Here is a 72,089-nt window from a genome sequence, read left to right as displayed (position 1 = left end):
CAACTAATTAGGGAAATTAAAGGTACGTTAGCCTTTTTTACAAAGGGTTTCGAGGGCAAACGTAAAAAGTCATTTATTTTGCAAATATATATCTTATTCATGAAATATCTTAAAGAACATTACAAATATTTCAACATGGCTTCACAGAAAGTGCAATATTATTCAAGTTCTATACATGGATCATGTTGCACCCTGAGGTGCTTCAATGCAATCAAAGGAACATTACAGATATTTTGAAATCGCCAATCCTGGAAGAGCAATGATGCAAACATTAAAATGTCATACTGCATTTACATATCTCGGTGAGACTATACACCCGGAGCAATTTGTACATTCTCTGTCTCCTTCCCCAAGGAAGGATGCACTTGTCTTAGAGCGACAGTAACAAAAGGTTCACTGCACTGATTCCTGGGATGAGCGGATTGTATTTGGTGGATTGTATTAGGCCTATATTCTGTAGAATCTTGAAGAGTGGGAGGTGACCTCATTGAAACCTATGGAACCCTTAATGGGCTTGATAGGGTAGATGCTGAGAGTTTGTTTCTCTGAGTGGGGAGTTTAGAACATTTAGGAGTGAGATGAGGTGAAATTTCTTCACTTAGAGGCTAGTAAATCTTTAGGAATTGTCCACTATAGAGGCTTTGGATGCTCAATGATTGAGTACATTCAGATTGTTTTGTAGAATTCCGCACTCAAGAGGGAATTAAGGGATGTGGGGATTAGGCAGGAGTTTGAGTTTGAAAATCAGCCTTAATCTTACTGAATGATAGAGCAGGCTCACAGGGCCAAACGGCCTACTTTTGCTCCTACCTCTTTTGTTCAATTTTGATTTTAAGATTTAGAAATTAACTATCCAGTGATTAAGTGAGTTTGATAGATCATGAAAGTGACATGCAAAAACCATGCAAATTTGGTTCAAATTTAGTTTAACCGTATTTTTTTTAAAGTCTTTAACTTTTTTTGAGTTTCATAATGTTGAATATAAAGTCTGATTATTACTGTTTTCTATAATTTTTCTACATTTTAATACAAATAAAGCCATTGATTTCATGCAAAAATTCAAGGGGAAGAATCGCAAGGAGAAGACTCCAGCTTACAAAATCAACAGTAAAAGCTTTCTTTAAAAAAATTGTCCTTAAATAGAGCTAATCCACAGATTTCTTGCTTTCGATAATATGCAGTTGTTGGGAATGATCTCCCTTCCATCAATCTGTGCTGACTCATTCTTACCATTCCATAGCCAGCTACATATTTCATTATGCCTTATATTACTGTGTCACGAGACATCTATGCCGGCAGCTTCCTGGAATATATCTCTGCCTGTTTTAAAAATTGATGCTCTATTTGCATCTTCTCAGCTTTGATCAATACTCCCCTTTGTAATTCCACCTTAAAAGAAAGAAGGAGTTGTATTTATATAGTGCAATTAAGTCATGATGTTTCAACATGCTTTCCAGCCAATGATGCACTTTGGAAATGTAGTCATATTGTAATGAAATAAATGTTTGACTGCAACTTTTCACATCGCAAGCTTTCACAAATAGCAATATGATAATGACCAGCAATTGTATTTCTGCAACGATACCAATTCAATGATAAACATTGACCGGGACACATAAACATGGAAATATAGAAAATAGGAGCAGGCCATTCGGCCCTTCGAGCTGCTCCACAATTCATTTTGACCATGACTGATCATCCAACAGTAACCTGTTCCCCCTTTCCGCCCCATATTCCTTGATCGCTTTAGTCCCAAGAGCTATATCTGATTCCTTCTTGATAACATACAATGTTTTGGTCTCAACGACTTTCTGTGGTAGAGAATTCCACAGGCTCACCACTCTCTGTATGAAGCGATTTCTCCTCATTTCAGCCCTAAATGGTCTATCCCGTATCCTCAGACTGTGACCCCTATTTCTGGACTCTCCCACCATCGGGAACATCCTTTCTGCATCTAACCTGTCTAGACCTGTTAAAATTTTATACGTTTCTATGAGACCCCCTTCCTCCTCAATCTTCCAAACTCCAGCAAATGCACTCCTAACCAACTTAATCTCTCCCCATAAGTCAGTCCCACCATCTCAGGAACCTTTGCTGCACTCCCTCTATAGCACGAGCATCGTTCCTCGGATAATGAGACCAAAACACCACACAATATTCCAGGTGTAATCTCACAAAGGCCCCGTATAACTGCAGCAAGGCACCCATGCTCCTGTACTCAAATTCTCTCGCTATGAAGGTCAACATACTATTGCCTTCTTTACTGCCTGCTGCTGCTGCATACTTACCTTTGGCGACTGTGCACATTCCCCTCTCCTAATTTATGGACATTCAGATAATAATCTGCCTTCCTGTTTTTGAAACAAAAAAGGATAACCTTACATTTATCCACATTATACTGCATCTGCCGTGCATTTACCCACTCACTCAGCCTGTCCAAATCAGAGTGAAGCATCTCTGCATCCTCATCACAGCTCACTCTCCCACCCAGCTTTGTGTCATCTGCAAATTTGGAGATATCACATTTAGTTCCCTCATCTAAATCATTAATATATATTGTTAATAGCTGGGGTCCTAGCACTGATACTTGCAGTACTGTACTAGTCACTGCCTACCACTTGGAAAAAGATCAATTTATTCCTACTCTGTACCCTGTCTGCCAATCAGTTTTCTATCCATCTCAATGCACTATCCCCAAAGACACCAGGGAATAGCTCACTTGTACTTCTTCAAAATAGAGGCATGGGATCTTACACATTCATCTGATAGAGCAAATGGTGTCATAGTTTACTGGGTCATCTGAAAGACCAGCCCTTTTGACAGTGCAACACATTCTCAGTACTGCACTGGAGTGCCTGCCCGGATTTGTGTACCCAAGTCCTGGGACAGGATTTGAACACACAACCTTCTGACTCAGGAGTGGAAGCACCACAAACTGAACCATGGCTCATTAATTCCTTAAGAAATGGAACAGGATTTTAGAATGTTAATATGTTGAAATGTAAATGTCTCAATAAAATGTTTTCTAAAAACGAAAAGAAATGGAACATGATGAGAGTCATATGAAAAATGAAAAAAAAATGAAAATCGCTTATTGTCACAAGTAGGTTTCAAATGAAGTTACTGTGAAACGCCCCTAGTCGCACATTCCAGCGCCTGTTCGGAGAGGCTGGTACAGGACTCAAAACGTTTTAAAATTCATTTTTTACAAGATGTGGGCTTCGCTGGCTTGGCCAACATTTGTTGCCCAGCCCCAATTGCCCCTGAGAAGGTGGTGGTGAGCTGCCTTCTTGAACCGCTGCAGTTCATGTGGTGTAGGTACACCCACTATGCTATTCGGAAGGGAGTTCCAAGATGTTGCCCCAGTGCCAGTGAAGGAACGTTGATATATTTCCAAATCAAGATGGTGAGTGACTTGAAGGGGAACCTCCAGGTGGTGGTGTTCCCATGAATCTGCTGCCCTTGTCCTTCCAGATGATAGTGTTGGTAGAAGGGGCTGTCTCAGGAGTCTTGAGTTCCTGCAGTGCACCTTGTAGATGGTACACATGGCTGCTACTGTGCATCGGTAGTGGAGGGAGTGAATGCTTGTGGAAGGAGTGCCAATCAAGTGGGCTGCTTTGTCCTGGTGGCATCAAGCTCCTTGAGTGTTATTACAGCTGCACTCATCCAGGCAAATGGAGAGTAGTCCATCAAACAACTGACTTGTGCCTTGTAGATAGTGGACATCTTTGGGGAGACAGGAGATGAGTTACTCGCTGCAGGATTCCTAGCCTCAGACTTGCTCTTGTTGCCACAGTATTTATATGGCTAGTACAGTTCAGTTTCTGATCAATGGTAACTCCCAGGATGTTGATAGTGGGGGAATGATGGTAATGCCATTGAATGGAAAGGGGCAATGGTTTGATTCTCTTTTATTGGAGAGAATGGAACTCGCCACTTGTCAGCCCAAACTTGGATATTGCCCAGGTCTTGCTGCATTTGGACATGGACTGCTTCAGTGCCTGAGGAATCGTGAATAGTGCTGAACATTGTGCTTTTCTCTTCACAGAACCTGAGTCTTTCCAGTATTTTCTGATTTTAGTTAAGGTGAGGGCAGCCTGACCCAGCTGGAGCACACAGGATAGATGGTGGAGGACTCCTGACCAGGGATAACTGCCCTGCTCTCCTTCAAAACAGTGCTCTTTTGCAAGCATCCAAGGAAGCAGGCTTATCCAAAAGAGAGCACCTCTGACAGTGCAGTGCAGCACCCCCTCAGTACCGCACTGGAATATCACCATTGATTTTTATGCTCAGGTCCTGAAGTGGGATTTGAACCTGCAACTGTGTGACTCAAAGGCAACTGATTGACTTGTTGGAGATGAGAGTGTCGAGGGGAGGGGAGAGAGGGTTAGAAAGATGGAAAAGAGAAGCCGGAGTTATCTTTGCCTTCCAGGCTGATCCTGGAATAGTGAGTAGGTTTTCCTGATGAGGGTTGGACCAGATAATGCGTTGTGTGGCTCAGCAGATAGGATGGTGAATCACTCCTGTAACTTGGCCTGGTCACCGCATTAGGAGATTAGGAGTTACAATTTACAACTATAATATGGAACATTGACATAAATATAAAACCCTGTACTTTTGTAGTATTATTAAACTTCTGGAATGGATAATTTTAGAACATTGGTGATAAACCATGAAAAATTGTTAGTTTTATTCATGTAATATTAATTGCTTCTAAACCCCATAAGCTATATTTGTGAATTCTCAAGAAGTATTTGTTTAAATGTACAAATCTGAATTTCAGTATTCTTAAAAGCCTAATCAACGAATCCTTCCTTTTCTCTAGTTCCCCCCTGACCCACTCGCTTTTGCTACAGCCATTGCTGTCGTTGGAAAGCCTAATTAGAAGCAACTTGTTTGTCCAGTCAGCGATTGTAAGTGATGATTCTACTTGAACTCCTGATAAAGGAGATAGGAATTGTGAAAACAGCTATTGACGAGGCAGCGCCGCCGATTCCCACATTGCTGCCGGCTGGTTGCTGTGATATCACCAGTTTGTTTATCTATGATCGAGGAGTCGCCCTCTTATCAGGCAGACAAAGGGTTAATATGCCCGGCCTGGTAGACAGCACGGAGCCAAACAAAATACCGATTTGACATTAAATAGCCAGCGTGCAGCGATAGATAAATTGATGGGAAAGCAAGAATTAGCCGCTGGTTGCAGGTGTCTGCAGCATAAATATGTTAATAGGCATCCCCACAATCGTTCCCTTAAAGCGACACACGCCGTTTGGTTATTTAACTGTCCAATGTTTAATGAGGTAGAAAGAGTACCGCTGATTTGCAGCTCAAAGGTCATGCTTAGTGTCAGTGAAGCTGCAGAGATTAACAATAAAAAAGAACATACTAATCTATGACCTTATTAGTAAGTTAGTGTAGCCCTGCAGTTAATCACACGTGGCTGCTGTACTTTCCCTCTGATTAATTCAAGGTTTTATTTGATGCAGAAGGGTTGGTTCATAAAAGAGCAAAGAATATCCAGTGTAGTCGAAGCAGCTGCTCTACCAGAGCCCCATGCATTCTTGGAGCACAGATATGGTAGCTACATGCCATCAGCTGCAGAAAAGATTGACATGGTTGTACAGATCAGGGAGCGTCCTATCATGCTATCTCACATACCATCACCATTTGCTTCATAACTGCACAATACATGTGTCGGCTTGGCTCATGATTCAACTTTCAGAAGTTCATGAGTTCAACCACCAACCCCCGCACTCCAACGTGAACACACAATTTAGGCTGATCTTTCAGTGTGATCCCAAGAGAGTGCTGCCCTGTTCAAGCCGCCATTTTGGATGAGCTGTTAAAACAAGACCCAATTACTGCCTCTTTGGTCTCCATAATCCTTGGGTATCCTTCACAAACACACAAATCAGGAGTAGGCCACCCGGCCCCTCACCCTTGCTCTGCCATTCAACAAGATCATGGCTGATCTGAGTGTAACCTCAACCCCACATTCCTACCTACCTCCCAATAACCTTGCATCCCCTGGTTAATCAAAAATCTATCTAGCTCCGCCTTAAAAAGATTCAAAGATTCTGCTTCCGCTGCCTTTTGAGGAAGAGTTCCAAAGACTCACGGACATCTGAGAGAAAACAAAATTCTTCTCATCTCCGTCTTAAATGAGTGACCCTTTATTTTTAAACAGTGACCCTAGTTCTAAATTCTCCAACAAGAGGAAATATAGAAACCCAACAGTGCAGAACGAGGCTGCTCGGCCCATCGAGTCTGCACCGACCCTCCGAAAGAGCATTCTATCCACCCACTCCACCGCCACATCCCTGCAACCCCACCCAACCGATGGGCACTAAGGGCAATTTAGCATGGCCAATCCACCTAACATGCACATCTTTGTACTGTGTGAGGAAACCGGAGCACCCGGAGGAAACCCACGCAGACACGGGGAGACATGCAAACTCCACACAGTCACCCAAGGTCATAATTGAACCTCGGTCCCTGGCGCTATGAGGCATTAGTGCATTTTATAAAAAATTTAGAGTACCCAATTATTTTTTCCAATTAAGGGGCAATTTAGCGTGGCCAATCCACCTACCCTGTACATTTTTGGGTTGTGGGGGTAGAACCTACGCAGACACGGGGAGAATGTGCAAACTTCACATGGACAGCGACCTAGGGCTGGGATTCTAACCCAGATCCTCAGCGCCTAGGCTGCAGTGCTAACCACTGTGCTCCGTGCTGCCCAGCCTCTCCACATCCACCATACCAATACCCCTCAGGACCCCAGTTGCCTTCTAAACCTTAGTGGATACAAACCTAACCCCTCCAAACCTTCCGTATGGGACAACCTACCCATTCCCGGTGTTAGTCGAGTAGACCTTTTCTGAACTGCTTTAAACACATTTACATCTTTCCTTAAATAAAGAGACCAATACTGTGCACAATACTCCAGTTGTGCTTCATGTATGTGTCCAAGAAATACAGTTGGGCCAGCATAGATGTCAGTTGAGGGTGTTATGGTATCAGGATGTTCAGCAGAGTACTGGATACCATGTTTGGTTATGGATTACAAACGACTTTACCTTAGCCTGCTAGCCACCTTCGCTCCCAAAGCATAATGTTAATTACTGGTTCACTTGGGCGGTAGTGAGTGGCAGTGAGGACAGAGTAAATTTGCAGATGACACTAAAGTCGGTGGAGTTGTGGACAGTGCAGAAGGATGTTACAGAGGGACATAGATAAGCTGCAGAGCTGGGCTGAGAGGTGGCAAATGGAGTTTAATGCAGAAAGGTGTGAGGTGATTAATTTTGGAAGGAATACCAGGAAGACAGAGTACTGGGCTAATGGTAAGATTCTTGGCAGTGTGGATGAGCAGAGAGATCTTGGTGTCCATGTACATAGATCTCTGAAAGTTGCCACCCAGGTTGAGAGGGTTGTTAAGAAGGCGGACGGTGCGTTCGCTTTTATTGGTAGAGGGATTGAGTTTTGGAGCCATGAGGTCATGTTGCAGCTGTACAAAACTCTGGTGCGGCCGCATTTGGAGTATTGCGTGCAATTCTGGTCACCGCATTATAGGAAGGATGTGGAAGCATTGGAAAGGGTGCAGAGGAGATTTACCAGAATGTTGCCTGGTATGGAGGGAAGATCTTATGAGGGAAGGCTGAGGGACTTGAGGCTGTTTTCATTAGAGAGAAGAAGGTTAAGAGGTGACTTAATTGAGGCATACAAGATGATCAGAGGATTAGGTAGGTTTTTTTAGTACTAGTTAGGTACAGTGAGAGCTTTTTTCTTCGGATGGTGATGTCTAGCACGAGGGGACATAGCTTTAAATTGAGGGGAGATAGATATAGGACAGATGTCAGAGGGAGGTTCTTTACGCAGAGAGTAGTAAGGGCGTGGAATGCCCTGCCTGCAACAGTAGTGGACTCGCCAACACTAAGGACATTCAAATGGTCATTGGATAGACATATGGACAATAAGGGAATAGTGTAGATGGGCTTTAGAGTGGTTCACAGGTCGGCGCAACATTGAGGGCTGAAGGGCCTGTACTGCGCTGTAATGTTCTATGTTCTAAGTTCTATCTGCCCCCATTCATTATGGGTGACTGAGAGAGAGAGGGAGAGAGCGTCAGGCTGAATGATTCATGCTGAAAAATATTCTGAGAATTGGGAGTCAGGCTGGATTTTACTCTAAAATAAAGGTTGAGGGGGGCCCAGCCAGACTCTGAAGATTGGATCCATCAAAAAACTGCACCTAACACTTTCACATTCTGGTTTTGCTTCTTCTTGGATTCCAAAAGGTTGCTTCAGACATACAGGCAGTATGTTTGAGAGTCCTGTGGGTGATCTCCCTCAACCCTTCCCGCCCTGGGGACTATGGTCCAGCAGAAAGCAAAAATAGGTTGTTCACAAGGATCTCAAAATAAATGGCAGCAGTTTTTTGGGGGGGCGGGAGGTGTGGGGAGAGTGTTCCGGTGAAAAGAGCAGTATGAATAATAGTTTGAAAACAAACAAAAGGGAAGAGAAAGAATAATACTTGTAGAGTACTCCAGGTAACTAGAAGATTAAAATGATGAAGCAAAGAAATAGAAATAAGAGCATGGGTAAAACATAAGACCAAAAAGACAAGTTAGGGTGTGTGACTCAAATAAACATTCTTTATACAAATTTACAGAGCCCAAGGAACAAATTGAGTGAATTGCAGGAGCAAATTTAACCTGGAGAATATTAAAAGGTTGGCATTACTGAGACATGGCGGCAAAGCAGCCAGGACAGGGAATAGACCATAAGACGTAGGAGCAGAAGTAGGCCATTCAGCCCATCGAGTTTGCTCCGCCATTCAATGAGATTATGACTGATCTGATATAATCCTCAACTCCATTTTTTCGCCTTATCCCCATAATCTTTCATTCCCTTACTGATTAAAATTCTGTCTATCTCAGCCTTGAACACATTTAATGACCCAGCCTCTACAGCTCTCTGCGATAAAGAATTCCACAGATTACTCTCTGAGAGAAGAAATTCTTCCTCATCTCGGTCTTAAATGGGCGACCCCTTACTCTGAGATTATGCCCTCTGGTCCTAGATTCTCCCACAAGGGACAGCAACCTCTTAGCAACAACACCAACCCCCCTGAGAATCCTATATGGCTCAATAAGGTCATCTATCATTCTTCTAAACTCCAATGAGTACAGGCCCAACCTACTCAACCCCTCCTCATGAAAAAAACCTCTCCATACCTGGGATCAACCTAGTGGACCTTCTCTGGACTGCCTCCAATGCCGGAATATCTTTCCTTAGATCAGGGACCAGAACTGTTCACAGTACTGCAGGTGTGGTCTAACTAGTGCCTTGTGCAGTTTTCGCAACACTTCCTATTTTTATACTCCATTCCCTTTGAAATAAAGGCCGATATTGCATTTGCCTTCCCTATTACCTGCTGAACTTCCATTTTTAAATTTCGTTCATGGGATGTGGGAATCGCAGGCTGTGCCAGCATTTATTGCCCTTGAGGGAGCAGTTAAGAGTCAACCACATTGCTGTGGATCCGGAGTCACATGTAGGCCAGACCACGTAAGGATGGCAGATTTCCTTCCCTAAAGGACATTAGTGAACCACGTGGGTTTTCACAACAATCGACAATGATTTCATGCTAGCTTTTTGTGATTTATGCAGGAGGACCCCCAAATCCCTCTGTGCTGCAGCTTTCTGCATTCTTTCCATTTAAATAATATTCAGCTCCTTTATTCATCCTACCAAAGTGTATAACTTCTAACTTTCCTACATTATATTCCATCTGCTAGGTTTTTGTCCAATCACTTAACCTGTCTATATCCCTCTGTAGACTTTGTGTGCCATCCTCACCACTCACCTTCCTACCTATTTTTGTGTTATTTGCAAACTTGGCAACAGTGTATTAACTGCTCTCGTCCAAGTCATTAATATTTATTGTAAATAATTGTGGCCCAGCACTGATCCCTGTGACACTCCATTAGTTACAGATTGCCATCCTGAAAATGCCCCTCTTATCCCAACTCCCTGTCTTCTATCGGTTAGCCAATCCTTTATCCATGTTAATATATGACCCCAAAACCATGGACTCTTATCTTAACAAGTAGCCTTTTGTGTGGTACCTTATCAAACAGTTTTTGAAAATTACCTCTACTGGTTCTCCTTTATCTATAAATGTATCACCTCAAAAAATTCAATTAATTTGTCAGATACGATTTTCCATTCATGAAGCCATGCTGACTCTTCTTGATTATATTATGTATTTCTAAATGTTCTGCTATTACATCCTTTATAATGGACTCTAACATTTTCCCAATGACAGATGTCAAGCTAACTGGCCTATCGTTACCCTGTTTTTTGTGTCTCTCCCTTTATGAATAAACATGACATTGGCAGTTTTCCAATCCTTTGGGACTTTTCTGGAGCTTAAAGCTTCTTGGAGGATTACTGCAAGTGCATCCATTATCTCTCTGGATTCTTCCTTTAAATCCTAGGATACAACCCCGCAGGTCCAGGGAACGTATCGGCCTTTAGCCCCATTAGTGCACAGTAGCCAGGGACCCGAGTTTAATTCCCGGCTTGGGTCACTGTCTGTGCGGAGTCTGCACGTCTTGCCGTGTCTGCGTGGGTTCCCTCCGGGTGCTCAGGTTTCCTCCCACAAGTCCTGAAAAACGTGCTTGTTAGGTGAATTGGACATTCTGAATTCTCCCTCAGTGCACCCGGACAGGTGTCGTAGTGTGGAGACAAGGAGACTTTCACAGTAACTTAATTGCAGTAAGCCTACTTGTGACACGAATAATGATTATTATTATTATAGTTTCCTTCATACTTTTTCTCAGTGGCCATTATTGTACTTATTTCATCCCCAATTTTGCCCCTTGATTATTTCGTATTTTGGGATAATTAGAACTTTTAATTGAAGATTATGATAAGCAGACTAACACCTGTCAGAAAGATAGTGGGCTGGATTCTCCAATTTTGAGACTAAGTGCAGACGCGGCGTGGAAACAGTAGCGTTTTACACCTGAAAAAACGGCGCAAAACCTCCACGATCCTATGTCTGGTGGGGGGGCTAGCAGGCACGCAGCGTAAAGCCTGGGTTCTAGCTCTGGATACGGCCGGAGAATTGCCGGGTCCGTGACCGCGCATGCGCATGGCGGTGGCCTGCAGCGGCCACGCCATGCAACATGGCCCCGGCCGTGTGTGGACCCGGCCTGCCAAATAGTGCCCCCCTTTTGGTCAGGCTCACCACCCCCAGATCACCCCCCACCAGTTCCCCTAGCCCCTGCCAAAGGCCTCCCTGCTTGTGGATCGGCTGCCCCCCTGACTGTGGCGGCGCTGGACTTAGTCCACGTAGCTGCCACGCCGAGTTCCAGAAAACAAATAGCACGAGTGACCTACGCCGTCGGGAACTTGGCCCATTGGGAATGGAGCATGGGGGGAGAGCTCAGGCGACGTCCTGAGGCCGTCTATCCAGCGTGCGAGTACGTCATTTTGGAGGGGGCAGAGCATCGCAAAAGCGGCACCGCCCCCGATTTCAGCACCAACGAGGATTCTCCGGCCGATTGCCGAACGCGATTTTGGAGTCGGAGACCGGAGAATCCCGCCCAGTGAATTTCTGGATTCCATCTGGAATAGTTTTCTACAGCAACATGTCCTAGAACCAACAAGGGAGCAGGGCAATTTAGATTTAGTGAAGAACAATGAGGCCGATTTTGTTAACAGCTTCGCAATGTGTGAACGTTTACCTAATTGCGATTGTAAAATAATTCAGTTGAACGTAATGCTTGCAAAAGCAAAACAGCTACCAAGATTCTAGATTGAGGTAAGACTGACTTCAATAGGGGCAGCACGGTAGCATTGTGGATAGCACAATTGCTTCACAGCTCCAGGGTCCCAGGTTCGATTCCGGCTTGGGTCACTGTCTGTGAGGAGTCCGCACATTCTCCCCGTGTGTGCGTGGGTTTCCTCCGGGTGCTCCGGTTTCCTCCCACAGTCCAAAGATGTGCAGATGGATTGGCCATGATAAATTGCCCTTAGTGTTGGGTGGGGTTACTGGGTTATGGGGATAGGGTGGAGGTGTTGACCTTGGGTAGGATGCTCTTTCCAAGAGCCGGTGCAGACTCGATGGGCTGAATGGCCTCCTTCTGCACTGTAAATTCTATGATAGGATGTGCCAAAAATAGTGCTGAGAAAATTGAACAAATTATTAATTGAAACAACAGAAGATCAGTGAAAGATGTTCAAAAAAAATTAAATGCGATACAGAACCAGGTTATGTCCCCAGGGGAAAGAATTATACTTGTCAACAAATCCAGCCACGGATGGCTGAAGATGTAAGAGATGACAGAAAACTAAAATAAACTGCACAATCGGGCAGCACGGTAGCATAGTGGTTAGCACAATTGCTTCACAGCTCCAGGGTCCCAGGTTCGATTCCGGCTTGGGTCACTGTCTGTGCAGAGTCTGCACATTCTCCCCGTGTCTGCGTGGGTTTCCTCCGGGTGCTCCGGTTTCCTCCCACAGTCCAAAGATGTGCAGGTTAGGTGGATTGGCCATGATAAATTGCCCTTAGTGTCCAAAATTGCCCTTAGTGTTGGGTGGGGTTAGTGGGTTATGGGGATAGGGTGGAGGTGTTGACCTTGGGTAGGGTGCTCTTTCCAAGAGCCGGTGCAGACTCAATGGGCTGAATGGCCTCCTTCTGCACTGTAAATTCTATGATAATCTATGATAGGACATGCAAACAAAAGCACAGATCCTGGTGATTGGAAAAGAAACAAAAACCTGCAAAGTGCGACACAACAGATGGGAAGAGCTACAAAAAGGGAGGAAGAGATGATACTTGCAGGAATAGCTAAATAAACAATTGCTTTTACATTTACACTCGCATCAAAAAGGGTGGTCTGGTGGTCAGGCTGTTAGTAATGATATTATCAATGAAAATAAGGAATTGGCAGAAGTATTGAAAAATTGTTTTGTGTCAGTATTTACAGAAGAGGAAGAGGCTAGATATTCCAATGTTGAATCAGAGAGAGGGGGACTGACCAAAATTGACATGAGCAAAATAACAGGAATGAATGAATGAAGAACAGAAAACAATGAGTCATGTTAAATGTTGTTTTTCCTATTGGAAGACAGTGGACAATGATAGCCCCCAGGATTTAGTGTGAGGATCATTGCTTATATATATATATATATATATATGTATATTATATTATATATTAATTGCAGATATATATGAATGTATTCGATATTGGAATACAGAGTAAAATTTAAAATTTTGCCAATGCTACCAAATGTGGAGGTGTGACAGACAGTGAAGGTGATACCAAATTACTGCAACAGGATGTAGATAGGTTAGCAGATTGGGCAGACGAGTGGGAGGTGGAATTTAACACAGAGAAATGTGAGACAGTGAGTAGTGGCAAAAAGGAATAAGGAGAGACAATACAGACTAAATGACACAATGTTAAAGAGCAGATGCAGAGAGATGGACCTGAGTATTCATGTGCACAGATCTTTGAAGGCGGAAGGACAGATTGAGAGAGTAATTAGCAAAGCTTAATGGACCTTGGGCTTCGTAAATAGAAATGTTGAGTACAAAATCATGGAAGTTATGCAGAACCTTTATAAAGCCCTGCTTAGGTCACAACTAGTTTTGATCACCACTGTTTAGGAAGGAGGGGAGGCATAATTCACTATGACTGAGGCAGTGCCGCAATATGGCACATAAATTCTGAACCCCTTTGATACACCACTCCACCCCCTGGTCACCCAGGCACAGTCCCACAATCATCATTCCTTCCCTGGTACAGACACCTGATGCTCATCTATAAGTCTTGCCTTACAGTACCTCACAAGGCCATCTGCCAGGTATTGGGAAAAATGGACATTTTATGTTGCAGAAGCACTGCACAAAAATGTAAATGTAACACATGTCCTATGTGCAATTACAATTCCTTTGTCTCTCTTTACTACCCACTCCGAAGAGGTACTGGCCCCAGAGGAAGGGGCAGGTTGCTCATATCCTTCCTCTGACTGCTCAGATGCTCCTGGTTGATGTCCTCTGGCTTTTGGAGTCTGTAAATAAAATAAATAATCTTTATTGTCATAAGTAGGCTTACATTAACACTGCAATGAAGTTACTGTGAAAAGCCCCTAGTCGCCACATTCCGGCACCTGTTCGGGTACATGGAGGGAGAATTTAGAATTCTCAGCTGGCACGAGAATTGAATAGTCACTGCTGGTCTTGTTCTGCATCACAAACCAGCTGTCTAGCCTACTGAGCAAAACCAGCGGGCCCCTCCAATAGCTGCTCCATTTGGACCTACGTAGGGGCAGACTCAACAATTGGAATGGAGGTAATGTGGGACTCAGAACAAGTTGGGGAGCTAGAAATCAGACGTGGAACTTTGATTCCGTGTCTCTATTTCCATCTCTCCACTCATGGTCCACCTAAACCTCCCTGTTAGATAAGAACATGAGTATTCAGGACATTGGGGAGGACCAACATTCAGACGGTTTTACTTCATCTGATGCTCGATGTAGATGGTCATTCTTTCTCTGCACCTAGACAAAATGGCACTCAGAGACAGACTTCTCTCTAGCACGCTATAAAGGCTCATATATTTTGGCTGCTGTCGCAGAATTGTCCTCCTCCTCCATGGCCTCTGAGACGAGCATTCGGTTGTCGGGAACTCTCCCCTGCAATCCCTGTTTCCATCACTTGTTGCTGCTCACTTGTGATGTGTGAGCCACTGCGTGATAATCCAACTACCGGCCTTGGCGGTCCCACTGAGCAGTGTGTGTCACAGCTGGTGGCTGGTGTTTATAAATTTTATGATGGGTGCATCCTCAGACAGGGGTGGATCTACTATGAAACTAATGAAGCTTAAACTTCAGGGCCCCTAATCCCGGAGGGGTCCCAGAAGCTACTTTAGTCCACATTGCTTAAAAATTTTGGGTCTACTGTATGAGAAGGGTTTAAAAAAAAATATATTAATAATATAGTGTAATTCAATACAAAATAATCGTTAAAATAAAAATTAAAAGGTGATTAAAGTATCATGTAGACTAGCTGTAAACAAAAAAACTTTCAAATTGAGGATGTTTCGTTCTAAATATATTTAATATAAAATAATTATAAATAATTTAAAACATTATTAACATTTATGACAGAAATACAAACAGTAGATGACATGTCGTAACAAAAAAGGGGAGCAGTTAAAAAGGCAATCACAATGCTAACGTGAATTTTCAACGTGATAGCACTCGTGATAGCGATCTAGACAAGAATTTTTTTCAATAAAGTGTTCATAAGGATACAATATTTTAATTACCCCTACTCAAAAATAAATGTTATATTTAGAAAAGTAAGGTAAGTAATAAAGGTGAAATAGTGTTAGATTAGCCTCAGCTATTGTTTTTATGAAGAGGTGAACAGAAGGTACTGGGGCTGTTTAGCACAGGGCTAAATTGCTGGCTTTGAAAGCAGGCCAGCAGCACGGTTCGATTCCTGTAACAGCCTCCCCGAACAGGTGCCGGAATGTGGCGACTAGGGGCTTTTCACAGTAACTTCATTTGAAGCCTACTTGTGACAATAAGCGATTTTCATTTCATTTCATTTTCATTTCAAGGTAGGCTACGACCGCATAGCCTAGGCTAATACTATTTATGAAAAAGTAATAAAAAGGTGAATTTGTGTTAAATTACAGGTGTTTATTATGAAAAGTGTTCAAATAATGGTAAAATTGTGTTACATTACCTTAGCCTATGAGTTTTGGTGGCCTAGTCTTGCCTAACTTAGTCTAGCCTATCGTAGGCTAGCTTGAACATAGCCTAGTTTAGTCTATTTAGCTTATTTAATATAAATCTTAAAAAATGGTGCTTTACTTTCTGAGAAGGGGTTTTTAAAAAAACCCTTTCACAGAAAGTAGACCTAAAAATCAAATAAAAATACTGTGGATCAGCAACTTGAAGAATAGATGAGAAAAAACATACAGTACTATTTTGAAGTACTGAAAAGAATTGTAGCTGTTATAAAGTTTTTAAGTGAAAGAGGTTTGGCATTTAGAGGTCATGAGGAGAAGTGGGACTCACCAAATAATGGAAACTTCATGGGGGCCATTGAACCTATTGCAGAGTTCGACCCATTTTTACATGAACATCTCGAGAAATGTAAAAATGAAAAAGTAAATGCTACTCACCTATTCAAACCCGTGTATGAAGAATTGATAGAAATCATGGGAAAACATGTGCAAGATGAAATTGTGAATCAAATCAACAACCTAGACACCAAATACTACTCTATTACTGTTGACTCTATGCTTGACTTGACACATGTTGACCAGCTGGTAATTGTGGTTCGATACTGCTATAATGGAAAACCCTGTGAGAGATTTTTCACATTTTTACCGATAGAAAACCATTCATCCATGACCTTGTTCAACAAAATACAACAAATCCTGGGTGAACATAAGCTTTCACTTGAAAATATCCGTGGTCAGTCCTACGATAATGCATCTAACATGAAGGGCTCGGAGAAAGGGCTGCAAGCACTCTTTATAAACATTAACAGATACGCAGACTATGTACCATGTGCAGCCCATTCACTTAATCTTGTTGGAGAAAAGACAGTGTCCACTGTACCTGAAGTTGTTGACTATTTTGGCATTTTGCAGGAGCTGTATGTTTTCTTTTCTGGATCTCCGTGAAGATGGGGGATTTTAAACACACAGGGCAATCTACATTTTTCTCTAAAGAGCTTAAATGTAACTAGATGGTCTGCACACTATGAAGCAGTCCGGGCAATTAAAAATGGATATATGGGTATTTTACAAACTCTCAAACATATTTTTGAAAACTCAGAAGAGAAGCCTGAATGTAAACGAGATGCAAATAATTTATACCACAAGTTGGTAAAGCTGGAATATGCTATTTTAACATTCGTTTGGGAAGAAGTGCTGGAGCATTTCAACAAAACAAGTAAGAAACTCCAAACCCCTGGTTTTGATGTATTTGAAGGTTATCTTCTGCTATCATCTTTACTCAGAGAAGTCAGAGAAAATTCAGCCGATAGGATTGCACACTATGAATCAGAAGGAAAAGGTTTGTGTGAAGATATCACCTCAAGTTATTCTGATGCTTCCAAATGCATTGTTACAAGGAAATTTTCAGATGGAACAAGTGGTATTGCTTCTTTGAGAGGAGCTGACAAATTTAGGATAGAAGTTCTATATCAACTCTATGACTGCTTGATAATCCAGTTACGCAAGAGGATTGACCCATATGAGCAGATTGCGAAAAGGTTCAAGTTCCTCTCAGAATTGGTGAACAATTCTGAAATTGATGAGGACAGTATTAAACTTATAATATCGTATTACAAAGATGATATTGACCACAAATTAGTAAATGTGTGTTATCAGTTCAAAAGAATATTTGCACCGTAGGAAATCCCAGCACACAGAAGAAAACACGGCATCTAAAATGCAATGCGCAGAGGTTCTTCAGCTTCTTTGTGAGCAACACCTAATTGAAGTGTTCCCCAATATTACTATTGTGCTTAAGCTGTACTTGACAATGCCTATCACAAACTGTGAAGCAGAAAGGAATTTTTCAAAGCTATCCTTTATAAAGAACAAATTTCGGTCTACCATGACTGAAGAGCGCTTAAATTCTTTATGCATATTGTCTCTAGAAAATGACATTGCAAGGAAGCTCTCATAAGACAAAACTGTACGTGAATATATTGCTCGAAAAAACAGAAAAAAGAGTATTTTGTAAAATCTGCTTCATGTAGTATGTATTCTCATAGGTGTCTAAAATAAAAGATTATATTGACTGTGGTCTTTTCTATGTTTTATTTCATCATTCTATGATGCATCATGCATGTGTACAACATTCCCCTCATTTTCATCCCCCCATAACTCAAAAACTATAAGGCACAGGAAATTTTTATTCACGCCAGTGACTTTGACATGTGAGATAATCCAGTACAGCAATTTTAATCAAAATCTGAGATGTAGTGGTTAAATTTTTAAAAGATTTGTGGTGATCTGTCGTGGAACAACCCCATTGAAGAAGATAACAGTGGTTACCCAGACCTCGATGCTGGTTGCCCCCATTACAGTTCAAGCTTCAGGGCCCCAAAAATGTAGGTCCGCCACTGTCCTCAGATGAGTGACTTCCTCGACACCTATGTGGGAGATGAAAGACATGGATTAAAACTGTGCAAGTGACAGATGGTTACCTCCTCATTGTGCACATCATCATATTTCGGTGTCAGCTGACATCACATCAACATGACTGAGTCTTGTGTTCCATGTGGCTGTGCTATATTTAATTTCTGGTGCGGTGCGCCCCCGGGATTCTCTGTCTCACCAGCCGGCCAATGGGGTTTCCCATTGTGGGCAGCCGCACGCCGTCGGGAAATCCCCGAGCTGCCGGCGAAATGGAGAATCCCAACAGTGGAGATTCCAGCCCCTTGTCTCTGCATTATTAGTACACTAAAAACCAGTATGCTACCAAGCCCTACAGTTAGCAGTACTTGGATCAGGAGGGATTAGAGTACCTGCAAAATGTGTTGGTTTCGCGAGTGATGTGCTGGAGAAGACTTAAAAAACATCATATGCACATCAGGATAGTTCTATTACATGTCTATAAACTTTTATCTCACTACATTTTAAATACATAGCCCCAAGCTGTCATATTACTGATATTAAGTTTATTGGCCTGATGCTTCGCAAATTAAACCTCTTCTGATGCTGTGTCCAGCACACTCTGCTGCTCACCTCCTCTGCATATTCAGCCATGCCTTCTTGGTTACTGAGACAAGTTTCTGTAGAATCTCTCTGTGAACCCTTACAGCCTGCAGCATTGTTTCCAGAGGGATATCATCAGAGCAGAATGCTGCCTTGCTACATTGTTACAAGTTCTGGTTCTGTCTAAAGGCCTCTGCATTGCTTCAACTCTGACTCTCACAGGGTCCCTTTAAATACTTCGCTCAAAATAGATTAGTGCAGGTCATCGCCACTCTAATTGGGCGGGACAACTACAAGTCAGATGCAAAGGAAAGGGCTTGATTGTTTAAATAGCGACAGGTAGATGCATTATTGCCATGGCGGATTTATACTTTGGGGGCCCCACACTCTCCCTCTTTGCGGGGCCCCCCCATGTCACGCCCCACCCTCTGGTGACATGGTAGCCATCACCAAATGGCATCAAGCCCCACCCCAAATAACATCAAACCATGCCCCCTAACAAGGTCAATGCCCTCCTGACGCCACCCACCCTCAACTCACACAATGCTATCTGGCCCCTGCTCTCTCCCTCGCCAGTCCAGTTGCCCAGCTCCCTCACTTTAAGCCTTGGCCTCTGGTTGAGTCACCCTGCTGTTCCCTGAAAACCACGCTGGTGCCTGCCTGATCCTCACACCTCCCGACTACTCAACTTTCACTCTGATGGACGGGCCTTGAGTCTCAATGACCATAGTGTTCTTGGCTGACTCCCTGGCTGCTGCTGGCCTTGTCTGCCCTGCCCTGGCCTCTGCTATTGCTCTCGGTTGGCGGCCTCTCCCTCACTGGTCCAGTCCGTTTGCCCATCCATCTTCACTCTCAGCTTTGGCCTCTGGTCAAGTCACCCCCTGCTCCCCGAAAACCATGCCAGTACCTGCCAGGTCCTCGCACTTCCTGACTGCTCACCTTTTACTTGGTGGCTGGACTTTGATAACCACATGTACTCCTGCCTCCTTCGGGCTTTATCGGCCTATTATAGCCCAGCCTCTGTCCTTTCTTTGGTTGGTTGCCCGCCTTCTCTCCTCAGCCCTGGCCTGGAGGTCAAGAGTCACCCCGCTGCTCCCCTGGATGGCTGTTGGCCAGCATATCCTCCTCAGTCCTCGCTGAAGGCTGCCCAGGCTTTCACCCCGATGTAAGGTCAGTGACCTCAATTTTGCCTCAGGCTGCTGGACCCAAATGTCAGAAACCTGGCTGCTGCTTCACCAAAGGAAATATCAGAAACTTCACAAATGAAAACTAGGAGATCCGTCCGAACTACTCTCAAGTTCCCATCACCTCCCAATATCTGGAACAGTGTTTTCCCACTCGAAGGGGACTGCCCCAATTAGAGGCCAATGTTGTTCTGCATTGCCTGCTGACAGGCTCATGTGAATTTCTTGATCTTATCAGCGAATTCTGAAGTACCAGACTCTGACTGGTGCTCCCACAGCCACCTCTCGGTATGCCCCCCCCCCCCCCCCCCCCCCAATAGTTTGACAGGGCTCTGATCACTGTCTTCAATTTCGGCCAATAAAGGGGCAGGTGCCTTGGTGGCTGGGCGGGTCCTTAGCGGTCATTGACCTTGGCGTTGGGCTTTCTGAGTAAGGGGAGTGGCGCCGATCAGTCTGTGGCTGTACCGGTTGCTTGATTGGAGTTCTATTGTCCTGGGAAAATGGGCCATTAAAATGCAAACGAGCGGGGGTTTCGATCAGGTCTGATTACCTGTGTTTTAGATACACATGCGCTCTGTATCTGTCTGAGTCCTGGGTTGGCCATAATTCCCACGGTCCTTTGCAGGTGGCCATCTTAGATGGTTACATCATGAAATGAAAAGGAACCAAAGGAAATGGAATTAATTTTGGAAGTTTGAGTTGAGGTCAAACTTCAACCATGGTACTGGCAGAGCAGGTTTGAGTGGCCATATAAACCACTTTTGGTCCTTTATTTTATTTTATCTTCTTATGCCACGTGTGGTATGAATGTCACTTGACCCTTATTGGCCCAAAGCTGAATGTTGTCCAGATCATGCTGTATTTGGACATGAACTGCTTCAGTGTCTGAGGAGTTGTAAATGGTGCTGAACATCATGTAATCATCAGTGAACAGCAGTGAATATCCCCACATCTGACCTTACATTAGAAGGAAGGTCATTGACAAAGCAACTGAAGATGGTTTGGACTAGGACACTACCCTGAGGAACTCCTGCAGTGATGTCCCAGCATTGGGATGACTGACCTCCAACAACCACAGCCATCTTCATTTGTGATAGGTACAACCCCAACCAATGGAGAAATTTCCCCTTGATTCCCATTGACTCCAGTTTTGCTCGATCTCTGCGAGGTCACACTTGGCCAAATGCTGCTTTGATGTCAAAGGCAGTCGCTCTGACCTCACCTCCAGAGTTCAGCTGTTTTAGCCATGCCTGAACAAGGCCAGGAGCTGAGTGCCCCTGACGGAAACCAAACTGAGTGTCAGTGAGCCTTTCCATCTCTTTACTGATGAGCGTGAGTAGACTAATGGGGCGGGAATTGATGAGATTGGATTTCATAGAATCTTTACAATGTAGAAGGAGGCCATTATGCCCATCAAGACTACACCGACCCTCCGAAAGAGCACCCTACCTATGCCCACTACCCTCCCTATCCCCATAACCCCACAGGTTAGGACCACCTACCTAACCTGCACATCGTTGGACTTGTCCTGGTTTAATGGACACAACATATCTGGGCAATTTTCCATTTTGCCAGGTAGATGCCAGTGTTGTAGCTGTACTGGAACAGCTTGGCCAAGGGTGCAGCAAGTTCTGAAGCACAAGTCTTTTTTTTGTTGCCGGAATATTGTCAGGCCTTCAAGGCCTGTACAGTATCCAGTGCCTTCAGCCATTTCTTGATACCACATGGCCAGGTTCTCAGGCCCAGCATGTGTCGAGGAGGTGTCTCCAGCTACAACTCCTGGAGGTCTGGGTTTCAGAGCTGGAGAGGCAGCTGGGACACTTTGGGGTTAAAAAAGGAGGCTGAGTGGGTGGAGAGTAACAGAAGGGAGGCTGAGGCGTGTTTTTTTTTGTTATTTATTTGTTATAAAATTTCCTATTTGTTCTCTTTTTGGTTTTGGTTGTGTTTGATATATATATATATATATATATATACAATAAAAACATTTAACAAAAAATCTCTGCCTCTCCAGCCGTGTGATCCTCAATGGTGAACCATTGTCGGGATTTTTTGCTTCCTCCGCTAGCCAATGAGATTTCCCATTGTGGCCACCCCGTGCTGCCGGGAAACCCGGGGGGGGGGGGGGGGGGGGGGCACTGCCAGCGGAGCGGAGAATTCAGCCCACTGTTCGGTCTGAGGAAGAGGCTTACAAATTGGCCAGAAGAAAACACTGAGGATTTGGAGAAGTTTAGAATTCAGCAAAGGAAGACCTAGGGGTTAATTAAGAAGGAATTACTTCTTAATTAGGAAACGTGAAAACTGACTGTAAAAGTTTCTTTCGGTGTGCAAAGAGAAAAATATTGGTAAAGCCAAATGTCGGTCCCTTGCAGTCAGAAACAAATGTTCGGATCCTTTCTATTTAATCTCTGTGTATTCCCTTATTTTCCCTTGCTTTTATATTTGCCATTACATTTTTGATCCGTGGGTGATTGATGGACATGTGACTTTAAGGCAGCTAGTATCTTTAATTCAAGCAGAAGAAAGTAGTAGTTTGTGCTGGTTTTAACTGGAGCTGTAAACTGACCAGCATCAGTGAGAAGAGATAGGTTGGGATTCAGTTTGATTGATTTGGTTGGTGACCAATGAATTGGCCCCAAAAGTTGTGCTCTGCCTTGTAACAAGTAGTGATTGGATCTTATCCCACTGAAATGGTTCACAGACCTAAGGAGCTTTCAGTTTTGGTTTTGGCAGCATGGAGATAAAAGAACCAACTAAATTCTCTCTGGAAAGCTGTTGTCAATCCTCTCCAAAAAGATCCAGCTAAACTCTCTCCATGAAGTCTGCAGTGAGGGCTGTAGCTGTCTCCAGAAAGAACCAGGTAGCTCTCTCTCCAATAAGCATGTGGGTGTTGGATTCCTGACACTACAGGGGACTGAGGACAAGCCATGAACTGAAATCAAAGTTTGATGAAATAAGGACTGTGCCTCTCCAGGAAATTATAAGTGCAGGTTGAAAAACAAAGACTGTGATCAACAAGCTTACTGTAAAGAAAGCATGCTGAGAACCATTATCTGAAGCAAAGAATATTTTCTATTTCAGTTACATTTAAAAAAAACTCCTTTCCACCCCTGTTTTTGTCTGTCTTGTGTGTGTGTAAAAGGTGGGGGTGCCAGTTAAAGTGGGAGTTAGGTATTTATTGATCAGCACCCCCCTATATCTCTGCATAGTTCATTATTTTTATCGTTATAAATAAACAGTAATTGTGTTTAAACTTACAAACCTGGTGACTGTAATTATTGGGCAGCCAAGTGCCAAAGAGGTTGAGTACTTTTATAAGAATTATTGGTTAATTCACTTGTGTTGTGACCCTGGGACGAGTGGGGCTGGAATTGGCCGCGCACTAACCCAGGGTGGCGTAACACAGGGGAATTTATAATGGGGAAATAAAAAAATGGCTGACTAGTTAAATCCATACTTTAGCTCCGTCTTCACACCAGATGACACAAATAACATACCAGAACTATTGGGTAACACAGGGTTTAGTGAGAGGGAGGAACTGAAGGAAATCAGTATTAGTAGCAAAATGGTGTTGGGAAAACTAATGGGATTGAAACTGGATAAATCCCCAGGGCTTAATAATCTACATCCCAAAGTACTTAGGAAAGTGGCCTTTGAAATAGTGAATACATTGGTGGTCATCTTCCAAGATTCTACAGACTCTGGAACAGTTCCTACAAATTGGAAAGTAGCTAATTTAACACAATTATTTAAAAAGGGAGGTAGAGAAAAAACAGGGAATAATAGATCAGTTAGCCTGATGTTGATAGTGGGGAAAATGCTGGCGTCCTTCATAAAAGATTTTATAGTAGAACACTTGGAAAACTGTGGTAGAATTGGACAGTCAGCATGGATTTACAAAAGAAAAATCATGCCTGACAAATCTACTGAGGATGGAACTGGTAGAGTTGACGAGGGGGAGGGTAGTGAATGGAGTTTGTTTGGACTTTCAGAAAGCTTTTGACAAAATCCCACATAAGAGATCAGTGTGTAAAATTAAAACGCATTGAATTGAGGGGAGTGCATTGAGATGGATTGAACATTGGTTGGCAGACAGGAAACAAAGAGCAGGAATATATAGGTCTTCTTTCTGAATGGCAGTCAGTGACTAGTGGGGTACTGCAGGGATCAGTGCTAAGAATGCAACTTGTCACAATTTATATTAATGATTTAGATGAGGGAACCAAATGTAATACCTCCAAATTTGCAGGTGTCACAAACCTGGGTGAGAGGGTGAGCTGTTAGAAGAATCCAGAGATGTTTCAGTCTAATTTGGACAAGCTGGGTGAGTGGGCAAATGCATGGCAGATGCAGTATAATGTGGATAAATGTGAGGCTATCCATTTTGGTAGCAAAAACGGGAAGGTAGATTATTTTCTGAACAGCATTAGATTGAGAGAAGGGAATGTGCAATGAGACCTGGGTGTCCTTGTGCACCTGTCACTGAAAATAAGCATGCAGGTAAAGAAGGTAAATGGTATGTTGGCCTTCATAGTGAGAGCATTCGTACAGGAGCAGGGATGTTTTGCTGCAATTAAACAGGGCCTTGGTGGGACCACATCTTGAATATTGTATGCAGTTTTGGTCTCCTTGTCTGAGGAAGGATGTTCTTGCGAGAGAGGGAGTGCAGCAAAGGTTTTACAGACTGATTCCTGGGATGGCGAGTTTGATGTATGAGGAGAGATTGAGTCAGTTAGGATTATGTTCGCTGTAATTTAGAAGATTGAGGGGGATCTCTCAGAAAGCTATAAAATTCAACAGAACTAGACAGGGATACCATTCCCTATGGCGAGGGAGTCCAGAACCAGGGGTCACAGTCTGAGGATACAGGGTAAATCCATTTCGCACTGAGATGAGCAGAGATTTCTTCACCCAGAGAGCAGTGAGCCTATGGAATTTGCTACCATAGGGAGCAGTTGAGGCGAAAACATATGTTTTCAAGAAGGAGTTAGATATAGCTCTTGGGACTAATGGATATGGGGGAAAGCGGGAACAGGTTACCGAATTGGATAATCAGCTATGATAATCAATGGCGGAGCAGGTTCGAAGGGCCGAATTGCCTATTCCTGGTCCTATTTTCTATGTTTCTATGAATCAAATTGGTTGAAGACTGGCATCTGTGATGTTGGGGACCTCTGGAAGCACTTCTGGCTGAAGATGATTGCAAATGTTTCAACCGTATCTTTTGTATTGAAGTGCTAGCCTCCCCCATAATTGAGAATGGGGATATTTGTGGAACCTCCTCTTCCAGTTAGTTGTTCAATTGTCCAGCACCATTCACGATTGGATGTAAGAGGACTGCACAGTTTATATCTGATCTTTGGCTGTGGGATCATTTAGCTCTGTATTGTACACTATTCCTCTGTTTGGGGTGCACGCATCCCTGTGTTGTAGCTTTGCCAGTTGGCACCTAATTTTTAAGTTTGTTTAGTGCTGCTCCTACTATGCCCTCCTGAACTGTTCATTGAACCAGGGTTGAGCTCCTGGAATGACAGTATGAAATGAAATGAAAATGAAATGAAATGAAAATGAAAATCGCTTGTTGTCACAAGTAGGCTTCAAATGAAGTTACTGTGAAAAGCCCCGAGTCACCACATTCCAGTGCCTGTTCGGGAATTGAACTGTGCTGCTGGCTTTCAAAGCCAGCAATTTAGCCCTGTGCTAAACAGCCCCTAGTAACTAATAGTGGAGTGGGGATATGCTGGGCCATGAGGTTACAATTTTCAGGTTACAGAATATAATTCTGCTGCTGCTGACGGCCCACATCAGCTCATGGGTGCTAGGCTTTGGGTTGTTAAGACCTATTCGATCCCATTTAGCACAGTGATAGTGCCACACATGATGGAGGTTATCCTCAAAATGAAGGAGAGTCTTTGTCTCCACAATAGCTGTATGGTGGTCATCCCAACCAATACTGTCATGGGCAGTTGCATCCGTGACTGATAGGTGAGTGAGGATGAGGCTCTCTCACCACCTGCTGCAGACCCAGCCAAGCAGCTACATCCCTTGAAGCTCATCCTGTTCAGTCAATAGTGGTGTTACCAAGCCACTTTTGGTGATGGACACTGAGTTTTGAGTCCTTGACATCTGCTTCCTCCAAGATATATTCAACATGGAGCACTGATTCATCAACTCGCCAGGGTTGGGGAGGGGGGTTGGCTTTGTGGGGGTGGGAGGGGATAGGGCCAGTAGGTGGGAATGAGCAGAAGATTTCCTTGCACCTGTTTGACCTGATGTCTTGAGACTTCTTGGGATCTGGAGTCATGGTTGAGAACTCCCAGGGCAACTCCTTCAGACTATACCACTGTGCTGTCAACACTGTGGTGCTCCAAGCACACCTTACGAAGGGTAGAATGTGTCAATTTTTTGAAGTGGCGGATGACAGATGTGATTGGTGACTGGGGGGCCCGGCACATCATGCGCACATGTTCTCATCGTGCTCAAAGCTGGCGGACTTCTGGAGGACTTTCTTTGAGACTATGCCGGCAATCCTGAACATTGGGTTGGAGCATTGCCCATTGGTGGCGATCTTGGGGGTTTCGGATCTGCCGGAACTCCAGACAAGGGTGGGGGCAAACGTCCTGGCCTTTGCCTCACTGGTGGAAAGGAGGTTGATCCTCATAGGCTGGAGGTCGATTACACTGCAAAGCGCTTTGACGTGACTGGGTGACTTGATTGAGTTTTTACATCTCTAGAAGGTTAAATTTACTGTGAGAGGGCCAGTGGAAGGGTTTAACTGCAGATGTGGCCATTTATATTATACTTTAAAGAGCTGGTCACTCTTAGCTGTTAGGCAGGGATAGGGTGGTTGTAGACCTTAGTAACTAAGCCTTACTGTTATAAGGGAAGGGGAAATGGGGGGAGGGGACTCTTACTGTTGAATTGTTATTCTGTGTTTTTGTAGGTTTTGTATTAAAATTGTTAAAAACTTTAATAAAAATATTTTCAAAAAATAACACTGTGGGAGTGTGCCTTACCATTGGGCCAGGGCCTATTGGAGATGAGGTAGTGTCTGGACATCATAAGGTAGATTCCCGGAGCATGACCCTGTCAGTTTGCTGCTTGACTCGTCAGTGAGAGAGCCCAATTACCCCATGGCTGCAGATACTTGTGCTCAAAGGGTCTTGCAAATGTATTATAGCATTGCAACAAACTGGACCGAATGGCCTACCCTAGTTCCTATGTTCCTCTGTCCCTATTTTCAAAATAAGAGGGAAGCCACTTTAGACCACGATGAGGGAAAATTTCTTTCCACAGAGGGTGGTGAATCTTTTTAAAAAATAAATTTAGAGTACCCAATTCATTTTTTCCAATTAAGGGGCAATTTAGCGTGGCCAATCCACCTAGCCTGCACATCTTTGGGTTGTGGGGGCGAATCCCACGCAAACACGGGGAGAACGTGCAAACTCCACATGGACAGTGACCCAGAGCCGGGATCAAACATGGGACCTCGGTGCCATAAGGCAGCAATGCTAACCACTGCACCACCGTGCTGCACCCCCAGAGGGTGCTGAATCTTTGGAACTCTCGACAGAGGGCTGTGGAATTTCAGTCATTGAATATGTTTAAAGCAGAGATTGATTCAATTCTGCTTAACAATAAGAAAAAGGGCTATGGGGATAGCGGGTGTAAAAGGCATTGAAGTGCCCAATAGCCATGACCATATTAAGTGGCAGAGCATGCTTGATGGTCTGAATGGCCGACCCCTGTTCCTATGTAGGGGCTGGTTTAGCACACTGGGCTAAATAGCTGGCTTGTAATGCAGAACAAGGCAGCAGCGCGGGTTCAATTCCCGTGCCAGCCTCTCTGAACAGGCGCCGGAATGTGGTGACTAGGGGCTTTTCACAGTAACTTCATTGAAGCCTACTTGTGACAATATGTGATTATTATGTTCCGACCCTTTAATGGATTACTCGCATTTCCGAGGTGCTACCTGGTAATGGCCGGGCCTTGGTAGTGGTGTTCTCCACCAGGACAGCAGCATTTGGCCTACCACCACTGTCAGTGCCCCTGCTGATGCCTAACAGTCAGCCAGCCAAGACTCCTGCCCCCCCCCCCCCCCCCCCCCCCCCCCCCATGATGAGATGGTTGGCATAGTACCGGGCCTTACAGGCCAAGAGCAACCATTGGGGAAGCATTGTGTAGGAACACCAGGACAGGCAAAGGTGTACCCAAGGGTTTGGGCACATGTTCATTAGGATTGAGGCTAAATTACATTAGGGTTAGGGATTAGGGTTAGGGATGAGGCTGTGATGAAGGTTAGGGTTGGGATTGCAGGTTAGGCTTCAGAGTTAAGTATTAGAATTAAGGTTGTTTCCTAGGGTTAAGGTTGGAATTGAGATCAGGCATGGCATTAGTCAGTTTGGATTAGTCAGCAGTACCTTAACCACCTAATGGTTAATAACCACCTTGACCACTCTTGTTCTTATATCTCTATTTCTCAGTATTGTTTATTGTTTAATTGGTACCTGCCACTTTTGTCTGTCTCACAGTTTCCGCTCTGTCCTGTATCAACTGCCTTTGTCTGCCTCCAGCTGGGGTTACAGTTGGGATTTAAGGCCTGTGTTGCTTTCTGACAAGAGAGTATATCTCGTGTTTAAAATCAAGATAAGGATCACGGTTGAAGGCACCTTTAGGTTGCTGGTTTTTTGTTTCGGGTTGCCAATTAGAGATGTTAGGATTCAGCTTGTCAGAGCTGGGGTCATTAGAGTTGATATTTATTAGAGTTAAGGTTAATGTTAGGGTCTGTGAGATGTGTATCAATGCCTGGGAGACCCTTGCTCAGGAGATACCTACTTGGAAGAACCTCCTGATTGAAGAGACACAGTTCTTCGAGGACATCTGATGGCAAGAGGCCCGGAAAAGGAGCCTGAGAAAGGAATACCAGCGATCTCGAGTCCAAGGACCGATCCTTCATCCTGAAAACAGCTGCCAAGTGTGCAGTTGGAGCAGGATCAGTATCATCGGCCACACAAGGACCCACAGAACCCATGACCAGCAACACAAAGGTTCTGAGGTGGACAATCATGTTCGTTAGCGAGAAATCACTGAAGAAGAAATAGGATTGTTGAGTTTGGGAAATATGGCTGATATTCTGAGTTAGACATTAGAGTTCAGGGTTTGGATCAGGTGCCAGGTTCCGTATCAGGATGAAGGATTTGTGTTGGTTCTAGGAATTAAGGTTAGAACCAGGGATTAGGATTAGAGGTGAGGGGTTCGTGTTAAAATTAGGGTTAGGGTCAGCCAGTTGGGGTTAGGTGTTAAAGTTACTATTAAGGTTAGGGGTAGGAATAATGGTTGTATTCAGGTGTATGTAAACTCAGTTTAAGGTAGGACAAGGTGTCCGCCAGTCGGCATATTGTACTTCATACTTATTTCAACTCATATATTTTGGCAGGAGTCTGCATGAAGTCCACATCTCAATCATTCTTCAGAACGCCTGAAAGAGGTTGATACAAGATTTACACTGGTAACTGGCTGAGGGTGCAGCACGGTGGCACAGTGGTTAGCACTGCTGCCTCATAGTGTTAGGGTCCCAGGTTCTATTCCGGCCTTGGGTGACTGTGTGGAGTTTGCACTTTCTCCCCGTGTCTGCGTGGGTTTCCTCCGGGTGCTCTGGTTTCCTCCCACAATCCAAAGATGTGCAGGTTAAGTGGATTGTCCATGCTAAATAAATTGCCCTTTACCGCCCAAGGATGTGCTGGTTAGGTGGAGTTACATAGAAGACAGGAGCAAGAGGAGGCTTTTTGGACCTCTGAACCTGCTCCGCCATTCATCACGATCATGGCTGATCATCCAACTCAACAGCCTAATCCTGCTTTCTCCCCATAGCCTTTGATCCTGTTCTCCTCAAGTGCTATATCCAGCCGCCTCTTGAATATATTCAGTGTTTTAACGTCAGCTACTTCCCGTGGTAATGAATTCCACAGGCTCACCACTCTTTGGGTGAAGAAATGTCTCCTCATCTCTGTCCGAAATGGTTTCCCCTGAATCCTCAGACTGCGACCCCTGGTTCTGGACACACCTATCATTGGTAACATCTTCCCTGCACCTACCTTGTCTAGTCCTGTTAGAAATTTATATGTCTCTATGAGATCCCCCCTCATTCTTCTGAACTCCAGCGAGAACAATCCTAACCAAGTCAATCTCTCCTCATAATACAATTCCACCATCCCTTGGAATTAGTCTGGTAAACCTTCGCTGCACTCCCTCGAGAGCAAGAACATCTTTCCTCAGAAAAGGAGACCAAAACTGCACACAATATTCTAAGTGTGTCTTCACAAAAGCCCTGTATAATTGCAGCAACACATCCCTGCTTCTGTACTCGAAACCTCTCGCAAGAAGGCCAACATACCATTAGCCTTCTGTACCGCCTGCTGCACCTGCATGCTTACCTTTAGCGACTGGTGCATAAGAACACCCAGGTCCCGCTGCACACTCCCCTCTCCCAATTTACAACCACTCAGGTAGTAATCTGCCTTCCTGTTTTTGCTTCCAAAGTGAATAATCTCACACTTATCCAAATTATACTGCATCTGCCATTGGTTTGCCCACTTGCCCCAACCTGTCCAGATCATGCTGTATGATCCCTGCATCCTCATCACAGTTCACCCTCCCACCCAACTTGGTATCATCTGCAAACTTTGAGATGTTACATTTTGTTCCCTCATCCAAATCATCAATATATATTGTGACTAGCTGGGGTCCCAGCACCGATTCCTATGACACCCCACTAGTTACTGCCTGCTAATTTGAAAAGGACCCATTAATTCCTACACTTTGTTTCCTCTCTGCCAACCAGTTTTCTATCCACCTCAATACACTTCCCCCAATCCCATGTGCTTTAATTTTGCACAATAATCTCTTATGCGGGACTTTGTCAAACGCCTGATGAAAGTCCAAGTATACCACATCGACTGGCTCCCCCTTGTCAACTGTACTGGTTACATCTTCAAAGAATTCCGGCAGATTTGTCAAGCATGATTTCCCCTTCACAAATCCAGGCCGACTCTGACTGATACTGCCACTGCTTTCTAAATGTTCCGCTATAAAGCCCTTGTTAATGGATTCAATAATTTCCCCCACTACCGATGTTAGGTTACAGATATAGGGTAGGGGAGTGGGCTGTGGTAGGGTGCTTTTTCAGAGGAACGGTGCAGACTCAATGGGCCGAATGGCCTCCTTCTGCACTGTAGGGATTCTATGATTCTATGATTCACGACATACCTGCCGTGAAAGTGGTTCTTTACTGGTTCCGTTAATTTTCTTGCTTAGAATAATTCTCTCAGACCAGTTTTGCTGTTTGAGACACCACCTCCAAGGAGAAAAGGAAGAGTCCCGAGAAGGTTCTGGAATAAAATACTGACTCCTCCCCTGTTGTAGGGGGAGAGTTTTGTCTTCTCCTTAAGTCAGACCGCTCTCCCAGTTCACAAAACGGTGTTCTGTCTGTTTTGGATGTTGTGTTTGTTTTGTAGTAGGATGGTGCCATCTAGTGGTGCTGCTGGGTCCTACAGGTTTTTATGGGATTCTTTCCCAGTCTGTGTAATGCATGGCGACAGATACAATTTACCCACCTGAAACAGAGCTTTTAATAACGCCAGTGTAGTCAGTGTAAAATTTCATTTTATTCTCTACCAATTCATTTTATTATCTTTTCAAGATGTTATGGGACTTGGACAGGTAATGAGGGACTTACAACAACAACATCTTGCATTTATATAGCATTTGAAAAATGCATATTTTTAGTGAAGCTTTTCCATTTTAACAAATAACACAACAAAGCATCAGGATATTTACAGCGCAGCAAAAATGCCTCAGCATACATAGGGACAGAAGAGGACAGGAGAATAGGAGAATTTGGGTGGATTGGGCATGCTAAGTGGCCCCTTAGTGTCCAGGGATGTGTAGGTTGGCTTACGGGGCTGTGGAGGTTGGGGCTAGGTGGGGAGGGGAGAGCGCCAAGGTGGGAGGATCTTTGGGAGGGTCGGTGCAGACTCGATGGGCCAAATGGCCTCTTCCTGCATGGCAGGGATTTTATTCTATGATAACAAGAATACAGTTGGCTCAGTGTGATCACGGAACTTGATGCCTCCCGATGTATCTATGGATATTCTAGAGAATGAGGGAGAGCAGGATAAAGCCATGAAAATGTGGTTAACTGGTTAACACCTTCCCACACGGCGATTGCACGCATCGCCAAGGAGAATTCCGGATAAGACCTTTGCGTCTTGTTCTGGCGCTCCCTCAGCTCCAGCCACACCAGAGGCATCGGTAACGTACTGTGATGTCCTTTTGTTGGATATGAGACCTGTCTGTACCTTAGCAGGAACCAGTCACCAATTCTTTAACCCCACAATAAGAAATTTAAAAATTACAGAAAAGATTTGTGACGGCACTAGATCTAGGATATTTTACATATAACCACAAGATGCAACGTAACCCCAAACTCCAGCACAGGACAGAGCGATCACCATTCCACACATTTCTACAGAGATGTCCAGAAAATATTCATACAGTTGGTTCAGATGATAATCAATGCAGTCAGCGCCGCCCAACACACCAACCAGGATAAAAGAGGAAACTCTTATTCTGAGGGTCTCAGAGTAACAGGGACCAGGATACAGTCATGAGTCTGTGATCCCTTGACGCACGTCCCACACCACAGGACCAAAAATAGAAGGGATACAGTTGCTCAATCGAACCCTCACTCAGCCTCTCAGAAGAACCCGCCAAGGAGGAACATCAGCATGATACAAGACCTGGGCCGGCCCCACTCACAGAGGAGTCAGCATACCAAGGAGACCCACACCATGCCAAGACTCACGACACAACGAGCCTCACTCCTCTCTAACCACATCCTAGGCAGCGTTCCAGCCCTGCAAACACGAGAAGATTCATGTCATCCTCAACTGAGGAGACCCCATCACCGAGGAGAAGAATAATCGTCAAGACACCCAACAATTGGCCATCTCGGGAGGCCCCCCCCCCGTCGACACAATAAGGGAAGTCCGCCCCAGAACCCAATATACCCAAAACGCGACCTGCACCAACTCACCACCTATCCAAGTAAAGAGAGGAAAGTCCAAAAGGGACTAACACCAGGATCATCCAAAGAATGCCAGACATGGACCAGTGCCGTATGGCATAACAAAGAAGATGCTCAGGGCAGAACAGAGTAGTCTCATCAGAGACAAAAACACTGCCTCCCCAGAGGAGATTACAAAAAGGAGGGCATTCAGGAAGCCATTAGATAAGACCACTTAAAGCAGGGCGCCTATCTCCCCCATTCAGCCTACCCTCAAACCAAAGAAGGGTTCTAACAACGCAGATCTACAGTATACAGACTCTCACTCCAACCCTGCTGTCCACAGGCTACCACCTCTACAGGGGAGCCCAGAGTTCAGAATCATTGATGACCTGCAGGATAATGACTCCATCTCTGTAGCTTGGGAAGGCCAACACCCTGACAGGATCATTGGACAAGAATCAGGAACTCTCCAAAGTTCCATTGAATGAAAAGCGTCTTCACTTCCGCCAAATTGTCGTTCTGATGCTCAGGCAGCAAGGAACCTAGGCCCTGGTCAGGAGGCAGCGACCTGACATGTCCACCTCACAACGAGCATCAAGGGCAAGACAATGTAAGACCAGCTTCTTGGCCTCCAAGCGACCCCGGGTCCCGAATGCCTGATAAAATGTCCTCTGTCGAATTTTAAACGCCCAGCCTTCAAATCGAGATTGCGAAAGCATGGCAGCCAACTCTCAAATTTGGCCGGGAGCCCATCCTCCGGTTCCCTCAAGAGGCCGGGCACACAAACACTCCCTGCCTGGCCCTTACTACCCTATCTGGAGGAGGGTAAACTTCCTGATTGGTTTTCTTCCTTTGGCTGAAGAATAAGTTGGACTCAGAGGGCCCAATTATGTCTCTTTGAGTCTTGCTCCCTCTGGTGGGAGTTGTGGGAAGTTCGTTGAGAGGTATGCCTGTTCCCGTACCAGCCTCCCCGAACAGGACCGGAATGTGGCGACTAGGGGCCTTTCACAGTAACTTCATTTGAAGCCTACTTGTGACAATAAGCGATTTTCATTTCATTTCAATAGCTCCAGGTACAAGGTTAGGATTGTAAAATACCCAGTTGATGAGATGGTCTTGATCTTAGTGACCAAGTCAATGAACACCTTGCATTGTTGTTGGAGGAGAGGATGGAGGGGACGAGGGAGAGGGGTTTAAGAATGTAGATTGTCACAGAAGCTGAACTTTTTAGCAGACGGGTTCGGGACACAACAGTCCGATCGGGGGCGGGGGGGGGGGGGGGGGGGGGGGTGAGGAAGGAATTACAAAATCACAGCATCGTTTCAGCACAGAAGAAAGCCATTCAGCCCATCAAGTCTGCACCAGCTCTCTGGGAGAGCAGTGCAGTTAGTGCCGCAGCACAGCTTCCTCCTCAAAGTCCTGCCATTCCTCATTCTCAGATAACTATGTAATTCCCATTCGGATGCCTCGATTGAAACTGCCTCCACCAAACTCTCAGTCAGCGAGTTCCAGTGAGTTCCTAGCCACCCGCTGCATGAAAAGGTTTTCCCTCACATCGTCATTGCTTCTTTTGCCAAGTACCTTAAATCTGTACCTTCTGACCCTCGATCCTTTGACGAATGGAAATAGATTTTCCAACTACTCTGTCCAGACCCTCAGGGGTGGTGGTGTAGAGGTAATGTCACTGGACTAGAAATCCAGCAGGCCCAGGCTAATGCTGTGGGGACATATGTTCAAATCCCACCACGGCAGCTGGTGGAAATTAAATTCAGTGAATAAGTCTAGAATATAAAGCTAGGCTGAGTAATGGTGGCCATGACAACCATCAGAGATTGTTGTAAAAAACACCCTGGTCTCTAATGCCCCTTCAGGGAAGGAAATCTGCTGTCCTTACCTGGTTGTAACTCCAGACCCACCTTAAGCCTTTGACACCTCACAGCCTAAACCACTCAGTTCAAGGGTACTAGATATGGGCAATGGAAGCAAGCCTTGCCATTGATGCCCACATCCTGTGCAAAAATACACCACAACATCTAGCACACCTCCTCCCAGCCTTCCTTTTCCTCGGTAAAGCAATCCCAACTTCTCCCATCTTTCTTCTGAACTGAATCAAGTTGGTGTACCTTGGTCGTAAGGAGCAGGAAATTATGGCCATACCAGGGAAAAAGCCAGGTTGAGAGAGAGAGTAATAGTTTCAATGGGGTCACCATCAAAGGTGGAGGGGAGGTTGTGGCTGAGCAGATAGGTAACTGCATAAACATCACAGTGAATGGGAGCCAAAGGCTAGATAGTGGAGATTTTGAAAGTGTAATTCATAGAATCATAGAATTTACAGTGTAGAAGGAGGCCATTAGGCCCAACGAGTCTGCACTGGTCCTTGGAAAGAGCACCCTACCTAAGCCCATGCCTCCACCCTAACGCTGTAACCCAGCAACCCCAACTAACCTTTTTGGACACGAAGGGCAATTTCGCCTGGCTAATCCACCTAACCTGCACATCTTTCGACTGTGGGAGGAAACCGGAGCACCCCAGAGGAAACCCAAGCAGACACGGGGAGAACATGCAGACTCCGCACAGACGGTGACCCAAGCCGGGAATCGAACCTGGGACCCTGGAGCTGTGAAGCAACTGTGCTAACCACTGTGCTACCGTGCTGCCCTGTTGTTAGTGATTTGGAAATAATTTCACTGCAAGGGCAAATAGGGAAGGAAGCAGAATGTGGCCCCTATAAGGGGCAATCTGCCAAGTGGGTAATGTGGCCCAGTTAATCAATCGGGCACTAGGGTGGGGGGGGGGTTTCTTTATCAGTTTGATCTTGGGATGAGGATCCTGGAAAAGCCTCTGCATTGTAGTTATATGTAAATAAACCTGCAGTTGTTATTTACCAAATAATAATCTTTATTGTCACAAATAGGCCTACATTAGGCTTGCAATGAAGTTACTGTGAAAAGCCCCTATTTGCCACATTACGACGCCTGTTCAGGTACACAGAGGGAGAATTCAGAATGTCCAAATGACCTAATAGCACATCTTTTTAGATTTGTGGGAGGAAGCTGGAGCAGGCAAGGGGACCTGGCACTGTGACGCTACAGTGCTAACCACTCTGCTACCATGCCGTCCTACTCTAAATTTATTAAAAATATATAAAATATGAATTAACTGGTGAACAGGAAATATTACATTGGCGACGAGGATAAAAGAAAAATCTTATGAGTATTAAATCACGGTGAAGTTAAGTTCGAGTTGAAAAAACAGAAGAGTGTTTGTTGATATTGCCTTATTCATACGGATAGTTCGTTTTGATGCCTCTGTGGAGCGTCACGACACCCTGGGCTAGTGCACGGTCAATTCCAGCCCCACTTGACCCGGAGTCGCAACACAGGTGAAATTAGATTTTATTTAAAATATCCGAGGTCCTTGATTGTGCTCAAATAAAGTACAGTCACCAGGTTTGTAACTTTAGAACACAAACAATATTTTGTTATGTGCACTATAATAATTAAACAGACAGAAAATGTAACTGATCATCTGCTACCTCTTTCCCAACCCTCCCCCCCCCTTACAAACGCTCTCCACTATTTACACACCCGCAGAGACAAACAACACAGCACTGAAAAAGTGATGGTAAGGGAAAGAAAATATAAATAAAAGTAAAAAGATAAGAATTCTTGATGCACTGGTATGACTTCCAGTCAATGTTCTTCTGAATTTCAGCCTTTCATTTTGGTGCATCTTCCTTCTTGTCTTGAGTTGTTTTTTTCTGGCAAGGTTGTCTACTTTCTCTACAGACTCAGCATCATCTCAGGTTCACAGCAAAGGATGTGCCAGGTACCCACTGTTTTCAGAAGAATGGAGCAGTTTTTTCACTTCAGCAAGCAGGAGAGAGCGAGTGAGAGTTCCTTTCACTTCCAAGGTCAAAACACTTTTGCTCAGTTCTCGCCAAAAGCACCATGCAGGAACAAATTACTGACTGTCATCAGGTAGAACAATGTCCCTGGCCAACCCTCTTGTTGCAGTTAACTAATCAAAACAACTCCCTCCCAACTTAGATGCTAATATCCACTTAGTGCTGAGGAGTCTGGTTTCTCCCTTCCAAAATACAAAACCTGGGAACACAGTGTCCTGACATGCAGGCTGTTTCAACTTTGAGGCATCTGCTTAGAGGCACAGCCCAATTATGGGTCCATGGACATCTGCACGCACTTTCAAGCTCCACCTTCCAAGCTCACTTTCAGACCTTTGGCTGTGTCAAGCAGAACACCACTGCTTCAAAGGCTCACAGTAAGGGGTCACCAACCTTCGGCTGTCTCCTTAGATCCTTACCGCTTCTTTCAAGCCCACTCTGCTTCAAGTCTACACGCTTTTCAGCTCTTCCTTTAACTCGGAGCTTCCTTCAAATTTATTTCCGGAAGTTCTGGGACCTTTCCTCTGCCCTTCTTGATGAAGGGATTACCTCCTCCTGCTCAGGTCACCTGACCTGTAGTTTCGCGCCGTTTGGCCGGGGTTTTGCCCCTTTGAGACATTTTCTCCTCCACATGCGCACAAGGCCGTTTTCCAGCTGAGGGAACAATGAAAGACAAACTGTGCATGTGTACGCGACCTCAGAGAGGCTGCAGCCTGCCGGGGAGCGTAATTCCTGGGCAGGGGCAGCAAACTCCTTGGGCTTGGGGTGGAGCCGGGACTTCAGGGGGAGCTGGGGTGTTTGCTCAGGTGGAGGAGAAGCCTGGGCACTTCCAGGAAGTGGAGCCTCACAGGGCTGCTGGGGGTGGGGGTGGGAGGGAGTTGTGGCTGAGGCTGCCAATGGTTAGAAGAGGTGTCGGAGAGTCAATCCAACGTGCTCTGGCACTCTGTACTTCTGGATAGTGCAGCAAATGGTATAATAATGAACCATGATCTAATTGAATGGGGGAGCAGACACGAGGAGCTGAAAAGCCTACTCCAGCTTCTATGTTTATCACACCGACCCACCCCTGCCCTTGCTTTAGTTGATATATCAAGTAAGGGACAAGAAAGTTAGTGTTTTGTCTCTCTTTTAATTATTTCATGCGATTATAGACATGGCTGGTTGGGCCAGCATTTGTTGACTATCCCTAATTGCCCTTGAACTGATTGGTTTGCTCGGCCATTTCAGAGGGAAATTAAGAGTCAACCACATTGCTGTGGATCTGGAGTCACCTGTAGGCCAGACCGGGTCAGGATGGCAGATTTCCTTCCCTAAAGGACATTCGTGAACCAGATGGGTTTTCATGACAATTGGCAATGGCTTCATGGCCACCATGACTGGCCTAGCTTTATTATTCCAGATTTATTAACAGAGTTCAAATTCCATTTGCCGCCATAGTGGCATTTGAACCCATGACCCCAGGAAATTCACCCAGCTGGATTTCTGGTCCAGTGATACGACTACTGTGTCGCCATCTCTCCCTTAAGCAGTTTGCAACCAAACCAATGAATGCAAATTGTGGTAGTCACCACTGACTGTATGATAGAGGTAATACGGTAATGCTCCTGTACTAGAGGTATGGGGGTAAAGCCCTGCCTGCTGGCTCCACCCAGTAGGCGGAGTATAAATGTGTGTGCACACCCGAGCTGCTTCCATTCTGGTAGCAGCTGCAGGAGGCCACACATCTCTGTGTAATAAAGCCTCGATTATTCTCTACTCTCGTCTCATAGTAATTGATAGGGCAGCACGGTAGTATTGTGGATAGCACAATTGCTTCACAGCTCCAGGGTCCCAGGTTCGATTCCGGCTTGGGTCACTGTCTGTGCGGAGTCTGCACGTCCTCCCCGTGTGTGCGTGGGTTTCCTCCGGGTGCTCCGGTCTCCTCCCACAGTCCAAAGATGTGCAGGTTAGGTGGATTGGCCGTGATAAATTGCCCTTAGTGTCCAAAATTGCCCTTAGTGTTGGGTGGGATTGCTGGGTTGTGGGGCTAGGGTGGAGTTGTTGACCTTGGGCAGGGTGCTCTTTCCAAGAGCCGGTGCAGACTCGATTCATAGATTATCATAGAATTTACAGCGCAGAAGGAGGCCATTCGGCCCCTCGATGGGCCGGGTGGCCTCCTTCTGCACTGTAGATTCTATGAAAGTGCATCATTTATTAAGTAGAGATATTACAGCGATGGAACTTGGTATCAAGCCTAATCGCCAACAGCTGCACCCTCAGGCAGCCAATGCCATGTCGGCCTTCGACCACTGGCTAGCTTGCTTCGAAAGCTACCTCCGATCCTCGACGGAACAACCCTCGGACGCACAAAAGCTCCAGATCCTTTACTCACGGGTGAGCTCCGATATTTTTCCCCTTATCTGGGTTGCGCCTACTTACACCGAAGCAATGGAGCTCCTGAAAGGACATTACGTTCGGCCGGTGAACAAACTCTACGCTAGGCACCTCCTGTCCACGAGACAACAAATCCCCGGTGAGTCCTTAGACGATTTCTGGCTTGCCCTGCACATCCTGGTGAGGAACTGTGACTGCCAGGCAGTTTCGGCAGTCGAGCATATGGAATTTTAAATCAGAAATGCTTTCGTTACGGGCATGGGGTCGGCCAGCGCTTATTACAAGGGGGTACACTTGACCTTGCGGCAACCAGGTAGCTTGCAAATTTGCTAACAGTAGCCTCCCGTAACGTACAGTCCTACGCCCCCGACCGCACAGCATCCTCATGGACATCGTGGGCCCCACCAGCTACCGCCCCCAGCCCACCCCAAGCCGGCGCCACGCGGCAGCCAGCCAACCCGGGGGGCCCAAATGCTACCTCTGCGGGCAGACCAAACACCCCCGGCAGCGTTGCCCGGCGCGGAGCGCAATCTGCAAGACCTGCGGAAAGAAAGGGCACTTTGCTGCTGTGTGCCAGGCCCGGTCGATCACTGCTGTATCTAGGCCCAGCATTCCTGCACCCCCCACGTGCAACCCCTGGGCACCGCCACTTTCGACCCCGCAGATGCCGTGCGGCCCGTGGGCACCGCCATCTCCTTCCCTGCAGACGACGTGCGGCCCGTGGGCGTCGCCATCTTCGGCGCCATTTTGGACGCCTCAGGACCCCTGCTCGTCGGGAATTTTGTCTGGCCGTTCATCGCCTGCTACCATCGCCGACCAGCCCACGGCCTACCAGCACCAGCCGCAGCTCGCCTCAATCACCCTCGACCAGTCCCGGCCTCACAACCTCGCAACCGCGACGACTACGGTGAAAGTCAACGGGCACAAGACTTCCTGCCTTCTTGACTCCGGGAGCACGGAAAGCTTCATCCACCCCTCTACGGTAAGGCGCTGCCCCCTCGCGGTACACCCCGTTAACCAGAAAATCTCCCTAGCCTCCGGATCCCATTCCGTGGAAATCCGGTGGTACTGCATTGCGACCCTCACCATCCAGGGCGTAGAGTTCACAACTTCCGACTCTACGTCCTCCCCAACCTCTGCGCTGCCCTGTTACTCAGTCTGGATTTCCAATGTAATCTCCAAAGCTTAACCCTAAAATTCGGCGGACCCCTACCACCCCTGACCGTATGCGGCCTCACGACCCTTAAAGTCAATCCACCTTCCTTGTTTGCAAACCTCACCCCGGATTGCAAACATGTCGCCACCAGGAGCAGACGGTACAGTGCCCAGGACAGGGCCTTCATCAGGTCGGAGGTCCAGTGGCTGCTGCGGGATGGCATCTTTGAGGCCAGCAACAGCCCCTGGAGAGCCCAAGTGGTAGTGGTAAAGACTGGGGAGAAACACAGGATGGTCATTGACTACAGTCAGACCATCAATCGGTACACGCAGCTCGATGCGTACCCCCTCCCACGCGTGTCTGATATGGTCAATCAGATTGCACAGTACCGGGTCTTTTCTACAGTGGACCTAAAATCTGCCTACCGCCAGCACCCCATCTGCAAGGCGGACCGCCAATACACTGCATTTGAAGCAGATGGCTGTCTTGATCATTTCCTTAAGGTTCCCTTCGGCGTCACTAACGGGGTCTCGGTCTTCCAGCGAGAGATGGACTGAATGGTTGACTGGTACGGACACTTTCCCGTACCTGGATAACATCACCATCTGCGGCCACGACCAGCAGGACCACAACGCTAACCTTCTCAAATTTCTCCACACCGCCAAACTCCTTAATCTCACGTTCCGCACCAACCGCTTAGCCATCCTTGGCTATGTTGTGGAAAACGGAGTTCTAGGGCCTGACCCCGACCGCATGCGCCCCCTCATGGAACCCTCCCTCCCCCACTGCCCCAAGGCCCTGAAACGATGCCTAGGGTTCTTCTCCTATTACGCGCAGTGGGCCCCTAACTATGAGGACAAGGCCCGCCCACTCATTAACTCCACAGTTGGCCCCCTGATGGCTGAGGCCCGCCAGGCCTTCAACCGCATCAAGGCAGATATCGCCAAGGCCACGATGCACGCGGTCGATGAGTCCCTCCCTTTTCAGGTCGTGAGCGATGCATCGGCCGTCGCCCTGGCCGCCACCCTCAACCAGGCGGGCAGGCCAGTGGCATTCTTTTCCCGCAACCTCCGCGCATCCGGAATTCGGCACTCCTCGGTCTAAAAGGTGGCCCAAGCTATCGTGGAAGCTGTGCGGCATTGGAGGCATTACCTGGCCGGCAGGAGATTTATTCTCCTCACTGACCAACGGTCGGTTCCCTTCAAGTTCAATAATGCACAGCGGGGCAAGATCAAAAATGATAAAATCTTAAGGTGGAGGATCGAGCTCTCCACCTACAATTACGAGATTTTGTATCGCCCCGGGAAGCTCAACGAGCCCCCTGATGCCCTATCCCGAGGTACATGTGCCAGCGCACAAGTGGACCGACTCCGGGCCCAGCACGACAGCCTCTGTCACCCGGGGGTCACCCGGTTCTTTCACTTCATAAAGGCCCACAACCTGCCCTACTCCTTTGTGGAGGTCAGGGCTGTCACCAGAGACTGCCAGGTTTGTGCGGAGTGTAAACCGCACTTCTACCGGCCAGACCGAGCGCACCTGGTGAAGGCCTCCCATCCCTTTGAACGCCTCAGCATGGACTTCAAAGGGCCCCTTCCCTCCACCAACCTGCATGCTCCTAAGTGCATCCAACTGCTGCTCCAACCGAACCACGCTGTCTGTGAGGAGTTGCCATTGGTTACGCATCCTGCAGACATAGTCGACCGGAACACTGGAAGTGTCATGGATCTCCCATATCTCACAGTTAGAGCATTGCACCCCGCTGAGTAACATTTGAGCACTAGTTAATTAATTTAAAAATGAATATCCCCCCCCCGTCCCCCCAGGATTTACCAGCCTTACCTGCTACTCATCAATCAGCTCTCTCCCTTGTAGTGACCTGCAGCAGGGCAAGGCCACTCACTGCAAATCTGAGAGTAACAAATTTTCATTTCATTCAAGGGATAAAAAGCTCCTCCTCCAACCCAGCCTCAAATTCCCACCTAGCTTCAAATTCCCAGTTCCCGATCTCACTCTTCGATGTGTCTCACTCTGGATGCATCTTCTCTGTGCAAAGCTTAAATAGAACGAGTGATGCACGATCAATTGCACAAAGACTAAAGTTGGGTACAACTGTGGCTTTATTACAGTCAGATGCGTGGCCTCCTGCTGCAGCTGGCGAAATGGCAGGGCACTGGAGGTCATGCATATTTATACAGTTCTCCGTGGGCGGAGCCAGCTGGCAGGAGCTACTGGCGAACCTGTAGTGCAGGTCCTACCTTACATCTCCTATTACAGTGGTTCACCACATTCACCCCCTGTTAAAAATGAGTCCGGCGGGGGTGACGTGAAACTATATACAATTAGTGCAATTATGTACAGTGGTAGGGAAAGAAAAGTCCATGTTGACGGTCCGGAGTCCATCAAAGGTTCAGCCGGTCCGGTGCTTTGGTGCTTCGTTGGGAGCGGCGTAACGGTGGCGGCGAAGTCGGTGGTGGCGGTGATGGAGGTGGCACCGATGGTGGTGGTGGCGGTGCTGATGCTGGCCAGTATTCCGGGAGTATGCAGAAATCCTCTTCGTCCTCTTGTGCGGAAAATATGAGGGGGGGGGTGCTCTGGTGGGGTCAATATTGGTGGCGCGGTGGGAGGTGGGGGTGGGACGCATTGGTGGGGGGGGTGTGTTGGGGTGGAACCTGACGGTGCCAGGTTCCTGAGTGAGACAGTATCTTGGCGGCCGTCGGGGAACTCAACATAGGCATATTGAGGGTTGGCGTGGAGCAGGTGAACCCTACCCACCAAGGGGTCCGCCTTGTGGAGTTGGACGTGCTTACGGAGAAGGACCGGTCCTGGAGCAGTGAGCCAAGTCGGGAGCGACACCCCGGATGTGGACTTCCTGGGGAAGGAAAAACACATTCATGGGGTGTGTTATTAGTGGCGGTGCACAATAGTGACCGGATGGAGTGTAGAGCGTCAGGGAGGACCTCCTGCCAGCGAGAGGCTGGGAGGTTCCAGGATCGTAGGGCCAGCTGGACGGCCCTCCAAACTGTCCCATTCTCCCGTTCTACGTGCCCGTTTCCCCGGGGGTTGTAGCTGGTCGTCCTGCTGGAGACTATACCCCTGCTGAGCAGGAACTGACGCAGCTCATCGCTCATGAATGAGGATCCCCTGTCACTGTGGATGTAGGCGGGGAAACCGAACAGAGCGAAGATGGTCCTGAAGGCCTTGAAGACAGTGGCAGACGTCATATCGGGGCATGGGATGGCGAAGGGGAATCTGGAGTATGCATCGACCGGACCGAGAATGTACGTGTTACGGACGGTGGAGGGGAGGGGCCCTTTGAAATCCACGCTGAGGCATTCAAAGGGGCGGGAAGCCTTCACCAAGCACGCATGGTCCGGCCGGTAGAAGTGCGGCTTGCACTCCGCACAGACCTGGCAGTCCCTGGTGACTGTCCTTACTTCCTTGATGGAATAGGCAGATTGCGAGCTTTGACCAGATGGTACAATCGAGTGACCCCCGGGTGACAAAGGCTGTCGTGTAGGGCCTGGAGTTGGTCCACTTATGCGCTGGCACATGTACCTCGGGAGAGGGCGTCTGGGGGCTCGTTGAGTTTACCGAGGCGATACAAGATCTCGTAATTATAGGTAGAGAGCTCGATTCTCCACCGCAAGATTTTATCATTTTTGATCTTGCCCCGCTGTGTGTCATTGAAGGCTACCGACCGTTGGTCCATAAGGAGAGTGAATCTCTTACCGGCCAGGTAATGCCTCCAATGCCGCACAGCTTGAATGATAGCTTGGGCCTACTTTTCGACGGATGAGTGTCGAATTTCAGAGGCATGAAGGGTGCGTGAAAAGAATGCCATGGGTCTGCCTGCCTGGTTTAGAGTGACGGCAAGGGCGACGTCTGAAGCGTCGCTTTCTACTTGGAAAGGCAGTGACTCGTCCACTGTGCGCATCCCGGCCTTGGCGATGTCTGCGGGCGAAAGCGTGTTGTGCCTCGGCCGCGAGGGGGAATTGGGTGGATTGAATGAGTGGGCAGGCCTTGTCCGCCTAGTTTGGGACCCACTGAACGTAGTAGGAAAACGTAGCATGGGCAGCACGGTAGCCTTGTGGATAGCACAATTGCTTCACAGCTCCAGGGTCCCAGGTTCGATTCTGGCTTGGGTCACTGTCTGTGCGGAGTCTGCACATCCTCCCCGTGTGTGCGTGGGTTTCCTCCGGGTGCTCCGGTTTCCTCCCACAGTCCAAAGATGTGCGGGTTAGGTGGATTGGCCATGATAAATTGCCCTTATGTCCAAAATTGCCCTTAGTGTTGGGTGGGGTTACTGGGTTATGGGGATAGGGTGGCGGTGTTGACCTTGGGTAGGTTGCTCTTTCCAAGAGCCGGTGCAGACTCGATGGGCTGAATGGCCTCCTTCTGCTCTGTAAATTCTATGATAATCTATGAAAAGAACCCCAGGCAGCGTTTGAGGGCATTGGGGCAGTGGGGGAGGGGAAGTTCCATTGGGGCGCATGCGGTCGGGGTCGGGCCCGAGAATTCCGTTTTGGACTATATAGTCCACGACCATCATGTGTTGCTCACCAGTTTTAACCACTACCACTTGCACTCTCCAGGGGCTGTTGCTGGCCTCGATAATACCCTCCTTAAGCAGCCGCTGGACTTCGGACCTGATGAAGGTCTTGTCCTGGGTGCTGTACCGACTGCTCCTAGTGGCAATGGGCTTGCAATCCGCAGTTAGATTGGCAAAAAGGGAGGGTAAAAAGCCCATGGTACGTGAGGGTCGCGAGGCTGCAAACGGTAAGGGGGGGGGTAAGGGTCGCCGAATTTGGGGGTGAGGCTCTGGAGGTTGCACTGGAAGTCCAGGCCCAACAGGAGTGCAGCGCAGAGATTAGGAAGGACATAGAGGCGGAAGTTACTAAATTCTACGTCCTGGACCGTGAGGGTGACTGTTCAAAAGCCTCGGATCGGGACGGAGTGGGATCTGGATGCTAGGGAGATTCTTTGATTGGCAGGGTGGACCGCAAGGGAGCAGCACCTTATTGTATCTGGGTAAACGAAGCTTTCAGTGCTCCCGGAGTCCAGCAGGCACGAGGTTGCGTGGCCGTTGATTTTAACCGTCGTCGAAGCGGTGGCCATGTTGTGCGGGCGAGGTTGGTCCAGCGTCATTGAAGCGAGCTGCGGGTAGCCGTCAGATGCTTCGGGTGGCGAGCGTGTGCGGTTCCGATGTCGGGATGTCCGGAGACCCCGTGGGGAACAAGATGGCGGCGGCCATGTTGCGCACATTGCGGGGTCGGGACAAGATGGCGGCGCCCATGGTACGCAAATTGCGGGGTCGGGACAAGATGGCAGTGCCCATGGGACGCACGTTGCCGAAGGGGGACAAGATGGCAGCGCCCATTGGTCGCACATGGACCTGGGAGAAGAAGGTGGCGGCTCCCATTGTGCGTCTGGCGTGGGGGAGGTGTTGATAGCGGGCGCGATTACAGTGACTGCGCGGGCCTGGCACACTGCCGCGAAGTGGCCCTTTTTACTGCAGGCTTTACAAACTACAGCGCGGGCCGGGCAGTGTTGGCGGGGGTGCTTCTGCTGACCACAGAAGTAGCAGCGGGGACCCCCGGGGTGCGCGGATCGGCGTGCGGCGCAGGCATATTGGGAAGGCAGGGCCGCGGCTGAGGAGGTCGTCGGCGGGGTCCAGAAGGGGTAGGAAGGAGTAGAAGGGTGGGCAGCGTGGCGGGAGGGGTACGATTGTACGTTAAGGGATGCGACCGTCATGGAGAGCGCCAAGGTTTTTGTCTCCGCCAGTTCGAGCGTGTCCCCTTCCAGTAATCGTTCTCGGATGCGGTCCGACGCAATCCCCGTCACGAAGGCATCGCGCATGAGGAGATTCGTGTGTTCGGCGGCCGTAATGGCCTGACAGTCACAGTCCCGGACGAGTGGAATTAGGCCCCGCCAGAAGTCTTCGATGGACTCACCAGGTAGTTGCGAGCGGGTGGCGAGTACATGCCTGGCGAAGAGCGTGTTCGTCTTCTGCGCGTAGTGTTCCTTAAGGAGTTCCATTGCTTTTGTGTAATTCGTGGCGTCTTGGATCAACGGGAACACGCTGGAGCTCAGTCTGGAGTACAGGACGTTTATCTTCTGAGCCTCCGTGGGCTCGGGGTCCGCAGCCTTGATGCAGGCCTCAAAACATGCTAGCCAGTGAGTATCTTTTCTGGCGTTGGGCGATTGCGGATCCAGCTGCAGGCGATCGGGCTTAATTCGGATATCCATTCTGTGGAAAATCTGACTGTAATAAATTGATGCACGATCAATTGCACAGAGACTAAAGTTGGGTACAACTGTGCTTTATTACAGTCAGATGCGAGGCCTCCTGCTGCAGCTGGCGAAATGGCAGGGCACCGGAGGTCATGCATATTTATACAGTTCTCCGTGGGCAGAGCCAGCTGGTAGGAGCTACCGGCGAACCTGTAGTGCAGGTCCTACCTTACATCCCCTATTACAGTGGTTCACCACAAAGAGACTATAGATTGTTGCGGTACAGAAGGACCTGGTATGTCTGACACATAACTCACAAAAAGTCAGCATGCAGGTACAGAAACTACTTAGGAGGACAAATAGAATGTCAGCCTTTATTGCAAGGGGGGCCGGGGGTTGGAGTATAAAAGCTTTGAGATAGCTAGGCATTGATGAGACTGCACAGGAGTGTACTGTGCACAGTTTGGCGTCTGCATAAGAAGAGGTACACTTACATTGGAAGCAGTTCAGAGAAAGTTCACAAGGTTGATTCCTCGAGGAAGAGGTTGTTTTATGAGGAAAGGTTGAGCAGGTTTGACTTGTACCCATTAGGGTTTAGAAGACTGTACAGTTCTGGTCACCTCGCCATAGGTAGGAGGTGATTGCATTGGAAGGGGTACAGAGGAGATTCACCAGGATGTTGCCTGGGGTGGAGCATCTGAGTGAAAAGGAGAGACTGGATAGGCTTGGATTGTTTTCATTAGAGCAGAAAAGGCTGAGGAGGATATGATTGAGGTGTGTAAGATTATGAGGGGGTTGGAGAGGGTAAATAGGAAGTAACTGTTCCCCTTGGTTGAGGAGTCAATCGCAAAGGGACATAGTTTTAGGGTGAGTAGCAGGAGATTCCGAGGGGATTTGAGGAAAATGTTTTTTACTCGGAGAGTGGTGAGAATCTGGAATGCACTGCCTGGACAGGGAGTGGAAGCAAGAAACCTCACAACCTTTAAAAAGCACTTGGATGAGTACTTGAAGCACCATCACATTCAAGGATAAGGGACACGAGCCGGTAAGTGGGTAGTTATTGTCGGTGCATATTCGATGGGTCGAAGGGCTGTATGACTCTGTGATTCCATGACTCCATGAATAAGAAGTGATCTTACTGAAATAGATAATATGCCGAGGCAGTAAAGAGGACGTTTCTTCTCTGCGGAGATTCTAGAGCGATGGGACACAGTATAAAAAGGATCTCCCATTTAAAACAGAGATGCGTAGGAATTTACTTTCTCAAAGGGTCATTAGTCTTTAGAATTCTCCTCCACAGTTAGCAGTGGAGGCTGGGCAACTGAATATATTCAAGGCTCAGTTAGACTTTAGATCAACAAAGAAGTGAAGGGGACAGGCAGACAAGTGGTGTCTGTGGTAGTATGTATTGGGGGTCATGTGGGACTGGAAGCCCTAATGTCATTGGCTGACAGATCCCGGGTCCTGGTTGGCCGTTGACCTCAAGCTCCGCCCTGAAGGCGGAGTATAAGAAGCCGGTGTCTTCCCCCCGCAGGCCAGTTTACTATCGAGCTGCTGGGGAACAGACACGCTTAATAAAGCCTCATCGACTTCACTATATTCGTCTCATGGAGTCTTTGTGCGCTACATTTATTAAGCGTGCCTAAAAAGGACGATGGAGCTCAGGATCATTCCAGAATGCCTGAGGATCAGCCCCCACGCAGTAAATGCGGCAGCAGCCTTCAAACACTGGCAGACTTGCTTCGAGGCCTACATCAGAACGACCACCGGCCGAGTCTCAGACGAACAAAAACTGCAGGTCCTGCACTCGAGGGTGAGCACGGAGATTTTCACCCTCATTGAAGACACCGACGATTTCCAGACGGCGTTCACAGCACTCAGAAGTCTCTACGTTCGCCCAGTTAACCAAATCTACGCTCGCTACCAGCTCGCGACAAGACGGCAAGCTTCCGGAGAATCGATGGACGAGTTCTACGCCGCGCTGCTGAATTTGGGACGAGCCTGCAGCTGCCCGTCGGTGAATGCAAAGAACACACGGACATGTTAATGCGCGACGCTTTTGTGGCAGGTATGCAATCCTCCCAAATCCGCCAAAGACTTCTAGAAAAAGAGTCGCTAGGACTCTCAGAGGCACGGGCCCTAGCAGCCTCCCTAAACGTGGCCGCGCGTAATACCCGCGCCTACGGCCCCGACCGCGCGGCAGGCCATTGGGCCCCGTACGTACCCATCGCGGCAAACCCCCTACCCCCCCCCCCCCGGACACCCCAAAGGCTTGCGCAGTCCAAACGCCGAGTCGCACCGGGGGCGCCCGCTGTTATTTCTGCGGCCAGGCGAAACACCCCCGACAGCGCTGTCCGGCCCGCGCAGCCATCTGCAAAAGCTGCGGGAAAAAGGGCCATTATGCGGTGGTGTGCCGATCCCGCGAGGTCGCCGCCGTCCCGGGGCCACAGGGAGCCCTACAAGCAGTCTATGCGTCCCAACCCCCCCAGCACGCCATGTGCGACCCGCAGGCGCAGCCGCTCTGGTTCCCGACCACTGCGGTCCCGGGAGAACTGGGAGCCCTGCACGCCGCCTACGCTCCCCAACCCCCCTCCCCGCAGCCCACGTATGACCCGCCGCCGGCGCTACCGCTTTGGGTCCCGGCCAACACTCTCCACGGAGAGGAGGGGGTTTTTCGCGTCCCTAACTCCACCCTAACCCCCGTCCCGCGCCCCACGCCTGACCCGCCGGCGCCACCTACTTGGAACCCGACCACCGCTGTGCCCGGTGAGGGAGCTCCTCGCGCTCCTTGCGCTCGCGGCCCCACGCCTGACCCGCCGGCGCCGCCGACTTGGGCCCCGACCACCGCTGTCCCCGGTGAGGGAGCTCCGCGCGGTCCTAGCGCTCGCGGTCCTAGCGCTCGTGGTGAGGGAGCTCCGCGCGGTCCTAACGCTCGCGGTCCTAGCGCTCCCCAGACCCCCCAGCACACCATGTGCGACCCGCAGACGCTGCCATTTTGGGTCCCGACCAACACGAGGGGAGGAGGGGCGCCGTTGTACGACCCGCAGACGCCGCCATTTTGTGTTCCGACCACCACGAGGGGAGGAGGGGCGCCGCCATCTTGGACCGCCCCCGACCTGTACGACGCATGGGGGCGGCCATTTTGTCCACCCCCGCCGCCATCTTGTGACCCCCCAGCCACGTGCGATGTATGGGGGCGGCCATTTTGTCCATCCCCGACGCCATCTTGGACGGCAACAACGGACCCCACCCCACTACTACAACCACGGCTCGCTTCGGTTACGCTCGATCAGGCTCGGCCCCGGACACTCCAGACGACGACGACAACGGTCCTAATTAACGGCCACGAGACGCCATGCCTAGTCGACTCCAGGAGCACGGAAAGCTTTATACACCCCGACACGGGAAGACGCTGTTCCTTGACCACCTATCCCAGCGCACAAAAGATTTGCCTAGCTGCAGGATCCCACTCCGTACAGATCCAGGGATTCTGCATAGTTACCCTAACGGTGCAGGGGAGGGAGTTCAAAAACTGCAAACTTAACGTCCTTCCCCAACTCTGTGCCCCCACCTTGCTGGGATTAGATTTCCAATGTAATCTACAGAGCCTTACGTTTAAATTTGGCGGCCCCATACCCCCACTCACTATCTGCGGCCTCGCTACCCTCAAGGTGCAACCCCCGTCCTTGTTTGCGAACCTCACCCCGGATTGCAAACCCGTCGCCACTAGGAGCAGACGGTACAGCGCCCAGGACCGGACCTTCATTCGGTCCGAAGTCCAGCGGCTACTAAAGGAGGGCATAATCCAGGCCAGCAATAGTCCCTGGAGAGCGCAGGTGGTAGTAGTGAAGACAGGGGAGAAACAAAGGATGGTCATTGACTATAGCCAGACCATCAACCGGTACACACAACTAGACGCGTACCCTCTCCCCCGCATATCCGACATGGTCAATCGGATTGCCCAGTATAAAGTCTTCTCCACCGTGGACCTCAAGTCCGCCTACCATCAGCTCCCCATCCGCCCAAGTGACCGCAAGTACACAGCCTTCGAGGCAGACGGGCGATTATACCATTTCCTACGGGTCCCTTTTGGCGTCACAAACGGGGTCTCGGTCTTCCAACGGGAGATGGACCGGATGGTTGATCAACATGGGTTACGGACCACGTTCCCGTATCTCGACAATGTAACCATCTGCGGCCACGATCAGCAGGACTGCGACGCCAACCTCCAAAAATTCCTCCAGACCGCCAAAGCCTTGAACCTCACGTACAACGAGGACAAGTGCGTTTTTAGCACCGACCGGCTAGCCATTCTGGGCTACATAGTACGCAATGGGATAATAGGCCCCGACCCCGAACGTATGCGCGCACTCATGGAATTTCCCCTCCCGCACTGCCCAAAAGCCCTGAAACGCTGCCTGGGGTTCTTTTCGTACTACGCCCAGTGGGTCCCCCAGTACGCAGACAAGGCCCGCCCCCTAATACAGACCACGACCTTCCCTCTGTCGACAGAGGCTTGCCAGGCCTTCAGCCGCATCAAAGCGGACATCGCAAAGGCCACGATGCGCGCCATCGACGAGTCCCTCCCCTTCCAGGTCGAGAGCGACGCCTCCGACGTAGCTCTAGCGGCCACCCTTAACCAAGCGGGCAGACCCGTGGCCTTTTTCTCCCGAACCCTCCACGCCTCAGAAATCCGCCACTCCTCAGTGGAAAAGGAAGCCCAAGCCATAGTGGAAGCTGTGCGACATTGGAGGCATTACCTGGCCGGCAGGAGATTCACTCTCCTCACTGACCAACGGTCGGTAGCTTTCATGTTCGATAATGCACAGCGGGGCAAAATTAAAAATGACAAGATCTTAAGGTGGAGGATCGAGCTCTCCACCTTCAACTATGAGATCTTGTACCGGCCCGGAAAGCTGAACGAGCCGTCCGATGCCCTATCCCGCGGCACATGTGCCAACGCACAAATTGACCGCCTCCAAACCCTCCACGAGGACCTCTGCCACCCGGGGGTCACTCGGTTTTACCACTTCATCAAGTCCCGCAATCTCCCATACTCTTTAGAAGAGGTCCGTACAGTCACAAGGGACTGCCACATCTGCGCAGAATGCAAGCCGCATTTTTTCAGGCCAGATGGAGCACACCTGATTAAGGCTTCCCGCCCCTTTGAACGCCTCAGTCTCGATTTCAGAGGGCACTCTCCCCTCCACCGACCGCAACGCATATTTTCTTAATGTAGTGGACGAATACTCCCGCTTCCCTTTTGCCATTCCCTGCTCCGACATGACCGCGGCCACAGTCATTAAAGCCCTGAACAGCATCTTCACACTGTTCGGTTACCCCGCATACGTCCACAGCGACAGGGGGTCCTCTTTCATGAGCGACGAGCTGCGCCAGTTCCTGCTCAGCAAGGGCATAGCCTCATGCAGGACGACCAGCTACAACCCCCGGGGGAACGGGCAAGTAGAAAGGGAGAACGGCACGGTCTGGAAGGCCGTCCTACTGGCCCTACGGTCCAGGGATCTCCCAGTTTCACGGTGGCAGGAGGTCCTCCCGGACGCTCTCCATTCCATCCGGTCGTTATTATGTACAAGCACTAATCAAACACCCCACAAGCGTCTCCTTGTCTTCCCTAGGAGGTCCTCCTCTGGAACGTCGCTGCCGACCTGGCTGGCGGCCCCAGGACCCATCCTGCTCCGAAAGCATGTGCGGGCACATAAGGCGGACCCGTTGGTCGAAAGGGTTCACCTCCTCCACGCAAACCCCCAGTACGCCTACGTGGAGTACCCCGACGGCCGACAGGACACGGTCTCCCTGCGGGATCTGGCGCCCGCCGGCACCACGCACCCCCCCCCCGACACCATCAACCCAACCGCCCCCCTTCCTGCCACCGCCGCACCCCGCGACCGCCCCCTTCCCAGGAGAATCAGTCCCCCTCCCCTTTGCACCGACAGCTGAAACTGTATGGCTCCTGGAGGCGACAACACTGGTACAAGCACCACCACCACCGCCGGGGCCGAGGCGATCGACACGGACGACCAGACCGCCCGACTGACTTGTGGCGTCGATGTAAAACAAAGATGGACTGTTCAAAGAACATTTTGTTTTTTTCCTATACCCTCTGTAAATAGTTGCAACAGGACGAAACTGTCCAATACTGTACTACCATGTGAATGTTCTATCCTCCCAGGACCAGCCCTGTAAACCCTTACCACCATACGAAGCATCACCCCGCCGGGTTCATTTTTGACAAGGGGTGAATGTGGTAGTATGTATTGGGGGTCATGTGGGACTGGAAGCCCTAATGTCATTGGCTGACAGATCCCGGGTCCTGGTTGGCCGTTGACCTCAAGCTCCGCCCTGAAGGCGGAGTATAAGAAGCCGGTGTCTTCCCCCCGCAGGCCAGTTTACTATCGAGCTGCTGGGGAACAGACACGCTTAATAAAGCCTCATCGACTTCACTATATTCGTCTCATGGAGTCTTTGTGCGCTACAGTGTCAAAGTCACAGTCGGATGAGCCATAATTTTTATCGAATTGAGGAAGCAGGCTCAATGGGCCAAATGGCTTCGCCTGCCCCTAATTGGTCGGATCTTGTGATTACATTCCTGTGTGTGTGCAGACTGGTGAGTGTCTGTGAAAAAATAACATAGACTAATGTGTCTGATTCACTTCCTCATTTCATTGAGCCCTGCTTTGTTGGGGGCCAGGGTGTGTTTAGTAAGGCACGGGGAGTCCAGTGAGTAAAAGTAAAAGATATTTAAACAACAGGTATATACGCGAGCCCTGGTTAAACCTCACCAGGTACTCTCTCTCTGGTGGTCGGTTCCACACTAGCCGACCTTTTATACAAGTACGTGTAAGCTACCCCGCCCCTAGGGGGGAAGCTCATATTCCTCGAGGAGCATCGGGGAAATAATCATTCCCACACCGTATGTCCTGTGTTGGTCATCACAGTGTGACAGACAGGTTCCAGGAGGAGAAAAGCAGAAACAGCGTCGACCTTTTCTTGCTGTCTGTACTATTTTATATTACTTTTTAAAATCATCTGCCATCAAGCCTCTCGTATCAGGAACTTTCCTTCCTCTTTCCTAAAAAGCCAATTCGCTGACACAATTACTTTTTGCCTCACCTTTCTCAGTGTGTGAACATTTGCTTCGGCTGGAGAGCTGATCTGTTCATGACTTTCAGTCATTCTTGGCTGGAGCTTCCAACCAACTGTTAGCTCTGTTGATTGATGCTTTGCAGTGGTTGCATTGATTGAGGGTTAGATTCCCTGAGTGACTCTCTTAACATCTTGTTTAGTTATTTTGTGGCATGGATGTGGCAGCCATTTCCCTATGGACAATACTTTACACTGATTAGCATTATGCTTCATCTGTCATTGTTCTGCACACTTATATATTTGGTCCACATTCAAATTTCCAATCTGTCTCCTCTGTTTCCACTGACACTTCGAGTTTGATATCATCTGCAAGTTTGATTAATCTGCAACATTAAATATTAAAACCGGCTTGGGACTTCAAGCTCATCCATTTCAGAGGGAAGTTAAGAGCCAACTGCATTGCTGTGGATCTGAAATCACAAAACATGCCACACATAGCAGATTTTCTTCTGTGAATCACATGAGTGAAGTACTGGCAATTCAGTGCTTTAGTGATCACCCCTGTAGACACTACCCTTTCTCTAAGATTTATTTATTAAATTGAGTTTAAATTCCCCAGCTCCCAATGTGGGATTTGAATGCATGTCCCTGGATTAATTGTCTGGATTGCTAGTATGAATCACTGGAAATTTGGTATTCATAAAATCATAGAATCCCTACAGTATTGAAGGAAGCCATTTCGCCCAAAACATCTGCACCGACTGTCTGAAAGAGCACTCTACCGAGGTCTACTCCCCTGCCGACCCCACCCTTACCCTGTAACTAAACATGCACATCCCAGGACACTGAGGAAAACTTTTTAGCATGACGAATCCACTTAACCTGCACATCTTTGCACTGTGGGAGGAAACCGGAGCACCCGGAGGAAACCCACGCAGACATGGGGAGAGCCTGCAAACTCCACACAGGCAGTCACTCAAGGCTGGAATTGAACCCGGGTCCCTGGCGCTGTGATGCAGCAGTGCTAACCACTGTGCCACCGTGCCATCGGTATTTGTGTACAGCATTTGTCCTGATGAGATGTTCAAGATGAAAAGCTTCAGCAACATGTCACCCTTTCCAGCTATCTCTGTACTGATGGAAAGATCCATTATTCAAGGTCCCATCCTTAACTGAGCTGTCAAACTGAGGCAAAAACAGAATGTACTGGGCAATTTCAGCAAGTCTGTGGAGAGAAAAGGGAGTTAATGTTTCGAGTCTGAATAACTCTCTGTCAGAGCTAGAGAGAACGGGAAATAGGGTCAGATTTATCCTGTTGTGGGGGGGAGGGGGGAGGGTGCCGGGGAGCAGTGGGTGGAGCAGTGGGGGGCTCTGTTGTCAATAGTTCAGGTGAATATTAATCTATGTGGCACAATCTGAAGAATTGAGAGGAGAGTTCCCAGTCTCTTAAGCAGCATTTTGACCTGTCAATCAATGTTACAGAAAACAGATGATCTGGTCATATACCTCACCGTTATCGCTGTAATGTTGCATATGATTTCACAAGAACTGTTCTGTATTTCAAACTGATTCATTCTCTAAATGTGAACATCCTGTGAGATATTTGAGAGAAGTGTTAAGCTGGGGAGGAATATTCATTTCTTTATTATTGTCTGGTTTCCTCTCCATCTCTCATAAAAGTTCTTGCACTGTTACGATTAACTCCGTCTCCTCTCCACAGATACTGCACACATTCTGCACAAATAAATCCACAAATTGTAAAGAAATTACCTCAAAACTCAATTGATCAGTGAGTGCTGTTTGATTTTAAAATACTTATTTTGCAATTGTTTCTTGCAGAAGATCCAATCTACTTTTTGGATAAGACTGGCGATTTCATATTAAATGGGCCAGATAATCCTGGAAATGGCCCTGTCATCTGGGAATGGAAACCACATTCTGGGCAACACCCTACAAAGCAGTTGGGTACTTTCCACAAAGAAGATGCAGGGTGGAAGGTACAATGGAGCAAGGAGCACAATGATACACAAAGCATTTACAGCAAGATCGATCAGGTCAATGATACCCTTCACCTGAGGATTACAAGACCTGGATTCGATTTAGTAGGATTGTTTAGCTTCCGACAGACACAGCCCAGTACCACAATTCTGAAACAGTATGAAATGTTTGGCATTAAAGGTAAGAATAACAAGCATACAGGTAAATTATAATAGGTGTTCCAAATATTAAATATTCAACAGCTGTATCATCCAATGTGCTGCGTTCATTAAAACCAGCCAATAGCATAGCCTGGTGCGCACAGCAACTTATTGTCTGTAAAATAGAATTGGATTCTGTTGTTTCATCAATAATCAATAATTCCAATATTTCTCTTGAACAATATATATTTGTGTATTTAATACCTGTTCTATTTGTTCTATTGCCCTGCCTGCAACAGTAGTGGACTCGCCAACACTAAGGGCATTCAAATGGCCATTGGATAGACATATGGACGATAAGGGAATAGTGTAGATGGGCTTTAGAGTGGTTTCACAGGTCGGCGCAACATCGAGGGCCGAAGGGCCTGTACTGCGCTGTAATGTTCTATGTTCTATGTTCAATGTTCTATGTTCTATGTAGTGACAATGGGGTCGTTTTCTAGCTACGTAAAGGATAAAGAATTTGTAAAGCTCCTTTCACAACCTTCGGATTATCCCAAAGAACTTGACAGCCAAAGAAGTACTTTTAAATTGTGGTCACTGTTATGATGTTTGTAAAGCCTATTTGCACACAGCAAGGTTCTACAAAGACCAATGAAATACTGAGCGGATAATTTGATTTAATGATGTGATTTCAGGTGCATCAACCAGAGAGGTTAATAGAGCATTTGGTATTTTGGATAGTGCCACATCCCTCTGTACTGCACTCTAGTGTGTTACTCGGTTTTTTTTGCAGAGTGGGATTTGAAGACTCAGGGCGGAATTTTCCGGTCTCGGACACCGAATTGGCGATCGGCCGTAAAATCCCTGTTAACGCCGAAATCGACGGCGGTGGCGCTTTTGCGAAGCACCGCGCCTTCCAAAACGGCATACTCGCAGAGTACGCCGCACGCCGTATGGACGGCCTCAGGACGTCACCTGAGGCCCTCTCCCAATGCTCCGTCCCCAATGGGCTGAGTTAGCGACGACGTGGGTCCCTCATACTATTTATTTTTGTGAACCTGGCGTGGAGGCTGCGGACTAAGTCCAGCGCCGCCACAGCCGGGTGGGAGCTGTCCGGCGGGCAGCGGAGTCTTTGACGGGGACTGAGGACACTGGTGGGGGTGGTCCAGGGTTGGGAGGCTGGCCAAAGGGAGACATTATTTGGCAGGCCGGATCTGTGCGCGGCCGGTGCCATGTTGCAAGGCGCGGCCGTGGCATTCTGCTGCCGTGCGCATGCGCTGCCACAGACCTGGCAATTTTCCGGCCATATCCGCAGCTAAAGCCGGGGGCTTTAGGCTGCGTGCCTGCTAGCCCCGCACCAGACAGAGGATCAGTGCAGCTTTTGCGCTGTTTTTTCAGACGTAAAACGCCACTGTTCCCACGCCGGTGTCAGCACTTAGTCTTCAAACCGGAGAATCCAGCCCACAACCTTCTGACCTAGAGGTGAGAGAGTGTTACCAACCGTGTAATGGCTGCCAATACACTGGCTCATTGCAGACTCATGGTTGAGCTTTTTCACTGGATGTTTCTACAACAGAAAAACTGAAGCACTTCAATCGTTGGCCTAAAAACAACCAGTTTCCTTGAACTACAAGTTAAATTTCCAGCTTATGTTGGCATCAGAATAGAGATGTCAGAACTTATTTTATACATTATTCTTGAAGCAGTTTCCTGGCACCTTTAATTAAATTATAAAAAATAAAAAATAAACTTAGAGTAGCCAATTATTTTTTTTTCCAATTAAGGGGCAATTTAGCATGGCCAATCCACCTAACCTGCACATCTTTTGGGTCGTGAGAGTGAAACCCACGCAGACAGGGGGAGAATGTGCAAACTCCACACGGACAGTGACCCAGTTCCTGGTGCCTTTATGATCAGCTCTTCATCAGCTCTAATATACCCATTGTTTTCCACGTCTCCGTGCACTCTGCTCCTCGTGCTAATGCTTCCTTATGAGAACACATTCCATATTTTACTCCCAAATATTCTAATCTATGGGGAAATCATTTTACTGCAGGTCATCCATCGGACATTCCAGTTAACACTGAGGCTCCCTCTAACATGACCCCTGTGGTAATGTTGATACCTAAGAGGCTAAAGTACCATTGGTAGAACTTGTATGCTTGCTATTGGCTAGAGTGTATAATAGCTCCGCCCTGATAGGCAGGGTATAAGAACCCGTGCAGCCCTCATTCTGTACCTGAGCTGCTGGGGAAAACATCTAGCTTATTAAATTGATGCACGATCAATGACCACTAAAGCGAGGTTGTAGTCCAACTGAAGGCTTTAATAAGCTAGATGTTTCCCCCCAGCTGCATCAATTTAATAAGCTAGATTTTTAAAAAGAAAGGATAGAGCTCTGAATCAAGCCGGAGTGTCTGCAATTTAGCCCCCACGCGGCGAACTCAGTGGCAATTTTTAAGCACTGGCTGGCGTGCTTTAAAGGGTATCTCGAGACGGCCGAAAACGCACCCATGGGAGAGCAGAAACTGCACGTCCTGCACTCAAGGGTGAGCCCGGAGATTTACACCCTCATCGAGGAAACAGAAGACTTCGATGCAGCAATCGAGCTGCTAAAAGGACACTATATTCGCCCAGTAAACCAGGTCTACGCCTGGCACCTGCTTGCAACAAAGCGACAAACCCCTGGGGAATCGTTGGAGGAATTCTACGTGCACTCCTGGTGCTGGGAAGAAGCTGCGGCTGCCCGCAGGTTTCGGTGAGCGAACACACGGAACTCTTAGTCCGGCCCGCTTTCGTGGCAGGTATGCTTTCATCACAAATCCGCCAGCGCCTGTTAGAGAAGGACACCCTGGGTCTCAGGGAGGCATGGGCCTTTGCAGGCTCCCTGGACGTGGCCTCCAGGAACGCCCACGCTTACATACCCGACCGCGCGGTAGCCCCCTGGGCAGCGTGGAACCCCGCAGCAGCCGACCCCGAGACTTCCCCCGTTCCCCCACAGGCCTGCGCTGCAAGGCGGCTTGGCAACCCAGAGGGGCCCCGCTGCTACTTTTGCGGGCAGGCCAAGCCCCCCCACCAGCGCTGCCCGGCCCGCGCATCCACCTGCAAGGGATGCGGCAAAAAGGGCTGTTTCGTGGGGGTATGTCAGGCCCGAGCGGTGGCCACGGTCTCCAGCGGCGAATCCAGATCGCCACCACAAACTTCTCCACGGGCCCCGTGCGGCCAACGGTCGCCACCATCTTGTTCCGCGGACGCCACGCTTGATGGATGGGCGCCGCCATTTTGTGCACCCCCCGGCCATGTGCGACCTATGGGAGACGCCATCTTGGATGAACCCCTAGGACCCCAGCTCGGCCGACCACACACTGCCTGAACAGAATTCCCAACTACTGCGATTGGCCTCGGTAACTCTGGATCAGTCTCGACCTCGAACACTCTCAACCGCTACGACGACCGTTTTCATCAACGGGCACGAGACGTTCTGCCTAATTGACTCTGGGAGCACGGAGAGCTTCATACACCCTGACACGGTAAGGCGCTGTTCCCTCCTCATCCACCCTGTTAATCAAAAAATCTCACTGGCCTCTGGTTCCCACTCAGTGGAAATAAAGGGGTTTTGTGTAGCAAACCTCACAGTCCAGGGAAGGGAGTTCAACAATTTCCGTCTCTCCGTCCTTCCCCACCTCTGCGCGGCTACACTCCTGGGTTTAGATTTCCAGTGTAACCTTCAAAGTCTGACCTTTAAATTAGGTGGCCCTATACCCCCCCTTACTGTCTGCGGCCTCGCGACCCTTAAGGTCGACCCGCCTTCCCTGTTTGCGAACCTTACCCCGGATTGCAAACCCGTCGCCACCAGGAGCAGATGCTACAGTGCCCAGGACCGGATCTTTATTAGGTCAGAGGTCCAAAGGCAACTGAGGGAAGGGGTCATTGAAGCCAGTAACAGCCCCTGGAGAGCTCAAGTAGTGGTGGTAAAGACCGGGGAGAAGCATAGGATGGTCATCGACTACAGTCAGACCATCAACAGGTTTACGCAGCTGGATGCGTACCCTCTCTCCCGCATATCCGACCTGGTAAACAGGATCGCGCATTGTAAGGTCTTCTCCACGGTGGATCTCAAGTCCGCCTACCACCAGCTCCCCATCCGCACTGGTGACCGCAAATACACTGCCTTCGAGGCAGACGGGAGGCTCTATCATTTCTTAAGGGTTTCCTTTGGTGTCACTAACGGGGTCTCGGTCTTCCTAGGGCAGACAAGGAGACGTTCGTGAGGTGTCTGATTGGTGGTTGTACAAAGTAGTGACCGGATGGAGTAGAGGGCATCCGGGAGGACTTCTTGCCAGCGGGAGACTGGGAGGTTCCTGGACCGTAGGGCCAGTAGGACGGTCTGGAATACCGATGGACCGAATGGTTGACCGGTACGGTTTACGGGCAACATTCCCGTATCTCGATACTGTCACCATCTGCGGCCGCGACCAGCAGGACCACGACACCAACCTCCGAAAATTTATCCGGACCGCTAAAATCCTTAACCTAACATACAATAAGGATAAATACGTGTTTATCACCGAACACCTAGTCATTCTCGGCTACGTAGTGCGAAATGGAGTTATAGGCCTCGACCCTGAACGCATGTGCCCCCTTATGGAGTTCCCCCTCCCTCACTGCTCTAAGGCCCTGAAACGCTGCTTAGCGTTTTTTAGCTACTACGCCCAGTGGGTTCCCAACTATGCGGACAATCCACAGTTTTTCCCCTGTCGATAGCAACAAAGCAGACATTGCAAAGGCCACGATGCACGCCATCGACGAGACCCTCCCCTTCCAGGTCGAGAGCGATGCGTCCGACGTAGCTCTGGCGGCCACCCTCAACCAAGCAGGCAGACCCGTGGCCTTCTTCTCCCGTACCCTCCATGCTTCCGAAATCCGCCACTCCTCAGTCGAAAAGGAGGCCCAGGCCATAGTAGAAGCTGTGGGACATTGGAGGCATTACCTGGCCGGCAGGAGATTCACTCTCCTCACAGACCAACGGTCGGTTGCTTTCATTTTCGATAATGCACAGTGGGGCAAGATAAAAAACGACAAGATCTTGCGGTGGAGGATCGAACTCTCCACCTACAACTACGAGATCTTGAATCGTCCCGGGAAGCTAAACAAGCCTCCTGACGCCCGGTCCCACGGCACATATGCCTCCGAGCCCGCCACGAGGACCTCTGCCACCGGGGGTCACTCGCTTTTTCCATTTCGTTAAGACCCACAACCTGCCCTACTCCATCGAGGAGGTCAGGACTGCCACCAGGGACTGCCAAATCTGCGCGGAGTGCAAACCGCACTTCTACCGGCCAGAGAGAGCACACCTGATAAAGGCTTCCCGTCCCTTTGAACGCTTCAGCATGGACTTCAAAGGCCCCCTCCCCTCCACCGACCGCAACACGTACTTCCTGAACGTGATTGACGAGTACTCCCGGTTCCCATTCGCCATCCCCAGCCCCGACATGACCGCCACCACCGTCATCTAGGCCCCCCATAGCATCTTTGCACTGTTCGGGTTCCCCGCTTACATACACAGTGATAGGGGGTCCTCCTTTGTGAGCGACGAACTGCGTCAATTCCTGCTCAGCAAGGGCATCGCCTCGAGCAGGACGACCAGTTACAACCCCTGGGGTAACGGACAGGTAGAGAGGGAGAACAGAACGGTCTGGAAGACCGTCCTACTGGCCCTATGGTCCAGGAACCTCCCAGTCTCCCGCTGGCAAGAAGTCCTCCCGGATGCTCTCTACTCCATCCGGTCACTACTTTGTACAACCACCAATCAGACACCTCACGAACGTTTCCTTGTCTTCCCTAGGAAGTCCTCCTCTGGGACCTTGCTCCCGACCTGGCTGGCAGCACCCGGACCCATCCTGCTCCGAAAACACGTGCGGGCGCACAAGTCGGACCCGTTGGTCAAGAGGGTCCATCTGTTCCATGCTGACCCCCAGTACGCCTGCGTGGCGTACCCCGACGGCTGACAAGATACGGTCTCCCTATGGGACCTGGCGCCTGCCGGAACTTCACGCACATTCCAACCACCAGTCCCACCCTCCCCTCCACCGCAGCACCTTACAGGAGGATCGGTCCTTCCGCCGCCCCCGTCTAGGCCCCCCCACCCACCAACGCCCCCTCGCAGGTGCTCCCTTCCCAGGTCAGCCGTTTTCCCCACCAGCGCCGTCTGGGGGTGACGAAGCTGCCATGGAGATCAAAGCCACGATCCCGGATTCACAGATGCCCGAGCCTCCACCGGAATCACCACAGAGGCTCCGACGATCACAGCGGACGACCAGGGCCCCCGATCGACTGATTGCTTCATTTTAACTGTAATCTGTAAATATAAACCACCAAATGTGCATAGCGACCAGACTTGTAAATAGTTACTAAACACTGTATGGAGGTATTACAGTACCTCCATAATTAATTATTCTATGTTGTTATGTTATGTAGTTTCTGGCCACCACCCCCGCCAGACTTTTTTTTTAACAGGGGTGAATGTAGCATTATAGGTATTACGGTACCTGAAAGGCTGAAGTACCATTGGTCGAACCTGTATGCTTGCTATTGGCTAGAGTGTATAATAGCTCCGCCCTGATAGGCGGGGTATAAGAACCCGTGCCGCCCTAGCAGTCCTCATTCTGTACCTGAGCTGCTGGGGGAAACATCTAGCTTATTGAAGCCTTCAGTTGCACTACAACCTCGCTTTAGTGGTCACTGATCGTGCATCAACCCCTTGCATCAACCCCAGTGCCTTTCCCCAAATCTGGTTACAGAGACAAATAGGGAAACAGGTAAGATTGCAAAAGTGAAAAGAGAAACCCTGCACTGGGATGTCAGATCAGAAATGTGAGTGTTGAGCTACGCACTTGATGCTAAAAAAATATTACAAATCTCCTTCCACCTGCAGGGACTGTGTGAATGCCGAGATCTCAGGGTTTAAAAGGAATGAGAGGTTTAAACGTCGGGAGATGGCCACAGTGGTCTGCCTTGTGTGTGTTAGTCTGGTTTGTCAGAGGATAAAGTAAATCAGGGTAAAGTTATTGGTTGTGGAGAACACGCCAAGTGGAACAGGCTGTGCTAAAAAATGAGGGGATGCGAGCTGTAAAGTTGAGGTGAGGGTGACTGTGCTTAACATCAAGGCAGCATTTGACTGGGTGTGGCATCAAGGAGCTGAAACAAAACTGGAATTAATGGGACTCGAGTGAAATCCCCCCTCCCTCGTTGGTTGGAGTCATCCCTGGTGGTTGTGGTGGTTGAAGATCAATCATCTCAGCTCCAGGACATCACTGCAGGGGTTCCTCAGGGGGGTGTCCGAAGCCTAACTACTATCTTCAGCTGCTTCATCAATGACCTTCCACCCATCATAAGGTCAGAAGTGGGGATGTTCGCTGATTATTGCACAATGTTCAGCACCATTCGCAACTCCTCAGATAATGAAGCAGTCCATGTCCAAATGCAGCAAGAGCAGGACAATATCCAGGCTCAGGCTGACAAGTGGCAAGTTACATTTGTGCCACACGAGTGCTAGGCAATGACCACCTCCTATAAGAGAGGATCTAACAATCCCCCCCTTGACATTCAATTGCATTACCAGCGCTGAATCCCTCACAGTCAACATCCTGGGGGTTACCATTGATCAGAAACCGAACTGGACTAGCTTTATTAATACTGTGGCTCCAAGCGTTGGTCAAAGACCAGGACTCCTGCGGCGAGTAACTCATCTCCTGACTCCCCCAAAACTGTCCAACATCTACAAAACAAAGGGATATTCACAGGTTGAAGAGGTGTGAATTGTCTCAAGCTAGGACAGTTGGTAGGATTTCACAAGCCTAGGCCAGTGGGTGAATGTAATGAGACAGGTTGAGGCAGTGCTCATGAGTGTGGAACTTGGCTATCAGTTTCGGCTCGGTGATTCTGTGTTCTTGTGCGTCCTGAAGGCCCCTTGGAGAGTGCTTCCCCGAAGATCAGAGGCTGAGTGCCCTTGATTGCTGGAGTGTTCCCTGACTTAAAGGGAACCTCCCTGCCTGGTAATTGTTGTGTGATGTCCGTTCATCTGTTGTCGCAGCATCTGCATGGTCTTGCCAATGTACCATTCCTCGGGACATCCTTTCCTGCAGTGCATTCAGCCTCTGATCATTTCAGGAAGGTTAATGGGATAATTTTGGGGTTTGTGTGGGCAGGGAAGACCCCGCGAGTGAGGCGGGTACTCCTGGCGAGGAGCTGGGGGGTGCCGCCGTTGTTGAACTTGACAAATTATTATTGGGTGGCGAACATTGCAATGGTGAAGAAATGGCCGATGGAGGAGAGGTCAGTTTGGGGTGGATGGAGGCGGCGTCATGTGGGGGATGCGTTTGAGGGCACTGTTCATGGTGCCTCTTCCATTCTCGCCAGGCAGGTACTCCATGAGCCCGGTGGTGGTTTCAGCGTTTCGGCTGTGGAGCAAGTACAGGACGCATTTTGGACTAGAGGGCATCTCATTATGGGCGCTGATATTTGACAACCAAACATTTGAGCCGGAGGGGCTGGATGCGAGGTTCCGGGGTTGGCGGCAGGTGGGGATAGAATACTTCAGGGACTTGTTCATAGGAGGAAAGTTTGCAGGGCTGGAGGAGTTGGAGGAAATGTATGATTTTCCCAAGGGGAACAGCTTTATGTACCTGCAGGTAAGAGATTTTGTGAGGAGAGAGGTGCCATCCTTCCCGGGGCTGCCACCTCCGGTGTTGCAAGACAAGTTGTTGTTGGAGGATGATATCGGGGAGGGTGTCAGATATTTATTATCATGATAATAATAATCTTTATTGTCACCTGAATTTACTGTGAAAATCCCCGAGTCGGCACCTGTTCGGATACACTGAGGGAGAATTTAGAGATGTGGATCAGAATTTGGCTAGCTGAAAGAAGACAGAGGGTGGTGGTTGATGGGAAATGTTCAGAATGGAGTTCAGTTACAAGTGGCGTACCACAAGGATCTATTCTGGGGCCGTTGCTGTTTGTCATTTTTATAAATGACCTAGAGGAGGGTGCAGAAGGGTGGGTGAGTAAATTTGCAGACGACACTAAAATCGGTGGTGTTGTTGACAGTGCGGAAGGCTGTTGCAGGTTACAGAGGGACATAGATAAGCTGCAGAGCTGGGCTGAGAGGTGGCAAATGGAGTTTAATGTAGAGAAGTGTGAGGTGATTCACTTTGGAAGGAATAACAGGAATGCGGAATATTTGGCTAATGGTAAAATTCTTGGAAGTGTGGATGAGCAGAGGGATCTTGGTGTCCATGTACATAGATCCCTGAAAGTTGCCACCCAGGTTGATAGGGTTGTGAAGAAGGCCTATGGTGTGTTGGCCTTTATTGGTAGAGGGATTGAGTTCCGGAGTCATGAGGTCATGTTGCAGCTGTACAAAACTCTGGTACGGCCGCATTTGGAGTATTGCGTGCAGTTCTGGTCACCTCATTATAGGAAGGACGTGGAAGCTTTGGAACGGGTGCAGAGTAGATTTACCAGGATGTTGCCTGGTATGGAGTGAAAATCTTATGAGGAAAGGCTGATGGACTTGAGGTTGTTTTCGTTAGAGAGAAGAAGGTTAAGAGGAGACTTAATAGAGGCATACAAAATGATCAGAGGGTTAGATAGGGTGGACAGTGAGAGCCTTCTCCCACGGATGGAAATGGCTAGCACGAGGGGACATAGCCTTAAACTGAGGGGTAATAGATATAGGACAGAGGTCAGAGGTATGTTCTTTACGCAAAGAGTGGTGAGGCCGTGGAATGCCTTACCTGCAATAGTAGTGAACTCGCCAACATTGAGGGCATTTAAAAGTTTATTGGATAAGCATATGGATGATAATGGCATAGTGTAGGTTAGATGGCTTTTGTTTTTTGACTTCCCATGTCGGTGCAACATCGTGGGCCGAAGGGCCTGTACTGCACTGTATCGTTCTATGTTCTATGTTCTAATTCAGAATGTCCAAATTACCTAACAAGCATGTCTTTCGGGACAGGTGCGAGGAAACCGGAGCACCCGGAGGAAACCCACGCAGACACTGGGAGAACGTGCAGACTCCACACTGACAGTACAAGGAATTGATGGAGAGGGAGGGCACCCTGGTGGAGGAGATTAAGCGCAAATGAGAGGAGTTGCTGGGAGGGGAGGTGTGGGTCATAACGTGGGTAGAGGCCTTGTGGAGGGTGAACGCATCCTTGTCGTGTGCGACGTTGAGCCTCATCCAGTTTAAGGTGGTGTATAAGGCTCACATGACAGTGGCAAGGATGAGCCAGTTCTTTGCAGGAGTGGAAGACAGGTGTGGGTGGTATGCAGGGGGACCTGCGAATCTGCCAGAAGATCCTTGTTAGCAATCCAATCGGTGGTTTCAATCATTCCGCCTCCTGGGAGGACAACCTGCTGCTACAATGGGTTCAACATCCGAAGCAAGGACACTCATCTTCCATTTTATATTAATGCTTGTATTGTTTTTACTCCTCCCTCTGTGTGTGTCTTAGAACAAAGAACAACAAAGAAAAGTACAGCACAGGAACAGGCCCTTCGGCCCTCCAAGCCCGTGCTGACCATGCTCCCCGACTAAACTACAATCTTCTACACTTCCTGAACCTGTATCCCTCTATTCCCATCCTATTCATGTATTTGTTAAGATGCCTCTTAAATGTTACTATCATCCCTACTTCCACCACCTCCTCCGACAGCGAGTTCCAGGCACCCACTACCCTCTGTGTAAAAAACTTGCCTTGTACATCTACTCTAAACCTTGCCCCTCGCACCTTAAACCTATGCCCCTTAGCAATTGACCACTCTACCCTGGGGAAAAGCCTCTGACTATCCATTCTGTCTATGCCCCTCATAATTTTGTAGACCTCTATCAGGTCGCCCCTCAACCTCCGTCGTTTCAGTGAGAAGAAACCGAGTTTATTCAACCGCTCCTCATAGCTAATGCCCTCCATACCAGGCAACATCCTGGTAAATCTCTTCTGCACCCTCTCTAAAGCCTCCACATCCTTCTGGTAGTGTGGCGACCAGAATTGAACACTATACTCCAAGTGTGGCCTAACTAAGGTTCTATACAGCTGCAGCATGACTTGCCAATTCTTATACTCAATGCCCCAGCCAATGAAGGCAAGCATCCTGTATTCCTTCTTGACTACCTTCTCCACCAGTGTTGCCCCTTTCAGTGACCTGTGGACCTGTACACCTAGATCTCTCTGACTTTCAATACTCTTGAGGGTTCTACCATTCACTGTATATTCCCTACCTGCATTAGACATTCCAAAATGCATTACCTCACATTTGTCTGGATTAAACTCCATCTGCCATCTCTCCGCCCAAGTCTCCAAACGATCTAAATCCTGCTGTATCCCCTGACAGTCCTCATCGCTATCCGCAATTCCACCAACCTTTGTGTCGTCTGCAAACTTACTAATCAGACCAGTTACATTTTCCTCCAAATCATTTATATATACTACGAACAGCAAAGGTCCCAGCACTGATCCCTGTTGAACACCACTAGTCACAGCTCTCCAATTAGCAAAGCACCCTTCCATTGCTACTCTCTGCCTTCTATGACCTAACCAGTTCTGTATCCACCTTGCCAGCTCACCCTTATCCAGTGTGACTTCACCTTTTGTACCAGTCTACCATGAGGGACCTTGTCAAAGGCCTTACTGAAGTCCATATAGACAACATCCACTTCCCTACCTGCATCAATCATCTTTGTGACCTCTTCGAAAAACTCTATCAAGTTAGTGAGACACAACCTCTCCTTCACAAAACCATGCTGCCTCTCACTAATACGTCCATTTGCTCGTGTGTGTTTGGGGAGAGGGTGGGACATCAAAGGGGGGGAAAGTACTAGATTAGCTGGCCGTTACTCTATTATAAGTATTACATGTCTTATCTCTATTTTAGTTGTAAATAAACTGTTGTTGTGTTTCACTTACAAATCTGGTGCCTGTAAGTTATGGGAGCAGTCAAGGGCCAAAGATCTCAGGAATATTATGCAAATTATTGGCTAATTCACTTGTGTTGGGACTCTGGGGCTGGTGGGGCTGGAATTGACTGCACTTCGCCCAGGGTGTCACAGCTAGCTGTGAAAATTCTTCAATGCCGTTGACTCCCTGCCCTGCTTAATGACATTATTGTTGCTGGATGTGTGGCGATCCCCTTGTCTAGGTCCCAGACTCAATTTAACATTGAGATTATTGAAATCCACAGCACAGAGATTGATAAATCTTTTCACTGTCTTGCATTTCAGGAGGTAGTCCCCCCCTCCTGCCCTGGTTTGAGCCCCACTCCTGGACTTATTAGCCTAGGAAGGACACTGCCATCGTGCAAGTAAGATGGTGTGTATCGTTGCCAGTCCCCGGACAGCCCAGATAAATGGGGAAATTAGGGGCAGAAAGGACATTTGCTGTAAAAACACACCCCAAACCAAAAAAAGGGAATGATTGATGTGAATGGCAATGGACAGGAGAGATCAAACAGAATTATGGTGACCCAATGGAACATGAGATAAAAGCCAACAGTGAGGGTTAGATATTGTTGGATCTTTCTGCATTATTTTCTTCCAGGTGAGATGCAGGATCTATTGCTTTGCCACTGGCCACTAAGGCCAGGTCAATATAGGCCGAGATTCTCTGGCCTTCCCGCGGTGTGTTTCTTGGCAGCAGGAGGCGGCCTGCCTTTGGCCAGTGGTGAGATCTTCTGGCCCCACCCGTGTCAATGGTATTTACTGTTGAATCCATCCCATGCCGCTGGGAAACCTGGGTCGGGGGTGCCCTGCCAGCGAGACTGGAAGAACCTGCCAGCATGAGCTGCTGGAAGATCTCGCCCGTAGTCTCAGCTTCAAGGGTCTGCCATGCGTATGGGGAACAGTTGAGGACTCTGGGTCTGTATTCATTGGAGTTTAGAAGGATGAGGGGGGATCATTTTGAAACTTGCAGGATACTGCGAGGCCTGGATAGAGTGGACGTGGGGAAGATGTTTCCACTAGTAGGAAAAACTAGAATCCGAGAGCACAGACTCAGACGACAAAACATAGATGAGGAGGAATCTCTTCAGCCTGAGGGTGGTGAATCTGTGGAACTCTTTGCCGCAGAAGGTTGCGGAGGCCAAATCACTGAGTTTCTTTAAGACAGAGATAGATAGGTTCTTGATTAATAAGGGGATCAGGGGTTTGGGGAGAAGGCAGGAGAATGGGGATGAGAAAAATGTCAGCCATGATTGAATGACAGAGCAGACTCGAAGGGCCGAATGGCCTAATTCTGCTTCTATGTCTTATGGTCAAATGTGAGGACTGAGATGAGCAGACCTCTCTTCATTCAGAGGGTTGTGAATCTTTGGAATTCTCCAGCCCAGAGGGCTGTGAAGGGTCAGTCATTGAGTGCACTCAAGACTGGGATTGCGAGTTTCTTGGATACCAAGGATATCAAATGATATGGGATTCGGATAGGAAAGTGCAGTTAACATAGAAAATGAAAGATCCCATTGAATGGTGGAGCAGGAACGAGAGTCTATGTGGCCTCAACCTGTTATATTCTCTTATATTCTTATCTTATTGAATTGTGGCCCAAACAATTTCCCCCACTGATTAGTGCCTCATATCAATCTGCTTTGTATCCAAATTCTGAAAATGAAACCGTGAATATGTCTCAGAAGATGCTGAATTTAATGAACTATAATATGCATCATTTATCTGTTTTTACAGTTGAGATGGATTCCCAGAAGCCTGTAGTGGGCAGTGATGTCACCCTCAGTTATACCATCTCCAGACTCTCAGATACAGTCAGTCTTCACTGGAAACAGAGAGACCCATCTCAGCTCAACAGAAGGAAGAACACTGATGAGATTCATCTGAATAACACAGTCTATCTGATAGTCAGACATGTTGGAGCAGAAAATCAGAATCTGTATAGATGGGAAGTTCAGGAAAATGTGATTACTGGGGACAGAATCGTGCTTGTGGGTAAGTCCAATTTATATTGGAGCAGGTATTCAAATAAATAATTGGTGTCTCAGTGCTATCAGGGCAGCAGAGGAAGCCTCAGTTTGAAAAGGTAGATTTTGTTATCCACACTGTCTTCTTCCAGCTGCCCTCCTCCCTTGCTCAGAAGATCAGATGAATTTGGGGGCACAGTGGGAAGGAATACTGGGCGGGATTCTCCGAAATGGAGGCAGAGTGTTCGCACCGTCGTGAACGCCGTCGTGGTTCACGACGGCGTGAAACGGCCCCTATCCCGACCGATTCAGGGGCCGATAACAGGCTAGGAGCGGCGCCGCGTCATTTACGCATGCCAAGCCTTGGCGCCACGTAAAGGCAGCGCCACATACATGATGCGGCAGGCGCCGCTTTGCTGATGTCACCCACGCATGCGCTGCGGAGGAAAGGAGGTCCTCCTTCAGAGAAGCCGGCCCGACGATCGGTGGGCACCAATCGCGGACCAGACCCCATTTGAGCCCCCCCCCCGGTGCAGGATCCCCCCTCGACCCCCGCAGGCTGCCCCCCCCAGCGTTCCCGCGCTGTTACCGCCGGCAGCGACCAGGTGTGGACGGCACCGGGGGGAACCCGCCGTTTTGGGCAGGCCGCTCGGCCCATCTGGCACTGAGAATCGCGGGGGTACCGGTGAATCTCCATTTTGGCTGTCTCAGGTGATTCACTGGACCGCGCCGCGCAAAACGCGATTGTGCCGATCTGGCCGCTTCCGTGAATCGCGGGAGGGCGTCGGACCGGCGTCGCGGGAAAATCTGGCGACCCAGGCGATTCTCCAAACCGGCGCGGGAGCGGAGAATCGCGCTCAGGATCTTCGGGATAAGTGACTCCCACTATCTTAACTGCCAACTCCCCGTTGACCCCAACTTCTGGAGGCAGTGTCGGCTAAAATTAGGTAATTGTTTAGAAGTTTTGCAATAACTTTACGAGGAAGTAACCACAAATTTCTAAAAATGGTTAGCAAGTTCTTAATGACGGTTTTTTGGCGTTTATTATTACATTTGAGGGAATTTGTGAAAAATAATGACAGACTTGATCACCATTTTATATGCGGTACCTTTTTTGAAATCAATGTCAAAATCAAAATTATCTTTTTGTATTCCAGCTAGAGATATCTTTCATGTGGCCCACACATGTTATCGGTCAAGTACAGTTCACAGTGAACTTCACCTGCTTTTTGAACTTCGTTATTTCTGGAGATATGAGAGCATCTGGGTTTGGAGGTCACATCGCTTTCCGAATCAAGAGAACCAGATAGCTTCTTTTGTATTTTATCATGTTGATTTAAACAGGGAGGACTTTGGGGATCGAATAACCACAGCGTCGAGACGCAGAGTTAGGCACCACCGCATGACTTGTGTGCAGTTTGACCCCGTGCTGTTCGATGATGCAGGAGATTACACATTAACTACTGACTCAGAAGAATTTCTGACCATTAAACTAATCACAGTTAAAGGTGGGAGACAGAATGTTGCTGTTGTTTTCAATGATCAAGTCATTGTTTAAAATCTAAATGATTTTCTTGTTTACACAGTCACAGCTGAACCATCTGATGCAGTGAGTGAGGGAGACACCGTTACCCTGACCTGCTCTGTCTCTGATGTCACTGGATCAATGAGACTTGTTTGGATCAGCAGTGATGGGAAAACTGTTGTGGAGAAGACATTGAATGGACAGAATGGGGAAGAGAAATTATTGAAACTGATTATTCAGAAAGCTGAGAGAGGCAGCAGGAACTGGACATGTGTTTTGTTTAATCAAAACACCCTGCAAGGCTGTAATCTGGAAATCACAAGGAAAATTATGCTGAATCATTAGAAACTGAATTAAACCTATATCTTTGCACTGTAATATAGTAGAAACTCTGCTGGATTAGCTCCAAATGGTTTATTCCAAGGATGCAAATAGTAGAGCTTCCTCGGGCCTGTGCGTGGGATCCAGGACCAAGCTAGTGAGGTGAACCTCTGACCAAAACAGGCAAGTGGCAGCAGCTAGAAATGGAAGCTAGGGAAACTTGCATTCACATAGCACCTTTCCCGGCAGCATTGCCACAAAGAGCAATCAACTACTTCTCAAGCATGGCCGCTGTAGTAATGTGGGGAACATGGCAGCCAATTTGAAAAAAGTAAGTTCCCGCAAACAACAATAGA

Source organism: Scyliorhinus torazame, chromosome 7, assembly GCF_047496885.1.
Source record: "Scyliorhinus torazame isolate Kashiwa2021f chromosome 7, sScyTor2.1, whole genome shotgun sequence".
Taxonomy (NCBI): domain Eukaryota; kingdom Metazoa; phylum Chordata; class Chondrichthyes; order Carcharhiniformes; family Scyliorhinidae; genus Scyliorhinus; species Scyliorhinus torazame.
The sequence above is the reverse complement of the archived record's forward strand: the minus strand, read 5'-3'. Positions refer to the sequence as shown.